The 72,089-nt window shown below is 42.5% G+C and overlaps 2 protein-coding genes across 3 annotated transcripts; one reads left to right on the top strand and one right to left on the bottom strand.

Annotated features, from left to right (window-relative positions):
- Positions 1 to 15,778: 15,778 nt before the first annotated feature.
- Positions 15,779 to 52,775, bottom strand: LOC130683084 (uncharacterized). The gene is made up of 4 exons (XM_057499343.1): positions 51,855 to 52,775; positions 49,156 to 49,284; positions 17,858 to 17,978; positions 15,779 to 16,334 (listed from the first exon to the last, which is right to left on the bottom strand). The coding sequence occupies exons 1-2, from the start codon at positions 52,773 to 52,775 to the stop codon at positions 49,276 to 49,278; spliced, it is 930 nt and encodes a 309-aa protein (XP_057355326.1). The 3' UTR covers positions 15,779 to 16,334; positions 17,858 to 17,978; positions 49,156 to 49,275.
- On the top strand, positions 52,565 to 61,162 carry KLF6 (KLF transcription factor 6). Of its 2 annotated transcripts, XM_036888222.2 has the most exons (4): positions 52,565 to 52,875; positions 55,606 to 56,179; positions 57,563 to 57,686; positions 58,150 to 61,162. In XM_036888222.2, exons 1-4 carry the CDS (start codon positions 52,774 to 52,776, stop codon positions 58,199 to 58,201), a joined length of 852 nt encoding a protein of 283 aa, XP_036744117.1. In that variant the 5' UTR covers positions 52,565 to 52,773; the 3' UTR covers positions 58,202 to 61,162. The 2 variants fall into 2 exon arrangements, with proteins under 2 accessions (XP_036744117.1, XP_036744116.1); XM_036888221.2 differs by lacking the exon at positions 57,563 to 57,686 and having other exon boundaries at positions 52,585 to 52,875.
- Positions 61,163 to 72,089: the final 10,927 nt, after the last annotated feature.

Here is a 72,089-nt window from a genome sequence, read left to right as displayed (position 1 = left end):
GTAGGTAAAGAAAGCCATCTCATAAGCATTATTTTATGAAAAAAAAGAAATGAAGAAGAGTAAATACTGGCCATTTACTTATTCAAAAAACATGCTGATTAGCATAGACCCATAGCACAGACCAAGAAAATGTAGCCCATAGGGGAGGAGAAATTTTGGTAATGATGAAAATATTTAAAACTTTGGAGATTACTAATGTTTACAAGCATAACCTGAATCTCTATTGAAATGTCTGCAAGAGCAGGTTGGCAGGGAGGGAAACATGCTTAATGATCATATACAGTGTTCAAGACATTATCTCAAATATATGTCTATTTCAGTAATTAGGAGTTCCTACTAATATCCAATGAACAATAACATGTTATACTCCAACATTTAGTGAGCCAGAAATCACAGTAATTGGTTGTTTGGTACATCTAAATTATTCTCCCAAATCCCAGCAATTCAATACCCATGGCTAGCTCAGTTGCAGAGTTTATTAGTATAATGAATGCTTTATTAACGAAGCTATATCTCAAGAAATGAGAGGGAAGAAAAATTGTCTAAAACTAAGTAACCCTCAAAGGATTGATTAGCCAGCAAAATGTGTTAGAATTTCTGAGTAAAACCGTTGTCACACTCTTGCAAATTTAATAAGTTTGCCTAATGTACTGATTAACTCCAATTAAAAAAAAACACTATCAAGGAAGCAATAACAAAACATATTTTAAATGACATAAAATATTTTCCTATATCCTTGGGTATTATGCAGCTTAAAATCCAGTGACCATTTTGTATGAAATTATTCAGACAATTCTGTATCCAAAGTCATTCTAAGAAGACAGTATTTGTCAACAAAAATTAAAATGTGAGTTCTGTAGCACCTTCAACAAAATCACTGAAGGAGCTTATAAAAAAAGGCAGATTTCTGGGCCTTTTCCCAAAATGTTGTCAAGCATATCTCTGTGTGCACCTGAACTACCTTCCAGGTGTTTCAGAGTTTGGGAACCACTGCAATGGGACTTCTTCTGTAAGGGCCAGCTCACATTCATATATTTCTAAGTGTATGTGTGTGTGTGTGAGTGTGAGTGTGTGTGTATATATTCTCTAAAAATGTTGTGTATACATATACCAAAAAGTAAATAATTTCAATCTTAATCTTTGTGAACTTTCAAATAATAAAGTATTATTACTATGTATATTACCTAGCTTAATTTAAATAATACCTTATTATTATGATTACTATGTACACATACAAAGAGATCTAAAGATATAATGTGATATATACATATAAATATAAGTCTAATTTCCAGGTTATGAACTTCCAGGAAGCAGATATCATTTCTGCCCTATCACCCTACCCCAACACTGAGCAATATGCCTGGCACATGGCCAGTAATCTTAAGTATCTTGGAATGAATAATAGTGTGTATAGAGTGGATCGCTGTTACAGTACTGTTAATATACTTCAACTATCCTAACAATGGAATGAAAGTTGCCCTGGGATCTCCATAGAACGACGTCTAGAAAATACACTGCCCAGTGGACTCCCGAGTGGCCTCTCTGAGCTGTCAGCTGTGCGCTCTAGCTCCTCATTGGCTGAAGCACATGGACTCTCCCGGATGGACCGTGTGGCTGGAACGGTGCTTAGCTGAGGATTCATTTATGCATCAGCTGGCCTTGACTCCAAGTCTGATGACAGCACAGTTGATCTGGGGACTTCATTTGTTTTTGCACCAAATCGGATTGCCACAGTGTCAGTCTCAGGGATTAGTGCCTGATTGGCCAAGATATGACCAAAAACCCCAAATTCCTTCCACTTTGCTAATTCAGCTGTGAAGGGAGCAGAGCTCCATGCTGTGCCAATATGATCAGGAGCAGAGCAGAACTAGCAATAGAGGACAAAGTATGAAGTCAAGTCATTTCCTGAGACTATGACTGGGGAGTCAGACCTAATCTTGGTATGAGATAACCATGTTTTAAGAAGCAATAGTACACTGAAGCTGTTCTCTAGAAATCAATGGTATTTGCCATAGTAACCACTCAATTCATGGGCCCTTTCTTTCCCTTTTTTGTTTTTTATTGAGGTATGTACAATAAAATGCACAAATCTTAGCATACAGCTCAATGCACTTTGACATGTGTATACACTTATGTTAACATTGCCCAGATCAAGATATCAAACATTTTCTCTAATTTTTTTCTCCTTCACCTATTTCGCCCATCCCTCCACCCCCATGGCAACCACCAGTATGTTTCCTGTGACTATGAGTCTATTTTTGTTATGGTTTTGTTTGTTTGTTTTGTTTTTTAGATTCCACATGTAAGTAAATCATATAGTATCTGCCTTTCTCTGTCCTACTTATTTCAGTGAGTATAATGCCCTTTAGGCCCATTCATGTCATCACAAATGGCAAGATTCTTTCTTTTTATGGCTGAATAATATTCCATTGTGCATATGTACCACATCTTTTTTATCCATTCATCTATTGATGAACACTTAGGTTGCTTCCATAGCTTGGCTATTGCACATAGTGTGACAATGAACATGAGGGTGCATATATCTTTTTAAATTAATGATTTTGTTTTCTTCAGGCAAATGCCCTGACGTGGAATTGCTGGGTCATATGGTATTTTTATTTTTAGTTTTTTGAGGAGCCTCCATACTTCTTTGGTGGGAGGCTGCACCACTTTGCAATCCCACCTGCAGTGTAGGGGCATTCCTTTTTCTCCGCCTCCTCTCCAACGCTTGTTATCTCTTGTCTTGTTGATGTTAGCCCCTGTGACGGGTGGGAGGTAACACATCTTTATGGTTTGGATTTCTCAGTTACTCACCTCTCTCTGTCGGCAATGGACTCAAGAGCACCCTCATCTGCAATTACTCTTTCTTCTCCATCCAGACATTCAGTGGCCTTTTGTTTAGGCATATGTTCTACTCAGTTTCTTAATTTTCATATAAAAACATAAATCTTGTCTGACATTTTGATTCATATAAAAGTAAATAGAGTTCTTATTTGCAAAAGAGAATTTGTGCATACTGATCATTGCCAGGTAACCATTAGTTCTTTGTTGTTTATTAAAAGGCATTGGCAATTCCAGTAGGATCTGGTGTCATTTTAATCCTCTAGATATTGTAAATTATTTCTAGATAAAGAGTATTAGAAAGCTACACACTTGGCAATATCATTTTAAATTGTTTACTGAATTTCACTTGATATCATTTATTTGCTTAGGTTGATGCATAAGAAACAACCTGTTTTTCACTGACAGGAGAGTAGAAAATAAATGTGGCATACTGATACACCAAAATACCATATAATGGTACAAATTAATAGACTATAGAATATTCATCAACATGGGCAAATATCAAAAACATAACATTGAATGAGTAAAGAAATGAACAGAAAAATATGAATACACCAATTCAACTTAGATGAAATTGAAAAACTTGCAAAAGTAAACATTGTTTATAGATGGGTATAAGATAAAACAAAGCAAAGCAAACAATAAGCACAAATTTAACAAGAAAAGGGCATGGGTCAGAAATGATAAGCAGGTGGTTTCAACACTATTGGCAATGGTCTAATATTTGATATATTGGGAGATTATTGGTATCTCTTTTTGCCTTTCTCATATAATTCATATGTGTATGTGTAATATTTGTGTATATGCAGTGAAATCTGATAGTTCATGGTCTGTGGGGTGTCCCGGAGACACTGCTTTGGGGAACCCATTGGAGATTGTCCTCATGGGTCTTGGAACCGGGAGAAGTTAGTGATGTGACTGAACAACTGGTTTGTTTTACACTCCTGAGCTCTTGTCATGAAGCTTATTTCTCCTTGTTCTGATGAAAAGGAAGTTCAGAATCCAATTCCTGGGCCTCCACAACTAAGTGAGCAGGATTCTGTTCCATCCACGGTCATCACAGTCATGCTGCTGACAACGCTCGTGTTGGGCATCTCCCTCATTAGCAATCCCAAGGCACTTGACACCATCCAGTAGTCAGTCTTCTGGAAATGACCTGAGCCATCTCCTCTTCCTCCTTATCTTCAAGGGCTACTGTGTCCAGCTCCTGTCAAAGCCCCGGGCTTCGTGTCACACTCACACAAACTCCTGGAACAGGTACAGATGCCCTGCTGGCTGGGTGGCCACCTGAGTCTAACCTGGATGGGATACGCCTTCCACTTCAGAGTCTCTAATGCTCACCATACTGCTGTGTTGCTGGCATTTCAATATCTGCCGTATTTTTCTAGAAGACGAGTCTGGCTCTGCCGTCTCCTTGTTTATACTCCTGGGAGGACCCGTCACATGCAGGATGCAGCCTGGCCTTTCTCCGGGCAGGAGCCACATGCTGCCTCCCCTGTCCCCTTGTGGTCATCGTCCTTCCGTGGAGCACGTGGGCCTCTGGCAATGCTGATGCTTCTCCACTGCCCCCAAACAGCTCCACGCTCTGCCTCCCTCCTCTGCGCCTCAGCATTCCCCGGACACTGTCCTCAGGCCTCCCACCCCACAGAGGCAGGTCTATGTTGAATGAAGGACTACATTTAGAGCACACATCTGCGGCATTTTAACTCTCACCATCCATTAGGGTAAATACTGACAACATTACAGTGATGCAATTTAGGCATTTTGAATATCCTAGAAGCCCATGTACACCATTACAGCCAGCCTAAGGGACATTGTCTGGCTTCTCACTTCCCTGTATGACCTAAAAATCAGGGTGTGGGATTTGTGACATGTTATATTTAGAAGGAATGCTTTTAAAAGCAAGGTGAAAGGCAAGAATAGCTCTGATCCAAGAGGGAAAAGGAATCATTCTAGAAGAAAAATGCCATCCCAGCATTGGGCCTGGAATTCATTTGCCCAGTCTACACCCAGAGCACAGATGACTCTGGGGGGCTTCTAGGGATCAGCGGGCTGTGCTGGGCTGTGCTACCTGAGAGGGGCTGCAGGCAATTCCCAAAAGACTGCTGAGAAAGGTGTTGCTCCAGGGCACAAGGAAGCCAATAAGGGTGACTGAAGCCACAGTCACAGTCAGAAAGATAGCATCGGTTCATACAGTCTTTTGCTATTAAAAAATGAAGCAGATGTTACATCAAATGTGTTCCAGTAATATGATTTAAATTTAGTTTTTCAACCGTCCTGGATAATTTTGACATGGTGACTCATTTTGCTATTGTTATTACTTGAATGAATAGCTGACACAAATACAGGAATTGCTTTATACCAGACACTGTTCTAATTGCTTTAAATACATTAACCCACTTTGTCATCACAAGAACCCTGGGAGGTAGGTACCATATCTTGGATAAGTAAACTGAGGAACGGAGAGATTAAGTAAAAATTAGGGAAGCAGGAATCAGAGACAAACTTCTTGGCTCTCAACAAACAGTTGAAATAGTTGAGACTGGAAGTTTACTACTTAATTTAACTCCAAGTAGCTAAAGCATGATTGGTGACTTGTCAACCACATGGTCAATCTGGCCAGAACGTTCCATTCCATGCCAGGTTTGCACGTATGTGTCTGTACGCATATGTGTCCCTCCCCTGTACATAGGGGGCGGGGAAGAATGCTAAATTATTTAGGTTGACCAATAAAAAATACAAACAATAATGACAAATGACTCATGGCAGCCTTTTACATTGTTAGACTTGAACTAAAATCTCCCCAGGCTCTGGAAAAATGGCTGTAACTAGTTACAGACCACCAGATTATGTTCCAGATTTAAACACATATCTGTAAGTATATATGAGAGATAATGTTCATATAGGAGTTTAATTTCCATGTGAATATAAATATAGAACTGACACATCATGAAGACTGAGGAGTTTTTTGAAAGCAGCATTGCATAATTTATCAGCTACTATTCCCAACAATAATTTATAAACCATTATTCCCAACCATAAGAGCACAGGAAAACTTAACGAGTTGAGTGACTCCAATTTTCAACTTCACACAGTTGGATCAAATCCAGAATATATAGAAATGCTATTTTCCATGAAGCTGAAAGTGAAGACATTCCTACATATGCACAATTAAAACAGTGAAAAATGGGGGATAATTTCAGCTTTAATCTATCCCTAAATATGAATGCTTTTTAATATAGATACAGATAGGTAAATATAAACATAGATACTTAAAAATAGATAAGAGTTTTCTAGGAAGTATTTGGGCATAGCAGAAATACAAAAACAAAATGAATGCCATACTATAGTGTACATAAACTGATAAGAAAAAGGCAGCTCCATATTCAACCTACATAAACGGATGAACATGTAGCTGACATGGAAGTCTGTAGTGTGGATGTAGATATCCATAGATCACATAACATTTAAGGACCTCATGAGGTCCGCCATATACACAAAACCCACTGGGATGCTTATGAGAGATCAAAAAGTCCCACATGCTGTCTTTCCTCAGTGGCTGCCCAGGCGCTATTCTCTTTTATTCAACATCATCCATTCTTTTAAGTAAACCAAGGTACAAAGCAGTAACTTCATAAAGCTGAACCAGACTGCAATGGTTTCCAGCAAGAAAGTCCTGCAAAGAAAAGAGCCAAGCTTCTGTGCATCTTCTGCTAACAGAGTAGCCTATCTCTGCCCTTGACTGTTATCTTCAGCCAATAACTTGTAAACTGGCTTTTGCTGATTGCACAGTTGTCTGTAAAATCAGTTCCCACTGCAAGTGGTCCATATAACTTTGGTCTGCCTTTGATAAGCAGCTAACCAATTAAATGACCAGTTGCATTTTAATTAAAATTATAATTCCATAATTAAACAATCTTGAAAAAAAATGACTTGAGAAATCAAAATAGCACTTTGGTTAAAAAAAAGACATTTTAAGTACTGGAGGGAGGAGGGAGTTATTTGTTTAAATTTGTTTCTATTCAGTATGCAAACAGACACAATTGAGTCAATCTCATTTTCAAATCCCTCATAGAGAAAACACTTGACAAATGCTTTGATATTACTCAGTAGGTCAGTGTATTTAGAGAGCTATTAACATTTATTAACAGTTAATAAGTTAATGCCTTTATTAAGAGGTTTAATATATAATTGGAAATACCTTAATTGCCTGCTAATTTGGGCAACTTTTTAAATTTACTTTACAGAGATATAACTCAAAACAACAAAGATTTGATTACACATGTGTACATTTTCATCCAATACAATTTCATTAAGTAAATAAAACAATTATAAGAGGAAAAAGGTAAGAGGTGCAATGCCTCTATCATGGGCAATTTTCAGCTATCAGAGATGCTTCAGGCAAGTTCAGCTTGTTAAACTTTCATTCATTAGAATAAAAAATTCTAACTTTTATTTTTGCTTAATACTAAATGGCTTGATTAATTCAACCAACTCCATACAGAATTAAAGTAATTTTTATTGTTCTATCCACACATTGCCAAAAAGTTTCAAATTAAGTACACCAGTTGTTTTGCTATTCTATACCTGTCAGGTGCTCTTAAACTTTGGTTTTCTTCATTCTAGTCAAAGACCATTAACTCTGATTCTTTTGATAGATTAAATTAAATCTAATAGCAGAAAGGTTTTTTTGAGGGGCCATACAGAAAAGCACTATGTGTTACACACACTTTTGATGGAACAGGTGAATAAACCCAATCACCTCCTTCCAAGAGATTGCAATCTGATCTGCAGAAATCAATGGCTCTAACCTAAAATAGATTTAGTGATAATCTGTATGGGGATTTTACTCTTTTGCTAATGTATGCCTTTAATTCTAAATAAACATTTCTTGGACATGGTCAAGGGATGATAAGATCTGGCTTTGAAGATTACCTTTACTGGTAATGAAAACTTGTTCAACATCTATTAAGTGAATACTTAAGAGACTCAAGCTGCTAGATGCTGTTCTTGGCATGCAGACAGGGGTGGAGAAACAATTGGGAGTTGGGTCTGAGCCAGGACAGGCATATTTTATAGACCCCACCCCCCTCCACCATGGCCCAGCAGTGCTGTCTTTTTGGGGATGGTGCCCAGGCATTGCCTCGCTCTTTCTGCTCTTTCTGCTTTCTCCTCCTTTAATCTTCTGCCTCTGTAAAGCTTTGCTTCTTCCAATGGCTCCCAGGAAATGGCATCTCTCTTGCTCGGGACTAGCAAGGTGCTATCTTCAGAAAAATCTTTTTCCCATTAATTTCGAATGATGCTTTATACTTTGATTAGCAGCTCTGAAAAAAAAAAAGTAAACTAAACTCCGGGCTCTACAGTATTTGCTGGTTTCTAGAGAAGAATGATAACGGCAGGGAGAATTTTATGTATCAGCGATGGTCAGCAATCTATGACATGCCCTTCAACTGTATCCTCATCCACTGGGAGAATGATAAAATAATTTCTATTTCTTTCACTTCATGAGATATTAATATGTAATCAAGTAAAAGCATTGACCTAGAAGACATGATACTTGTTTTTGTCTTCATCCTGACAATTTTGACTAACCATAGGGCACTTTAAAATTTGAGTTTCTATCTCTTCACTCATAAAATAGGAGTTATAGTACATTAACATCCTCACAAAGTGATTGTATGGAAATGATAAGTTTATATAAAAGTTGTGAAATACCATCACCAGACTGTTATAAAGTTCCTTTCTGCCTTCAGTGTCTGAGAGAATTGACTGTGTGATGGTTTTGTATAATTAAAAGTGCATTCCCGTATTCCCATTGCCTTAGACATTTGCTAGGTGGGTACCCGGCAAGCACTTCCCAGGGAAACGTAGCTCTAATTCTATGGCATGCCATGAAACCCTCAGATGTGCACAGAGACTAGGACTGTTCCGACCACAATTCTGCCGAAGCACACACTTAATTCAGGTAAATTGGACATAAGAGCAAATAGGAGATGTGATTTTTCAAGTCTGGAATTCCTTATACAGTTACATAAAATCATCACGGTTCATGGCCTACTGAGGCCACCAATGAGAGGTACACAGACTGCTTGCTCTGAAATAGAAACATGCAGCTCTCAGTCATAATACTGATAGAATTGCCTGAGTCCCTATTACTTCCTGAATCCAAAGAAATGGCCCTTTTGCAGCCAATGTCATTTCTCACTTTAAGACACATAGGAGGTATTGCATTAATGTGATGCAGAATGCTGTTCATGAAATGTTGTTGCAGCTGGTGTTTCATGAGAAATGGGAAGCTGTCTCCTATCATCCAAGGCTGCTGTCAGAGTCACAGCCTCCAACGTCCACATGCTTCCATGTTACAGCTAAATCATGGTGCTGTAAATAGAATGGAATTAAAATTGATTTAACTTCCAGCAAGAAAACTGCTCTCAAACACAATGGTATGCTGGGCATTACACAGTGTGGGAGTGCTAGGGACCCAGACTCAAACCAGGTCTTTGCTCAAAACCCTCACAGATGACTGTATGTCTTCACTTCCTCTCATTTCCAAGGGACCAATTCCAGGGGAAGTTGAGAGATATTATTTTAAGTGTCCATAGTCAACTAATTCTGAGAAACACTAAAACCATGTTTGGCAGACTTTTTCAGTAGGAATTCTTAGGCCCCTAAAAGACACCAAGACCACAGTGAACTTCCTAGAGAGGGACACAGCGTGGAGCTGCCCGAACTACTTTTCACCCTCTGAGGGGGCTAACTATGTGATGCTCTGAGGAGGACATTCTTTGCAGCCACACAACACCCTAGAAGCAGCTCTCGGAGATGTTCATCACCTTGCACCCAAACTCCTGTGACTTGATTAATTGGACCACCACTAGTTTGTGGATTCATTCACTTTGCTCAACCAGAGTCTGTTGGGTCAGGCACTGCCTCAGGTACTTGGGTGCCAGTGCCACAAAGAAGCTGTTAGCCTGAAGTGAGAGGTAAGCTGGAGTTCTATGGAGGCAGCAAGAGGGTAAGGTCTCCAAGGAGCACCTCTCCTAGGAGAGGGAGGCACTCAAAGCTTTATCCAAAATTCACATGTCCAGTCAAACTCTCAGCCCATGAGGGATGCAGGATGGGAGACTGAGGCACTGCTTGCTAGTGGGTGCAAGGGTAAAGACGAGTTGCATACCACAGAGCAGACCTTCTGGAAACTTCCATGGGGACACTACCCATTCACACAAAGGGCCACATGGGAAGCTGCCTCATTTTTTTGCTTTGTTTTTTTTGAGTAGAGACTATTGTTTCATTCATGTGCTCAGCCAGATACAGTAGAATTAAGTTACTTTCTCACTCTGGGATGTTAGGAGCTATGACTATGTGAAGACATGTCTGCTTCCCACTGAAGTCACAGTGGCATTCTTTCTAAATAAGTTTCTCTCCTTGAGCTTTTAGCAAATATGAGATGCCCGCCTCTTTAAAAACCTATAAATTTATTATTGGATTTTAAAAATAGAAGCTAAAGAAGCTAAAAAACACTTTGATGCCAAGTTTTGTATATATACATTTTTCTTAATGACACCATTCCATTCTTTGACAGCAATGTTCAGAGTTGCATTGTCTTTTTGAAGCACTTAAAAGCCTAATTCTGAAGTCCTTTAGTTTGTCCTTATTTCAGTTTCAATTCCCCTGGTGAGTTAAAAGGGAAAGAGAAACTGGTGTATAACAAGTCATGCCATTAATCCAAAGGCCAAAGGATTCAACAACTTCAAAAAAAAGAATGGATGTGGGTGTGGGGAGACATCCTGATATACAGAAGCCCTCAGGGACGTCTGTTCTTAACATGTCATGGCAGTTTTAACAGCAGCATTTACACTTTGCCTATTAATTGTTCTATATGTTCACAGGGGTTTTTGTGAATGTTTGTGAGTTCATTCATTAGTCAAACTGATCTGTCTTTATTCAAAGGAAACTCTACACCTGTACTTCTGGGTAGGCCCTCCTGAGTGTGTTATCTCCTGAAACGCAGGGCACGGTGGTGCCCAAGTCCCAGGCAGCTGTGTGCCCAACAGCAGGGCTGTTTGCTTGTGTTCTGGGAACACACCAGAGCTCAGCATATTGCACAGCCTCGTTTCCTGCTTCCACCTCCACCCCACCACACATGGGTGCACACACATGCTGACACACACATGGGCACACATACACTCACAAACACATGTACAGCCCCCCACACACATACAAAGAAACACATACACACATGTAGACGCACACCCATACACAGACACACATAGACGTGTCCTGTTTGCACACACATGCACACACTGACACAGGCACACATGTGAGATTTTGGGGATGGGTAGTGAGGAAATAACTACACGTTTTTTTCTCCCTCCGCCAACACTCCAGCCAACACTTATTTGGGTCCTTGCTCTGGAGGGGTCCTCAGATGTCACACACAGTTACTCTGAACAAGGTCCCTGTCGCTGGTGTTTTGAAACAAAAGTAAGACCATCTTGGCCAGGAATGGAGAGCATGGAACAGGCAGTAGATAAGAGGTGACCTCTGAGCCCTCCCACTGTGACTCACAGGGTTTCTGACCCAGGAACACTTGCCCCGGATTTTATGAGAAAATCTGTCTTGAGTAACTAAAAGCAAAGGCATGTTAATGAGGCAACCTGCCCGCAGCAGTGACCCTAAAGGGGGACTACCATCAGTGGGTGAGATCTCCTCCCCGGGGAAGGCTGTGCCCTGGGCTAGCACCTCGCTGGCCTGAGCCTGTTCCTCATCTGGGAAAGGGGGTGACAGGAGGTCCAGCCATAGTACTCCCAGCCCACAGTCCCTGTGTCCACAGGAATATGCCCAGAGTCTCGAGGCCAGGGACTGTGTGTCCCGGTCAGGGAGAGTGAAGTAAGGGTGCACTGCTTTCCTAAGAACAGGACCATTCTTTCCCTGAGACCCGGAATCAGTCCTGCAGCCAGCGCAAGCACAGCCTGTTGTGAGACGCTTTGTAACTACCCTTCAGTGACACGTGACTGCTGACAGAGCCCCTTCCGCTCTTCCTCAGGTCATTAAAATAACAGCCACCTGTCCCAAGCAGTCCCCAATTTATTACTCAGGGTCTCGTTAGGGCAGGAACTGTTGTCATGGGGCCTGTGGGATTTGTCTGATTTTTCACAGGCATGGTGATGCCACAGGCTCCAGGGAAACTCTGTTCGGAGTCATGGCCGCCCAGGGTCGGCATTAGGTGTATTCTTTGGGCAGTGCTAGATCCAATCCCCAGAAATCTTCTGAAGGTGAATCCGTCATGTATAACTTGGGCCCAGTTCCTTGCCCTCCAAAATATCCTAGTTTCACAAGTAGTCTTTAAATCCCACTGATAGGTTGAGATTTCCAAATCTGGGGCCACTGAGAGCATCTGAAGAACCCGTCCGACTCCCAAACTTCCAGGACCTGCCTGCAGTGCTCCCCATGGCTCTGGCCCAGGCTCAGGCCACACCTCAGCATGAGGACCCGGCATGCGGCCCGTGGGCCCCATGGGAAGGATGGAGGCTCTGCACACCTGGTTTACTCAGGAGGGCCAGAGCTTGAGGCTGGCCCTCCGGTCAGTGGTGAACAGCCCCAGCTAAAGCCACTGCCCACCGGCATCCACCATGCCATGGAAGGTGTCAATGGCGAGGATCAGACCAAGCCCACAGCCTCTCATGCCTGAGCAGGGTTCCATGGGTGACTTCCAGTCGTGAGCCAGCCAGACAGGATATCTGCTGACTATAAGTCACATACTTTAAAAAAAAAAAAAACATGCTTTTTAAAGTTAACCCATACTACATAGAATCATTCTATGAGATGATTCTATTCTATGCTTTTCCATTTTTAGGGCCCACCCCCCAAAAACTTGAAAGCTCTTCTCTTTAGAGGAACAGCAAAGATGATGGGAAGCTTTCCTCCCATTTGAGAAGGCTGGTCCGGTTTGCAGGTTTCTCTGATATCCACACTGCATGACTCAAATGCTATATTTAAGGTAAGCTGAATGGCCCTAATGTAAAACGTTCAGGCTAAATTTCAAGCTTTATCATAATCCTGCGCCACATGTTCTGCAAACTTATCTTTCTTCCAGTAACAGAGCAGCTTATTTTCAGAGCAGAGGCATCCTCAGGACCTCATGGCGGTACATTCTGCTCTGGGCCTCTGGACATACCATTCCAGCCACAGCACACTCTGATGGCCCCTTCACATCAGTCCTAAATAAAGGTGTTCTCACTGTCAGATTTCTTCTCTCAAGTCGTCTTTTGCTGCTTAGGGATCTAACACCAGCATAATGATAGCACCCAGCCAGAACCACACAGTAATCCAGCATGTTTAAATTACGTTAAGGCTTTCCCATGGACCTGAGCTGCATGCATACTTCACCTAGTAGTTTTACTTAATGAAAGCTTTTTCCCTTAAAGAAGACTCAGCCTCCCTATATACTAGACTGCTGTCATACACTAAATATTCAATTTGTACCTAAACAAAACAAAAAAGTCATAAACAAAAATGATAAATTTTTTAACCAGAATGTCTACTGAGAGACTGAACTTCTCTGGTGCAAATGGATTTGGTGGGGGTACAGCCTGAGAGTTGCCATATTTCAGACTCTTTCTGGAAATATTTTCACCTTAGCTGAACGATTATAGCTTTATTTGTAATGATGCTTAGAATGCTTGTAAAAAAATGACAAGAAAATATATCTAAATATACTAGGTAACTATTTTGGATCTTGTTCTTATTTAGAATATTTAAATATACAAAATTATGACCTGGATCCCAGGACCACTAGCTAGATTTATAGTCATTGAGGACCACAGTGTGAGAAAATAATATTAAGCATATATTTCAAAAGTTCTTTTCCTAATGACCTAAGTAAAAATGAAATTGCCTTTTCCTCTGATAATGCTTAGCAACGAATAGAATATATATTTGAAACATATTCATACTACGTGCTGCTCGAGAAGAGAGAATTAGCACACAGAATAGATGTAACTCTAAGTTCAGCATTTCACTAGCACATGGCCCCAAGGAAGGCACTAAATCTCACCAAGTTCTGCATCCTCTCCTGTCCTACAGTGACGTGACTATCTCTTAAACAGCTGCACTGCTATTAGAGATACCAGTGAGAAAAAAAGTTTCAAAGCCCTTGATAATTGTATTCTAACACTTCACATTCATCCTCAAACATTTTCATGTCATACCAGAAGAAGAAGATCGATACTGAAAAGATGAACCAAAGTTATTCCCTTTGTGATGTCAAAACTTGTCTAATATAAGTTAGTATCAAGGAACTCAAATGGGTTACAGACAAAAGGTAATTCTTAGCATCTGCTTAGACTCTCCACTGTGACCTAATTTCTCCCTCAATTACATGACAGCATTTTATCACCAGGATACCTTCCTTTTCATCTAGATTTTCTTCCTCTTTGAAGATCACAGGCCATAGTGTTAGCTTGATCTTGTGCACATTATCTAATCAGTGTAGTTGATAGCGTTTCCATCATCACTTTGATAAACAGAAGGGAAGAGCTCAATTTCCCAGAAACTGAGTCTGATTAAAATAAAACTGCTTAGCATTCCTTCACTTTAAACAATGGCTATGGTTGTTAGGAAGAGAAGTTAACATCATGCTCAGCTGCCAGGAGAAGGAATCCTATGCCGTGTGTGCCTCTTACAACATGGTATTATTCTCCATTGAAATGTTGTGCTTTACTGCTTTAGTTTTAACAATGCCACAGTTAAAGGTCTTGCAGTTTTTAATTCACACTGAGTTCTGTGTTTATTTTAATTGGCCAAATGCAGATCAAGAAGTAGAGTAGAGATGAACAAGAAATTCAGATAATGTCACATGGAAATGCACAGAGGGTTTCAGGTGACTTCACATCACAGGCACAGAAAACTTAGCGTTTAGAGAAAGATGACACTTATTTTGTTTGTTTTTAGGGGCAGGGAGAATTTCCAGTTAATATTAATGGTTTACCTCTCTACCATCTCTGACAGCAAGTCCTAGAAACAGAGAGGCCATCCTCCTAGGTTGGAGCTTAATGACGTACATAGATTCTGCAGGAAGGGATGTCATCCTTGGACACTTTCAATGGAATTCATGACATGCATACATTTTTTTATTATAAAGCACAAAAATACCAAAGACAACATAAAATTGAGAATTGATCATCTTCTTAAATATTATAAGGTTTGGCATATCATGCTTTAGAATAAAAAATACTGCCGTGCCTTATCTGCATGTGAGCATTAACTCATTTGCTGCATGACTCACCCACCCTGCATGTGCTTCCTGACTTCCTGTGCTCATGGTCACGTCACTGTGAGCCTTTGAGAACAAAGTTGAATCACAAAAGCACCGTGTCAGAGTCCGTACTTGACAGCATTTGAATGTGTTCTCAGTTCTTTGGATGGTGTCCAAAGATTAATCATGAGAAAAACATCTTCACCTTGTTACTGAATGCATATTATAAAATATTTGGTTAGCAAATTCCATTTCCGAGGCAATCTCCACACTGGTCATGAGAAATGGACTCTTGGCTTGACCCAGGACCTGTGGAGAGCATGAACCCAAATCTTTGTCATCTGGCTTCTTTTTGTCTACATGATATTGATATTTAGCAGGGCGCCTGATAGGTTTTGCTCTATTTACATCATGTTTTAGATAATTTTCCAGCCAGGTGTTTCTGGTTCATCAAACAGACACTGAGAACTTTAATAAAATTCAAATTCCATTCATGACTTAAGAAGACAAAATGATGTAACATAGTAGACACTGGGGAAACCTTCCAGCTTAACTTGCTCAGAACCATCAATGGGTAATTTTTGAAACAGTTATCACATGAATGTATAACACTCCACAGCAGCAATCACCATACAAATTTTAACCACACAATAGCTGCTGAAAAACAAAAGTGTCAGATTACGTACAACTTGATACCCTTTTTATTAAGTTCAAAGAAAATCTAAAATTAAAACATATGCTTTATAACAAGATACATACATGGAATGAAACGGCATCAAGATTAGAGAAAGGAAGTGATGATCACAGGCTGAGCATGACCTTGTCCTAGAGGTAAGTTCAGTGAACCAGACTGGAGGCACACATCCCCATGTCACAGTGGGGAGATAATCTGCTAAAGCCACGTGTCACTGTGAGATCATCAAATAAGCATCCATAGCCAATCAAATAAACTTTAACTTAGAAATCCAGTGTGCACACATGTGCATACACATGCGTGCATGCATGTGCACATACCTATATGGATCAAAGCAGAGCTCCTTGAACTGAAGCTCCAAATAACCATTAAAAGGGGTGGGAGTGTCCCAGGTCAGCGGTAACTGGGCTCCTGAAAAGGGCATGTTTGTGAACGCTGTGGCCTCTGAGGAAGGAACTCCACCAGGCTCCAGATGTCTTCTCAGGTCCAGTTCCAGTCTCTTCTGAGGCTGCCAGCTCTTCCTGCCTTCAAGTTCTGTATCTGCCAATACAGACTCCTGTCAGCTGGTGTGTTAGCTTATATCTACCTAATTTAATCAGTTGCTTTTCTTTGCCACCAAATACTCCATACTAAACCACATGCCAGCGTGACATGATTTCCCCATCAGAGAACTGAAACTACTCTGGATTCCTCCTTTGGCGAGAGGACACTGTGTAGGACCTTCACCACTCCGGAGGGTGGCGCTCATGCTATGGGCTCAGGCTGCTGATTGAGGCTGTAGCCTCAGGAGCTGGTCAGTGGGCATCTGAGTGAGTCTTTCCTGGGAATTTCAGGAAGAGCACAGCAATGTGGAGAATTTTGTGGAAATGTCACAGAGATGGGTGACCTCTGCTCTCCATCTAAAAAGGAGTGCTCTGACATATCACAAAGCCAGCCTCTCTGCTCACATCAGCTGGCAAAGCCTGGGAGGCTTCTGTCCAGCCTGGACTTCTCCCACGGGCTGTGAGTCACCAGTGACCACCACGCTGCTCCTGTAGTTTTCTGTGACACAGCCAACCTCAGATGAGGATAACTGATTACACTTGGGATTATCTCCATGCACTGATAGTCCTTAACCATCCATGGTGATGAAGGTAAACCATTTTCTCAAACAGGTAGTTGTGATTAATAATACTTCTCAGTACTTGACAACAAAGCTGCAAGTTCAATAGATTCAGGTCAATGAAGAAGTAACAGTAATGACCTGGGGCAGCCTTCCTGGGGAACATGAGGACAGCAGATTGACAAGTAGGATGTGAGTTGAACCTGCTATGTCTACTTTACATCTGACTGAGCATCTTTCTCCACCTTCCAGCATGCTTCACACACTAAATGTTTTGGGGACAAACAGCCTAGAGCAGACCCTGTCTATAAACTAAGCTGCAAAATAGGAAGTAAAAATTATTAAGGGATAATAATGAGCTGTAGAATATATTTACCCTGAAAATAAATATGCTTGAAAAGGAGCCCTGGTGATAACAGTAAAGAAGTTTGTCCCCGATTTCAGGAGATGAGTTTGTGTGGCATATTCTGGCAATGTCCCCATATGGGCAATTTTTGGAATATGAGGTGATGTGTTTCTGGTGCCACACAAGTGAGATGCCAAGTAGGGGGATTGTGGTTACTTCCCTAACCAAATGAAATTTCCATTAATCCGCATTCTTTTACTGAGCAGTGGAATCTATGACCTCCTGGTGTGTTTTCAGATGGGTCCCCTAATTTCTTTTTTATGGTCAGAAACCTTGAGATCACGGGCAGATGGGGATGGTAAATAATGAAGTCCCCCATGTGCACAGCTTCAGGTTTCTGTTGGGTTAGTTTGGACTCAGTTCTGCCCTGGGAGAGGAGGGGTCTTTCGAATAAGAAATGATATTGTGGCCTCAGCCAGCTTGGCATCTTATGGAGGAGGCTTGGCTTGGGGGTGGGGCCATGCCTAATACAAACATAAGTGTACCCTTCTGTGTCAGAAGTCCCCCGAACTACATTTTCCCTGCGGCATACTTTAACTCTGTTGTTTTACTTACACGCTTCCTGGAAAACAGAATTCTTTGGGCAGGCACGGCATGGGCATTGCTTCTCAAAAGGAAACATCAGAGTCAAGCACAATGTATTTGTGAAACTCCCAAGTTTCTTTTGTCTCTGGTGCTGGAGGAGAAAGAACAGGCAATCACCAGCTTTCTGTTTCAGTCCTTTAAAGGAAGGAGTCTTAAACTTGCAATCTTAAAATGGACAAATGAATGAGACTTCGGGGTAGAATGCTCTTAAACTGATTCTTAAACTGATGCATAAGCTGTGTCAGACTGGCAAACTCACGTCACTGCTTGTATCCCAATAGAGAAGAAAGTGCAGGGCATCACTGAAGTCACCTCCAGAGCAAATCTACAGGAGAACCCACTTATACTTACAGTCAGCAACACCCTACGCAAAGTGTAATTGTAGTTAGCAAACACTGATCCCCCAATCTGGCACATCTGTCACATCAAGATACAGAGGTATTATTATCCTATGAGCAGAATTCCTACAAGTATCCTACTCTGCTATGTCGAGCACACCAATAAAAATACAAAGGTCTATATCCTAATGTCAGTTTGGTCACTCAAAAAAAAATGTTATTACTGAATTGGAAAGCACATAACACAGTGTTGATCAGGGTTGTTTACAACATGGTGCCAGAGCCTTTGACCCTTCTGCCACTGTGGGGTGGAATCTATATCCTGTCCCTTTGACTCTGGCTGGATGTGTGATGGCTTCAGCCAACAGTTCGTGGTGGCAGTGAAGCTGTGACTCTTCTGCGGTAGGGCCAGGGAGGGCTGTCAGCTCTGCCGTGGTTTGCCTCCCATGTTTGCCCTGGGGAAGCCAGCTCTATGTGCGAAGCCCTGTTCCCCAGACAGCCACCTGGGGAATGCCTACCTGGCCTCCAGTCAGCAGCCCTGATGAGCTCCCAGCCAACGGACAGCAATATTGAGCCATCTTCCACCGCAGCCCAGCGAGCCTTCAGGTGGCAGCAGCCCTGCCCACACATGGCTGCCTTTGCACAAGAGGCCCCCAGGCAGAACTGCACGCTGTTCTCTTTCTCTTTAGGAAAGAGGCTTTCACAAATTTCAGGTCCACAAAAATCACAAGAAAAATAAAGTGGTTGTTCTAAGCTGGTAAACGTTGGAGTAACTTGTTACACAACAGAATTGACACAGCCTATGGTCATAAATACAGAACCACCCATGTGTTCCCTTGGCTGGGGCGATTCCATAGCCACTGGGAGTGGGGGATAACATCCAACTCCCTGGATCTCTTTTGAAGAATCTTGGGAATTTGGGGTGGGGGAAGATAAAGGCAACAGATTAGGTACTATTCCAAGAAAGTGTCCATGCAACCCTGTCTTTAATTCACATCCTGCTGCATCCATGTCAGAGTGATCTGCTGCAGGGTTGGGTTCTTTTTTTTGATCCCAGCAGTTGCAGTTTGGGGCTACGTCCTATGGAAGGTGTAATAACACTGTCATTTAAATCTTCTAAGAGTGCTCTTTGGCATATGCTCATGAAATTTACACAGATGTGCCTTTCTCACCATATGACTTGCACTGCACCCAAGTGCGGAAGCATGTATTAAAAGCCAGATTTGTAGATACTTTTAAAATAGTCTCTTTTCTTCACCTCTGTATATTTGCATAGCCAGAAAGGAAAACAAAAGGGACACTGCTATTTACTCATTATGCATGTGGCTCTCTTACAGCAACAGATAAGACTTAGTTATGAAGAACTCATCATAGTGCATCCTTCTGTGCCTAAAACGCTAGCCCAAAACTCACAGTAAGAACTAGCCTATGGATATAGCATCTTCTAAAGTACTGGGAAGCATTCTGCATTCAGAAGCCTCTAGTGCTCCATACATTAAAAATGAATATAGTAATAGGGGTTTAAGTGCTCATACGAATCTGCTAATGGGACCAAATTAAACAGCTGGAGTTTGTACAATCATAAAGGGCAGGTGAACCCAGTTCATACCTGGGGAGCAGTAGGTGGTTGGTTGCTGATGAGTCCTGGGGCAGGAAGTTGGCAGAGACAAGAGACAGTAGGGGGAGTTAGGCTCCTGTTCTGGGGATCAAATCCCCCTTGAATTCCAGCTTTGAAAGCCACCACCTCTGTGATAATGTGATTCACCTAATTTCTGTAAGCCTTGGTTTCCCTTATATATAAAGCAGGAACAATACCAGAATGATGGGGGCATCTTAATTGCAACAAAAAGGTTTGTATCTAACCTGAAAGGAGGTGTGGACCTTGCAAATGTTTAAAACTTGGAGCAAATACTTAATCACCAAATGCCAGCCAATTTGCAAAATTCATGCTATGCATCCATTCGCAGAGACAGTTGATGTAAATGTAAATGAGGTCACTTTTTGAGATGGTAACTTGATAAACTATATAAAAAGCCTTAAAATGTGTCTGTGCTCTGATCCTCTGTTTTTAATCGAAGCCTTCCTGCTATTAGCTCCAGGGATGTTCATTGCATATTGAGTATCTATTTCTATATCTTATATTATGTGCCCCTTACAATGAGACAAATAGATATTTATTCATTGATATAGAATAAGAAATGGAATTTATTCTTAAAAGAAATATAGCAGTTTTGTCAAACAGTAGGGTGGATACTATTCCATCTTGATAAAGTAAAGACACATATGGCTGTGTAAACACACAGATATACAATAGGTGGGTGAAAACCTAACAGGTTGTACATGCCCTGAAATATTGATCATGCCTATCTACATATCACTTTGTCCACTAGAGAAAAGTACCACCCACCCTGATACCTACAACCTGCAGTCCTTTCTGGCCCCACCCTGACTGGTGTACCAGCCAGGGCAACCTTGACAGCATGTATATCTAGGTCGTGTGATTATGGGTAATCTGTATTACCTTCCTTTGTTCATCTAGATTTCTAATTTTTCTACACTGAACAAGCACTATTATCTAGTTTTTAAAAATTGGGCCCTGAAACCCCTTGTATCATCCCAAACCTCCACCACACTGTCCCCGCCAGGTCCCACCCTTCACATACTCAGAGTCATGGCAGATGTGGGGTCATTGGTTAAGAGGGCTTGGCAAGGTGCCCCTAAGTCCCTACTGCCACTGGCTGCTAATGTGGGGTCTTCCTGATTATCAGCTTCTTTCTGCTAAAAAGATCTTAGCAGCATAGAATCAGTTATTTTTTGCTGGTTAGGATCAGCAAAGGGTGGCTTGAAGCAATGAGGAAAATGAATTGAAAATTTATAGGACACTCCATTTCTTATTGACTTGGCACATTTTGGCTGATTTATATTTAAAATAGATTCTGTCTTCCTCTGAATTCTTTCACATGCAACTATAACACTAGCCTTTTTTTTTTTTTGCCTGTGTCTATGACTGGAGAGAAACTAATAAATTATCTTTCTATCCTCAAATATACAGGAAACATGGCATGTAGGAAAATTGCCTAAACCAAAAATATGACCCTCCTGTTGGAAATGTAGATTATAAGACCACCCAGGGGGAAAACAGAGATAAAACAGGAACCAGTCACAGCAACATACACCTTGAGTTTCCAAATAATGCTAACATTAATCAATACAAAATAAATTAGTGTGTGTAGGCTCCCAAAATACCCAAAATTCACTGTCAAATAAATGAACTCGCAATTCCTAAGGTATCTGTCTACTGCTCTGTTATTTTAATAGCAGCAGCCACTTCTATCTTAGATATCTTTTGATGTGTAACAAATCACCCCAAAACTTAGTGGCTTAGACAATGAATATTTATTTATTTATTTATTTTTTAAAATAATTATTTTTTATTGAAGGGTAGTTTACGCACAGTATTACATTACATTAGTTTCAAGTGTACAACACAGTGGTAGAACATTTATATACCTAATTCTAGGTTCCAGCTATCACCCTACCAGGCTGTTACAATATCTTGACTATATTCCTTATGCTATACATTACATCCCGGTTACTTATTTATTTTACCATTGGAAGTCGGTCCTTTTTTTTTTTTTTTTTTTTTTTTTTGTGAGGGCATCTCTCATATTTATTGATCAAATGGTTGTTAACGACAATAAAATTCTGTATAGGGGAGTCAATGCTCAATGCACAATCATTAATCCACCCCAAGCCTAATTTTCGTCAGTCTCCAATCTTCTGAGGCATAACAAACAAGTTCTTACATGGAGAACAAATTCTTACATAATGAATAAGTTACATAGTGAACAGTACAAGGGCAGCCATCACAGAAACTTTAGGTTTTGCTCATGCATTATGAACTCTAAACAGTCAGTTCAAATATGAATACTCATTTGGTTTTTATACTTGATTTATATGTGGATACCACATTTCTCTCTTTATTATTATTATTTTTAATAAAATGCTGAAGTGGTAGGTAGATACAAGATAAAGGTAGAAAACATAGTTTAGTGTTGTAAGAGAGCAAATGGAGATGATCAGGTGTGTGCCTGTAGACTATGTGTTAATCCAAGTTAGACCAGGGCAATAAAACATCCACGGATGCAGAAGATTTCTCTCAGAACAGGGGGGGGTGAGGTTCTAAGCCTCACTTCTGTTGATCCTCAATTTCTCACCTGATGGCCCCCCTGCGACTGTGCCTGTCTTAGGTTGTTCCTCCCTTGAGGAATCTTACCCGTCTCTGGCTAACCAGTCATCTTCCGGGGCCATACAGGAAATGTGAAGTTGGTAAGTGAGAGGGAAGCCTTATTGTTTGAAAAGGTTAGCTTTTTACTTCTTTGCATATTTATGCCCTGTGGCTTCTAGGCCCAGCATTTGTCTTGAGGTATCTTTACCACTTGGAAGATTTATGATACTCGGTAAATTTGATATGAGGCACGAATTCTATTTAAGGGTTGTAATTAGGAAGGAAGAAGAAAAGCTATAGAAGTAGCAGGTGGAAGAAAACATAGGAAGATTGATTATTTCTTTGACATATCTTCTTGTAGAGTAACTTCAGCATGTATAGGTTTTAAGCTACTAGTTAAATTGCGCACACACATTAACATAATAGGAGTATAGTTACATAACCATAGCATACCTGTAATTACCAGCCATCTCCAGTGAAACCAAGAGAACCAGTTAGGCACCTTAGGGATTTGTGAAAACTTATCTATGATATGGTGGATATTGTCCAACTGAACTTGAACAGTCTGAGAGAAATCAGACAAATTAAAACTACCCATTCCTGGGGAATGTACACATCCCTTATGTTCTTTTAACAGTAAATAGTCTGTAGTTGTAAGACTTTGGAGCGCTACAATTTGCACTTCTCCAAATTCTTGGTTGAGTTCCAACAGTATAGATCCAGTCAAATTTGTTGTTTTACTGTATGCCCAGGCCAGCTTAGGTATCTCCTTCACTCCCATGGCAAGTCCAGGAGCTGGTGGGGTGAGTGCATCTACAGCTGTAGCAGTGCATGGATCTTTGTTGGGGTTTTTTGATGATCATCTTCTGGCATGAGTCTTCCAGAGAGTGCTGATGTTGGAAGTTGTTTTTCATATCGTATCTTAGTTCATTTTCGGGGTAGCCCAATTAGGCTTTGATCCTCTGTATAAACACAAACAGACCCTTTGCCTACACTTTTATATGCCCTTTATACCCTTGTGTAGAACTCGTTGGAGGTTACCACACAGGAACTGCACTTTTTTTTTTTTTTTTTTTTTTGCTTTGTTTTTGGTATCACTAATCTACACTTACATGACGAATATTATGTTGACTAGGCTCTCCCCTATACCAGGTCTCCCCTATAAACCCCTTTACAGTCACTGTCCATCAGCATAGCAAAATGTTGAAGAATCACTACTTGCCTTCTCTGTGTTGTACAGTCCTACCTTTTCTCCTACCCCCCCATGCATGTTAATCTTAATACCCCCCTACTTCTCCCCCCCTTATCCCTCCCTACCCACCCATCCTCCCCAGTCCCTTTCCCTTTGGTACCTGTTAGTCCATTCTTGAGTTCTGTGATTCTGCTGCTGTTTTGTTCCTTCAGTTTTTCCTTTGTTCTTATATTCCACAGATAAGTGAAATCATTTGGTATTTCTCTTTCTCCGCTTGGCTTGTTTCACTGAGCATAATACCCTCCAGCTCCATCCATGTTGCTGCAAATGATTGGATTTGCCCTTTTCTTATGGCTGAGTAGTATTCCATTGTGTATATGTACCACATCTTCTTTATCCATTCATCTATTGATGGACATTTAGGTTGCTTCCAATTCTTGGCTATTGTAAATAGTGCTGCAATAAACATAGGGGTGCATCTGTCTTTCTCAAACTTGATTGCTGCGTTCTTAGGGTACATTCCTAGGAGTGCAATTCCTGGGTCAAATGGTAAGTCTGTTTTGAGCATTTTGATGTACCTCCATACTGCTTTCCACAATGGTTGAACTAACTTACATTCCCACCAGCAGTGTAGGAGGGTTCCCCTTTCTCCACAGCCTCGCCAACATTTGTTGTTGTTTGTCTTTTGGATGGCAGCCATCCTTACTGGTGTGAGGTGATACCTCATTGTAGTTTTAATTTGCATTTCTCTGATAATTAGCGATGTGGAGCATCTTTTCATGTGTCTGTTGGCCATCTGTATTTCTTTTTTGGAGAACTGTCTGTTCAGTTCCTCTGCCCATTTTTTAATTGGGTTACTTGTTTTTTGTTTGTTGAGGCATGTGAGCTCCTTATATATTCTGGACATCAAGCCTTTATCGGATGTGCCATTTTCAAATATATTCTCCCATACTGTAGGGATCCTTCTTGTTCTATTGATGGTGTCTTTTGCTGTACAGAAGCTTTTCAGCTTAATATAGTCCCACTTACTCATTTTTGCTGTTGTTTTCCTTGCCCAGGGAGATATGTTCAAGAAGAGGTCACTCATGTTTATGTCTAAGAGGTTTTCGCCTATGTTTTCTTCCAAGAGTTTAATGGTTTCATGGCTTACATTCAGGTCTTTGATCCATTTTGAGTTTACTTTTGTATATGGGGTTAGACAATGGTCCAGTTTCATTCTCCTACATGTAGCTGTCCAGTTTTGCCAGCACCACCTGTTGAAGAGACTGTCATTTCGCCATTGTATGTCCATGGCTCCTTTATCAAATATTAATTGACCATATATGTCTGGGTTAATGTCTGGATTGTCTAGTCTGTTCCATTGGTCTGTGGCTCTGCTCTTGTGCCAGTACCAAATTGTCTTGATTACTATGGCTTTATAGTAGAGCTTGAAGTTGGGGAGTGAGATCCCCCCTACTTTATTCTTCTTTCTCAGGATTGCTTTGGCTATTCGGGGTCTTTGGTGTTTCCATATGAATTTTTGAATTATTTGTTCCAGTTCATTGAAGAATGTTGCTGGTAGTTTCATAGGGATTGCATCAAATCTGTATATTGCTTTGGGCAGGATGGCCATTTTGACGATATTAATTCTTCCTAGCCACGAGCATGGGATGCGTTTCCATCTGTTAGTGTCCCCTTTAATTTCTCTTAAGAGTGACTTGTAGTTTTCAGAGTATAAGTCTTTCACTTCTTTGGTTAGGTTTATTCCTAGGTATTTTATTTTTTTTGATGCAATTGTGAATGGAGTTGTTTTCCTGATTTCTCTTTCTGTTGGTTCATTGTTAGTATATAGGAAAGCCACAGATTTCTGTGTGTTGATTTTGTATCCTGCAACTTTGCTGTATTCCGATATCAGTTCTAGTAGTTTTGGGGTGGAGTCTTTAGGGTTTTTTATGTACACTATCATGTCATCTGCAAATAGTGACAGTTTAACTTCTTCTTTACCAATCTGGATTCCTTGTATTTCTTTATTTTGTCTGATTGCCGTGGCTAGGACCTCCAGTACAATGTTAAATAACAGTGGAGAGAGTGGGCATCCCTGTCTAGTTCCCGATCGCAGAGGAAATGCTTTCAGCTTCTCGCTGTTCAATATAATGTTGGCTGTGGGTTTATCATAGATGGCCTTTATTATGTTGAGGTACTTGCCCTCTATTCCCATTTTGCTGAGAGCTTTTAACATGAATGGATGTTGAACTTTGTCAAATGCTTTTTCAGCATCTATGGAGATGATCATGTGGTTTTTGTCTTTCTTTTTGTTGATGTGGTGGATGATGTTGATGGACTTTCGAATGTTGTACCATCCTTGCATCCCTGGGATGAATCCCACTTGGTCGTGGTGTATGATCCTTTTGATGTATTTTTGAATTCGGTTTGCTAATACTTTGTTGAGTATTTTTGCATCTACGTTCATCAGGGATATTGGTCTGTAGTTTTCTTTTTTGGTGGGGTCTTTGCCTGGTTTTGGTATTAGGGTGATGTTAGCTTCATAGAATGAGTTTGGGAGTATCCGCTCCTCCTCTATTTTTTGGAAAACTTTAAGGAGAATGGGTATTATGTCTTCCCTGTATGTCTGATAAAATTCCGAGGTAAATCCATCTGGCCCAGGGGTTTTGTTCTTTGGTAGTTTTTTGATTACCGCTTCAATATCATTGCTGGTAATTGGTCTGTTTAGATTTTCTGTTTCTTCCTGGGTCAATCTTGGAAGGTTATATTTTTCTAGGAAGTTGTCCATTTCTCCTAGGTTTCCCAGCTTGTTAGCATATAGGTTTTCATAGTATTCTCCAATAATTCTTTGCATTTCCGTGGGGTCCGTCGTGATTTTTCCTTTCTCGTTTCTGATACTGTTGATTTGTGTTGACTCTCTTTTCTTCTTAATAAGTCTGGCTAGAGGCTTATGTATTTTGTTTATTTTCTCGAAGAACCAGCTCTTGGTTTCATTGATTTTTGCTATTGTTTTATTCTTCTCAATTTTATTTATTTCTTCTCTGATCTTTATTATGTCCCTCCTTCTGCTGACCTTAGGCCTCATCTGTTCTTCTTTTTCCAATTTCGATAATTGTGACATTAGACCATTCATTTGGGATTGCTCTTCCTTTTTAAAATATGCTTGGATTGCTATATACTTTCCTCTTAAGACTGCTTTTGCTGTGTCCCACAGAAGTTGGGGCTTAGTGTTGTTGTTGTCATTTGTTTCCATATATTGCTGGATCTCCATTTTGATTTGGTCATTGATCCATTGATTATTTAGGAGCGTGTTGTTAAGCCTCCATGTGTTTGTGAGCCTCTTTGCTTTCTTTGTACAGTTTATTTCTAGTTTTATGCCTTTGTCGTCTGAAAAGTTGGTTGGTAGGATTTCAATCTTTTGGAATTTTCTGAGGCTCTTTTTGTGGCCTAGTATGTGGTCTATTCTGGAGAATGTTCCATGTGCACTTGAGAAGAATGTATATCCCGCTGCTTTTGGATGTAGAGTTCTATAGATGTCTATTAGGTCCATCTGCTCTACTGTGTTGTTCAGTGCTTCCGTGTCCTTACTTATTTTCTGCCCAGTGGATCTATCCTTTGGGGTGAGTGGTGTGTTGAAGTCTCCTAGAATGAATGCACTGCAGTCTATATCCCCCTTTAGATCTGTTAGTATTTGTTTCACATATGCTGGTGCTCCTGTGTTGGGTGCATATATATTTAGAATGGTTATATCCTCTTGTTTGACTGAGCCCTTTATCATTATGTAGTGTCCTTCTTTATCTCTTGTTACTTTCTTTGTTTTGAAGTCTATTTTGTCTGATATTAGTACTGCAACCCCTGCTTTCTTCTCACTGTTGTTTGCTTGAAATATGTTTTTCCATCCCTTGACTTTTAGTCTGTACATGTCTTTGGGTTTGAGGTGAGTTTCTTGTAAGCAGTATATAGATGGGTCTTGCTTTTTTATCCATTCTGTTACTCTGTGTCTTTTGATTGGTGCATTCAACCCATTAACATTTAGGGTGACTATTGAAAGATATGTACTTATTGCCATTGCAGGCTTTAAATTCGTGGTTACCAAAGGTTCAAGGTTAGCCTCTTTAGTATCTTACTGCCTAACTTAGCTCGCTTATTGAGCTGTTATATACACTGTCTGGAGATTCTTTTCTTCTCTCCCTTCTTGTTCCTCCTCCTCGATTCTTCATATGTTGGATGTTTTGTGCTGTGCTCTTTCTAGGAGTGCTCCCATCTAGAGCAGTCCCTGTAAGATGTTCTGTAGAGGTGGTTTGTGGAAAGCAAATTCCCTCAGCTTTTGTTTGTCTGGGAATTGTTTAATCCCACCGTCATATTTGAATGATAGTCGTGCTGGATACAGTATCCTTGGTTCAAGGCCCTTCTGTTTCATTGTATTAAATATATCATGCCATTCTCTTCTGGCCTGTAGGGTTTCTGTTGAGAAATCTGATGTTAGCCTGATGGGTTTCCCTTTATAGGTGACCTTTTTCTCTCTAGCTGCCTTTAACACTCTTTCCTTGTCCTTGATCTTTGCCATTTTAATTATTATGTGTCTTGGTATTGTCCTTCTTGGATCCTTTCTGTTGGGGGTTCTGTGTATTTCCGTGGTCTGTTCGATTATTTCCTCCCCCAGTGTGGGGAACTTTTCAGCAATTATTTCTTCTAAGATACTTTCCATCTCTTTTCCTCTCTCTTCTTCTTCTGGGACCCCTATAATACGGATATTGTTCCTTTTGGATTGGTCACACAGTTCTCTTAATATTGTTTCATTCCTGGAGATCCTTTTGTCTCTCTCTATGTCAGCTTCTATGCGTTCCTGTTCTCTGATTTCGATTCCATCAATGGCCTCTTGCATTCTATCCATTCTGCTTATAAATCCTTCCAGAGTTTGTTTCATTTCTGCGATCTCCTTTCTGGCATCTGTGATCTCCCTCCGGACTTCATCCCATTTCTCTTGCGTATTTCTCTGCATCTCTGTCAGCATGTTTATGATTCTTATTTTGAATTCTTTTTCAGGGAGACTGGTTAGGTCTGTCTTCTTCTCTGGTGTTGTCTCTGTGATCTTTGTCTGCCTGTAGCTTTGCCTTTTCATGTTGATAGGAATAGTCTGCAGAACTGGGACGAGTGACGGCTGGAAGGACTTCCTTTCTTGTTGGTTTGTGGCCCTCCTCTCCTGGGAGAACAGCGACCTCTAGTGGCTTGTGCTGCGCAGCTGCGCGCAGACAGGGTTTCTGCTTCCTGCCCGGCTGCTATGGAGTTAATCTCCGCTGTTGCTGTGGGTGTGGCCTGGCTCGGGCAGCTACTCCAAAATGGTGGAGTCGCGTTGGAGCAGGAGCTGCTGGGAGGCTATTTATCTCCGTAAGGGGCCTCCCTGCTCCCTGCAGCCCAGGGGTTAGGGTGCCCAGAGATCCTGGATTCCCTACCTCTGGATTAAGTGACCCGCCCTGCCCCTTTAAGACTTCCAAAAAGCACCCGCCAAAACAAATCAACGCCCACCAAAAAAAAAAGAAAAAAAAATTATGTTAATTAAAAAAAAAAAAAAAAAGTGGTCGTTCATTTTTCTTTATTCTCCGGTGCCAGCCTCAGGCCTCTGCTCACTGGTCTTTCTGCCCTGTTTCCCTAGTATTGGGGTCCCTATCCCTTTAAGACTTCCAAAATGCGCTCGCCAAAACAAAACAGCAAAAAAGCAAAAAAAAATGGTCGCGCGCTTTTCTTATGTCCTCTGTCGCCCAGCCTACAGTGCCTGCTCACTGTTCTTGCTGCCCTGTTTTCCTAGTATCCAGGGCTCCGCACATGCCCTGTGTCTGTGCTCTTGTCCGGATGGCTCGGGCTGGGTGTTCAGCATTCCTGGGCTCCGTCTCCCTCCCGCTCTGCCTGCTCTTCTCCCGCGGGGAGCTGGGGGGAGGGGCACTCGGCTCCCGCGGGGCCGGGGCTTGTATCTTACCCCCTTCGCGAGGCGCTGGGTTCTCGCAGGTGTGGATGTGGTCTGGATATTGTCCTGTGTCCTCTGGTCTTTATTCTAGGAAGGGTTGTCTGTTATATTTTCATAGATATATGTTGTTTTGGGAGGAGATTTCCGCTGCTCTACTCACGCCGCCATCTTCTGCCCCTCCTCCGACAATGAATATTTATTATCTCATGGTTCATGGTTTAGGAATTCCAGGACAGCTTGGCTGGGTGGATTGACTCAGGATCTCTCATGAGGTTGTACATAACATATTGGATAAGGCTGCTATTATGTGAAGCCTTGAGGAAGTTGGAGAAAACACTTTGTCAAGACAATCCACTCACATGGTTCTTGGCAGGAGGCCTCAGCTCCTCGTGGCATGTACCTCTCTCTCGGGTGGCTTGAGCATCCTTACAACATAGCAACTGTCTTCCAGGTGAGTGATGCAAGGGAGCTCAAGGGAGAAACCATAACACCCTCTAGGATGTGGTTTCAGAGTCACTACTGCCACATTCTCCAGAGTCTATCCCACACCCAAGTATTATCAAAGAATTTGTGGACATATTTTAAACACCATAGAACTTTACCAAAACCATGAACATTTATCTCATTTCTGATTTAGGATTATATCAATGCATATTTTTCTCTGGTTTAATTCAATGGAGTGTATATTTTTCTCAGACACTGAAACAACTTAAAATATTAACTTAATTCAGTAGAAGTATTTAATACAAAATATAAAAGTATTTAATAACATATTGGATGAGGCTGTTATTAAATATGTTATTAAAGTGTTATATATATATATATTAAAGTTTTAATATATTTTATTTATATATATAATATAATATATTATGTTTTAATATCTCATCTAATATGTTATTAAAAGTATTAACCTCAGATATTTTTAGAAAGACAATGAATTTTAATCTGTTTCCAGAAAACACAAAACCTATTAAGTTGGATCATAGACCCAAACCATGATTAAGAATGACTATATTATTCCCATGGTAGATTATCTAAGACAGCCTGTGACCATCATCTGGACAGTCCCACTGTACCAAGAAATAAACCAGCAGAGGGTTGAAGCCAATCCAGAGAGATGGAATATGAATAATCCATGGGAGGATGGGGTGGCTTGTTCAGAAGCAAAATATAACTCATTTTATTATTATTAGTCTCTGTTTCTCCTTCCATTGTCTTAGAGAGCTGCAAGAATATACAAATAGATTGATGGGTCTGTGAAGGCAGGCTGAGGCCAGTAATAGAACACTCTTGAGAGAGATGTCAGAAAGTGAACTTTGCATGTGCCCTGCAAAGGACTTGTCAGCATGGCTCATTCACTGTAGCCACTTACACACAGAAACACCGTTATTTTCAGGTAGTTGCCTGAACACTCTAAGAGGTTGTGGCAGGAGATAGATGTTTTTTAGAGGCATTGTTCTGATATGAGCTTTACTCTGAGAAGGATGGTGGATGGCTAAGGAAACGGGAGACAAACAGCATGTTGCGCTGAGTGCTTCTGAAAGCATAGTCATCATCCAAGTGACGGATATGCTGACTTTCTGCACTGCTTGGTATATTTGGAAGGAGAGAAAGAATTCATGCTAGTTCTGACATTGACAAGTTTTGGATTTATGGAAACAGGCTTTTTAAACCCATGTCCACAAATACATTTGCTGCCGTAGAGCAAAATGAAGTAATGAACACTAGAGAGGAGAGTGTCAGCCATGGCAGTTTTGGGGAGGGACTGCTTTATCACATTTTAACCTCCTGCAAGTTCTGTTTGGCCTCCCTGAAGCACCATGCTACCTTGGAGACAATCACTACAGGAATGACAAGTGTTACCATGGTGACATGGGGCACATGCGAATAAAATGGGCACCAACCCAGGATCTAGAGGAAGATTGTACTTGAGACCTGCTGATAACCATCTGCACAATGGCCATGCAACTGACAGGAGAATCGGCGTGTTTCCAAGAGCCAGCTGGCATCATGTGTCTTTTGGGATCATTTGGGATTTACAAGTTTTACTTACTTGAAAATGCCCAGTACGTATTTACCCTTAAGCTAGTGTGATGGATTTTTTTACTTCCCTCTTCACTGGGAAAAACTGGTGAGCTTATATTCTATTCTGCTATTTACCATGATCATACACCAGTGAGCCCTGCTTTTGAAAGTATGTGATGCATATGTACTAAGAAGGTCCAAACAAATTGCCTTTCTGACTCAAATTTCAAAACTGATTATTTCTACATTAAGGAGAAAAACTCAAAATCCCAGGAATATTTTTTTAGAAGTTCTGCCTCTTCATAGAATTTGAAGAACACAAGGGTAAATTCTGTGTTTTTTTTTTTACAAAGATGTTTTTGTTCTGCAAGTTGTGTGTTTTTGACCAAGACTCAGACTCCACCAGCCCTTTGATGCGCTGCCATCTCTGCCATGCTGAGTGGGAGATGTGATACAGATGTGGCTTGGAGTAAGAAATACATAGTGTCCTCAGGAGGGGCATTGCATTTGGGGCACAGAGATGGCAGTGCCATCCTGGCAGGCACAGTTAACACAATTATGGGAAATGGCAGCAGAGATGTGAGTCAAGGGCTCCATGTGCAGAGCAGTTTGTGTGGTAGAGGAAGCTGGAGGATAGGTGGCCCCAAGTACTTCCACTGACATAGGTGGAGAGCGCAGGTGAGGACATGGGACAGTGGTTGAAGATGACAGTCCCCAGGATTCCCTGGACCTGCCTGTGTTCCCAGCACTGTGACCCTGAAGGCTTCTTCCCATAGGCAAGTGAGAGTTGATCTAAGGGAAAGAGCACTGGGCTGAGTTAGGAAGCTTGCTCCTAATTATCCAAAATTTGCCCCTCTCTCATCTACATGGTGTCTCCAAGTAGATGATTCTTGTTTGGCATTTTGACAAAATTGATGGCAAAGAGAGCTGGGTGCTGAATGATGTAGCACCTAAAATTCCTTAATGAATCTCCTCCAGAAATGTGAGTGGGTCACATCCTCAGGGTGACACCCCAGTTCACACAATCTCCATGACTGAGCCTGAACTTCCTGTATCCTAGCCCTGCACATTGGCTGGCCATCTGAAGACAGTCTGAGCACATGAGTGCTTTAGAGAGGTTACTTTTCATTTCTCACATGAGTGCTTTAGAGAGGTTACTTTTTATTTCTCATTAATAAGAAGAATAATAGCTGTCTCATGTATCTTTGCACAGTTTTGCATTCTGAGTTTACTCACACTGGGGTATACCTCTGTAACTGCTGGTCATTAGGATTTTATTAAGCATGTTTATTTCTAATAAAGAGGGCATTTGCTTGAGGTTGCTTCTCTTGTCTGCCTTTCCACAGGGGAGTGCTCTACTGAAATTGATAAGACTTTCATGTTGATCATTAAATATTAGGGACCCCTGCAAGCTCTTACAAATAGCCAAATTTGGAACCCTTTCTAGATTCTAACCAGCTCCTGATCTGGCTGCCAACGGTGCCAGTTGATGAGAGTTTCGATGTTGAAGTCAACTGACAACATGCGCCAGGAAATGTCACCTTTTCGGGCTTTATTTTGATGCCCACTCCCAGACCTGAAGAAGGCAGCGTGTGCTTCAATAGTAGTACCATTGAGACAGACCCTTAATAACTAGCATTGATAAGCCCTTTAGAAATGGGATCATTTTCCATGCATTTCTTGACATATTTATGTTTACTCTGAAAAGGCAAAAGCATATTATATTAGTAAGAATTTAATTTTGCTCTTTGAACAAAATAAGTTATGTAATAGCTAAAAGGAATGCAAAAGCAATTTGCAAACATGAAATTGCTTTAAGGAGTAAATGTAGAATGATGCTATAAAGATTATCATCAAAATTCAATTAAATGTTCACTGGTTTTTAGTTATGAAAAGAGGAACACATATAGAAGTGAAATGCTAGCCAACTGTTAATTAATAATTAGTGGAAATCATGTTTCCTGATTTGGCCCTGAAAGTTAATGAAGCATTTCAAATAAACACTGTAAAAGCAAATTTTAAAACTACCTGTAGTGTCTGTCATTCAGCAAATCTTGGAAATTTGAACTCTTACAGATGAAAGTTTCAGCATTTTTCTGCTTTATACAAAAAGTTTTCCTTTTTTTTCCTTGTTTTGTGTTGAAATTGTTACTTTCACCCATATATGGCTCCAAACATATAAACCATTTTAGTGTGACTGTGGAAATTATTCACTCTTGGCCTAGAGCTAATTTTCATTCCTAAAAAGATCTTCAGGGAAAGTTGTAAGTGAAAATAAGATAGTAAGGCACATAAACTAGGTAGCATTCTGTAGCAGAAATCACATACATGTTTTAGAGTTTTCTTGTTTGTTTATTGAACATCTGCTTATCAAAAAGTTGCCATAGCTATTTGGAAACACATTTTTCAGTTTGTGTGTGCCGGAGAAACTTGACCGCTCTTGCTGATTTCAAAGCAGGGCAATATCTTTTTGGTGACATCAGCTTCCACTCCCTGTGCCGGGAACTCACTGTCCTCTGAAATGAAAGTCGGGAGTTGGGTGCCAAAGGTTGTTTCACCTGTGAGTGCATTTCCTGTAAACCCAAGTAACAGTGCCTCAGGAGCTAACCTCCTTGGTTTGTACATGCATCAGCCTCAAGACAAATTCCTCAATTATCTCCAGACTATAGAAAATTCCATGTAGAGTCACCATACTCAGCAGCCTGCCATTGTCCTCACTCATCTGGCAATCAGAATGACACTGACCAATCAATTCAAAGCTCTCAGACCCTTGTGGGCATGAAGTGAGTCTTGGTGTTCTTAATATGTGGTGTCAACTGTGTATTAGCCCACAGCCAAAGCTCCCTATGCCAGGCCCTTAATGATCATATAATCATGTGCTCATGTTCTTAGAGTCATGCACATCAGCAGACTTCTTTAATGAGTGAAAGGAGAGACTGTTTCCTGACATTCTAAGAACTGACCCGTTCAGAAAGCAGACGAGTAGATGAGGAATTTCACTAACACACACACACACACACACACACACACACACACACACGCAAACACACACACAGACTGTATAGTATATGTGTGTATGGATGCTGCAGAGGTTTTTACAATGCCTGTCTTCTCCAATAACTCATATCACTAAGTAAATCTGACTTCCTTTAACTTTACATATACAAACAAAGTTAAAGATGTTCTAAGATATCTGTTTTGTTTAAAAATGCATTTGAAAAACAATTCTGAATGGAACATAATTTTTTTTAGTTCTCCATGAGTGACAGCTCACTGCATAAACTTGGACAAAGAGCATCAACAAGCCCCTGTCTGTGACACAGCCTGCCCTACCAGGGCAAGGCAAATGCCAAAATAGATAGTGAAGGAAAATGAAACCCAGATTGAACAATACCGCTCTTAAAATAGCAACAGGGCTTATAACCGCAGCAGCAGGAACGCCTGCTGATCTTTTGTAGGACCTTCTCTTCTGGCTTGTCCTGAGGGGCGCAGGGGGCACGTCCACCACAGGCAAGCACCTGTCAAGAACACAAGTTCAGAACCCCAAATCAGACACACAGTAATAGCTCCTGGGGCAGAACTGTCTTTCTGAGGCGCTTTCCAAAGAGAACTAAAGAGTCAGCTTGCCCAGTGATCTTCACCGGCTGGAAAGATACGTTAGCGGAACACAGGCTCCGCGCTGGCAGCACACCGGGCTTTTAGCACACATTACTGCCTTTGACCTTTGCAGCAATTCTGTGGAATAGGTCTGCGTGTCCCCATGCTACCAATGAGAAAACTGAGAGCACAGTGAGATGGACCGAAGGCTGCACAGCTAGGGGCCTCTTTCTGCCAAACCATGGGTGTAAGGGTGAGCCAGACGTCAGGGAGACAGATACCTGGAAGCCCTTAACTGAACACAGTTGAGTAGCTAGAATAGTGCGTTCCAAAGTAATTATTGAACAACCCTTATAGACACAGGGAGCTGCAGACACACAGGGAGAAGGCACTGTCAACTCAGGGATGCCCAGGAAGAAGTAGCTGGGAGAAGGCAGGACTTGAGTTCCTGGGAAGGGAGATCTTAGCAAAGCAAAGGGCCATGGGGGCATGCGTGGAGGAGGTGAGCCCAGAGAGCAGGCATGGAGGCAGGGGTTCTCGTGGGGAGGCAGCAGAGCTAAGTGAAACTGTGAGGGTCTGCAGAATTGAAAAGCCCTCAGCTCAGCTCCAAGCCAAGGGGATCAGCCTGGAGGGATTCTACAACTATAAAATGGGAAATCCCTCTGCTGGATACTGATGTCCCAATGCCCAGAGTGAGCCAGCAGGGAGAGGGCCTTGCTGGGACTGTCAGATGACTGAACTGTGGCTTTAATATGGGTGGAAGCAGGAAATTACCAGCCCAGTTGATGCCCAGCCCATAAGCTCTTGATAAGCATAAGTAATTCAGGAACAAACTCCGTATTTCTTAGGTCCTGCATGGGACCCAGAGATCCAATCACTCGTGAATGTTAGGGTAGAGCAAGTCATTCCTCAACAGATGGAAACCTTGCAATTAGTCAGAATCCACATCAGCATCTCCTGATTGTGCCTGACTGGGACCTGGACCCATGTCTGTAGCCCATTAACAGAACAGTGGTTCATCTCCTGAGGATGAGGCATTTCCTGCAGCTACAGCCCCCTGCCCCAGGAACATCAGGCTTTAGCAGAAGAAAGAGCATTAACATATTTTCAGCCTAACAAAGCCACATGATCTTAAACAGTGTTGATGTGACTGAGCCCCAGGTAGAAGCACAGTAGCAGTGAAGGCTGTCAGTTGTCACAGGCACAGGACTGGTGCATGATGCCTCAGGCTGGGGTGCACAAGGTTCCTCTGACTCAGCGGCCCTTATTCACCACTCACCGGTCACTGTGGGCTATCACGACAGGAGTGCAGGGCTGTGCCCATTTATTCACTCCTTACAACTGAGAACAAATATTGACTTAGCAATTACAGAAAGCTACCACCAGACTGGACTCTCCTGAAGAATTCTACTGAATGCAAATAAGATGTTATTTATTACATTGTACTGGTCCCTTTACAGTGAGACTCTGGATGCACCTTTAACACACACTTGAGAGAGCAACAGGGTCAAAATGTAATCTTGATGGGGATTTTATAAGAGAAATGGTTGGCACTGAGATGCTGCCACACAGGAAATGGGATTTAAAAACTGGGCAGAACCGTGACTCAGTGTGTGTTTAAAGTCTCCTTTCCACGGCAGGACGTCCTTCTCATCTCTGATAAGACATTGACTGATCCTCACTCCTGGGAATGTCTCCTCTGATGAGTCATCCAGGTGGCTTCCGGCTGATGAAAGTTGGAAGGGCTTTGAAATGTGTCTTTGTGTATTGAGAATCTGACCTAAATCACGTTAACCACAGAGACAGCCTAGGAGAGCATTTCAGAAGTGGTTCGACTGGAGGCCAACATTCCCTTCCTGCCAACCCCCAAGCTATGTCCTCAGAGTTCTGGATGGTGTCTTCCACCTGATCTGACCAGAACACTGTCTGGAATCCCTCACCTGCTGAGTTGCAGTGATTTGCAAAAATAGTAGCACTGAGGCAATCGCTGTCCTGCCCTGAAGGTGATGTGGCAATGAATCACACTGATGAATCATATAAAATTTGCCCCAAGAGATCTCCGGGGGGCCAGGTCTAAATTCAGGGCGCATCAGGCACTGATCACACAAAGAATGCCACTCTCAACTCCATGATTCAGGAAAGGAGCTGTAGAGCTTGTCACTGGAAGAGATTAGATATCATGCTATTTAACATGTAGATATAGAAATGGAAACCTAAGATCAAATAGTCACTTAGTAGCAATGCTAGGCAAACATTCAGGTCTTCTGATTTTCTCTGTCATACCCCTGGAGTACACCTCTTAATCTTTGTGAAAACACTGCACCTTTGTGTGAGAGGTTGATGACAGGAGTAAATTATGGCTTCCTTGGGCAAAATTACAGTACCATTTTTTGCTGCCAGGCAAGAGTTCTCCTTTCTATTAGAGAAGTTTCGGTTCTAGCATAAATAATAAACAAGGCAACAGCTACAGCCAAAAGTGTTCACCGAAAGCTTCTTTTTTGGTACTAGAATGATGAGTATATTTTTCCTAAGAACTTTCTGGCAACATGTACAAATACAGCCACATACACAGTGACAAACTGTGCTGGTTCGCGTTTAGCTGATGACATTCTTGTTATTGAAACAGGAAGTGACTCAGCCAGGACAGATCATATATTTTATTCCGTGTATTGGCTCATTTGAAAAAAAATAACCTATTGCAAGGCAACAGCATTTGTTTTCTAAATAAAACCTTTTTTTTTTTTGAGAAAAATGTAGCTATACATTTTTTGTAGATTAATACTTTAAAATTGTAATTAATGTTTTCTAGGAAATTTGGGGAGACTTCCTCAATTAATATATCATTAAAATATTGCAAAATAGGTTTCACAAATATTATAATAGAATCAAAGGAGTATTCTTTAATGAAAGGAAATGTGGGTCTAATATTTTTAAGGGTATGAATTTTGCATTCAGTTGTAAAACCTTTTACACACTATAGTACCATGACAGCTGTTGCCTGGAAGCTTACACTGGGTTAGGGGAACTTTTTAAGATATTAAAAGGCACTAAATGTTAAAATTTTACTGATTTCAGGACTTTTGTTCATTACAACCAGGGTCAAGATAAAGTTTATCTTTGTCCATTAAAGCTTCACATCTACACAGTACAAATTAGTAATATAAAAATACATTTCAGTACAAATGCTTGAAACATTTAAACACATTTTCATATATACCCCTAAAGCTACATGCCTGCTAAATACAGAGAATATGTTTATAGTTCATGGGCTATTCAAGAACAATGCTCTACTACTGAAATGTGCCTAAAATAAGTAAGAAAGAAGACCTTAAGTTCTATCATTAGATGTTTACAAATTCCTCCCCTTTCCTGACTGAAACAGAAAGGCTTCACTAGCTATGGAGTTAGATACATGACATTTCTTGTCAATCACTGGTTCTTCTAGCAAGAAAAGTTTACACCAATTTTTTTATAAGGGATATCTCTCACCCTTGGACACTATGGAGAGACCCCATGGAAGAGCCCTGGGATCATGTGGGTCACATCATGGGCCTCTTCATGCACAGGCCTCGTTGGGCACCCCCAGACCCAAGCTCACACAGCCCCTGCCCATCCCTTTCTCTCAAAGACTGACCATCTCCCTTTGTGAGAACTAGGACTGTGCTGGCTCAGTTATCCACAGTACACTCAGATGTTATAAGGACATGGGCTTTATTTTATTTTTTACTTTTTTCTGCTTTTCCCTCCTTAAATCTAAGAATGGATAGTTTCTATCTCTAACGGTTGATTTTATATTTTTAAATAGTGACCCAAGAAACTTAATGTCTCATTATCTCTGAAATGATTTGAGCATTCGTGGCATGCAACTATGTTGATAACAGCACAATACTGTCATTTTACTTTGTCTTGTGGGAAGATATGTTTAAAGAAAGTTCCTTTTCAAATTTTTCTTTACTAGCTCTGTGTTGGCAGTTATCTGCTGTTTCCACACTCTGCATAGATCTAATTTAGGTATTAAAAAAAAAAAAGATAACCCAGACATTATCCTGGATTGGCAGCTTCAAAAACGCATGTGGTTTCAAGCCTTCATTGCAGATATAAAGCAAATTATTTCTGTAAATGTGTGAAAAATTGACTTTCCCAAAAAATGACTTGTAATACAGATGAGCTAAAACCTACTCAGGAAAACCACAGTGCCTGACATTTCTTCTCCATTATTTTTCTCAAGACATGAAGAGTCCTTGATAATTTTAGTTCTCTAAAATGACAGATTCCGTCAACTTGCTTTTTAGAGTAACACGTTTTCTTGTGCTCTGTCATGTAATATTTTACCTTAAAGTAGTAAGAAAACACCTATCTGCTCTCTGCCACCTGTAAGGGCTTCTGGGCTCAGGAGAGAGACATGATTTCTCACCACAGAAGTTCAAGTCATTGTGGTTATATGCTCACTTCATATAGAGACAGTCACACCGTAGCGTTTTCATGCTTCCCTGACAGCATGTTATTTTGAAAGATCTTTTTTTTTTTTTTTTTTGCCAGGCAGTTCCAGGATTTAACTCCTAATGAGATGCTACATTTCAACAAGTAACCTTTTAAAATAATGTTATAAATAGCTCATCACTCAGAGGGTTTTCTTTCAATTGAACTAAGGATAGGTAATTCTAGCCAAGTATTTACCACCCACGCAGTCCCTAAAATTAATAATTAAAACACCCTTGAAACCTGGCATGTTTTTATGAATGTGTTTATCACAATATTATACTTTTCTCTAAAGTAAGTCTAAAGATACTCATTCAGGCTGTAATTTGCCTTAAGTCAGCTACAAACTAACAGCCCATGAATTAATTCAGCCACAATACAGCCCAAAGACACTCGTGTGTATGTGTGTGTATCTGTATGTCTGTGTGTTTTTGTATATGGAAATGTGTATCTGTGTGTCTCTGTGTGAGTGCCCAGTTCCCAGCCAAGGCTATTTCTAGGGGACATAAAAGCCAAGCAAACAAAGAAATCAAGGAAGATGGTGTGTGTTTGGATCAGGATCACAAGGACAAGTTGTATGGAAGTGCAGCCTGCTGTACAAACAGCCACCATGTACCACGAAGGAACCACAGTGGTAGAGACACTGGGGCTTCCCTATGGTCTGAGGCTGTTTGAAGGGCAGCGTGTGATCAGATGCCTCTGTAACCAAGAAGAGGTTGAAACGTGGTAAAAAAAAAAACAAAATAAAACATGTGTTCTTCCTCCAGGAATATACCCTCCTTTCCATGTCCATCTTGTGGCTACCCCTTAGCACCTGAAGGAGCAAAACAAACCTCTGCAGTCTGCTGAGTGGGTACCCCTCTTTTTGTACCTGCAGAATCTTCCTGGGAGTAGGGCTGGATATGGTCACTGTGCCTTAAAATTGCATTTGTAATTAGTAGAGCTTGTATTATGAGCTAAGCATACATATGTCACATAACCTCCAACCATTCCTGTAATGGAAGAATGTTTTAACAGAAATTCAGAACTTGAGCAATGTATGAAGTCAAATTCCTTGTTTGATTGTAGAGATTAAGTTCAAACCCAGTTATGTCTCTAAGAGTGGACCCTCGTCCATGGGGCTGAGGGAAGTTAAATGACACAAATTGTATGTCCTGTGTTTAAACTCAAGGACACACATTATTAGAGGTCCCCCAGGCTGGATTCTGAGTTCTTTAATAATAAACAGGGAGTGGTGGAAATCATTAAGGTCTTTGCTGTCAAAATTACATTTCTGGGGACTGACACCAAAATCTCTCATCCTTGGCAGCACTTTCCAGAGCCCTTCAAACAAGTCAGGGACTCCTGGAAGTGTGAAGTGCACAAGCATCTCCCTATCAGGCTCATCCTTGGAACCCAAGTGTCCCCTCTGGATTTGGGAAAGGCCATGTGGACTACCAGGCTGCCCAGGACTTGTGTGAGACTCAGAGAGGGAGGGGCCTCCTTCTTGGTGTCCAGGAGCAATGAGAGAAGGACAAGGTCACTTACTAAGATGGAAAAGAAGCACCTCCGAGTGCCCAGTCATGAAAATGGTCCAAGAAAGCCCTTTTTACTTGGAAGCCAGCTTGCATTTGCCCCAATTCCAGGGGCTTTGGCACCACCAAGAAATAAATCTTGGAGAACATTCCAGGAAGGAGGCCAAGGCACTTGGAGATTCTGGTTCTTCTAAAAGACCCCTATTTGCCTGTGGTGGTCTAGGCTTTTTATCAGATCAACAAAACCATTAAGTGGGGGTGTTCTACTGGCTGCAGAATCATAAAACACAGCAGGGCTGAGGGATTTTTGAAATGGTCTTGTCTTCCCTGGGCAGCGGCTATCCAGGTTTCCTACATCTGATTCAAATACTCTTATATAATTTCAAACAGAAGACTCCTTCCATGTTCACACTTAAGAGTTTTAAAATAGTTATTTCTTCCAAGAAGCAAAGTGCAGGTTGTCACGACCTCCTAGAAGTTTGTATTTGAGATAGTCTAGGAGCAAATGCTACCTCATAAAAAAATTCAATTTATACATTAAGAAGTACCTAAAGGGATATGAAATCCTTAAATATCTTTAAAATGATGGTGGAAGAGGAATGGTTGTCTCTTGATAATTCCTTTCAGCATGCACTTCCTGCAGGACATCACTGTGCCTCTGTACCCACAGACCTCAGCCTGTTGGGTCCATCCATGGCTAATCCCTCTGTCCTCTCACTTCCCATCCCCACACCCTCATACACCTGTCCTCACCTGAGATACTATTGGTTTACATGCTCATCCCTCCAGCTGGACCATGAGCTATGTAGGGAGCTAGATCTGGCCAGTCTTCCATTCCAAAGACATAGCACCGTGCCCAGTGAGGAGTAGGTGCTCACACACAAAATGGGCTTTTCTCTGAACGCTTGTGATGTTTTTGCATAAGTAGAATGGAAAGGTGTCACCAGACAGATGATGAAGACTTCTGACTCATCTGAAAATGCTAACGTTTTGTGGAAATGAGATAGCTGCAGGGAAGGACAGGACAGGTCCTTCTGAACTGAGCTGCAGTGGACATCACCTTGATTCCAGAGATGGCTCTTTTCAGAGAAATGTGTCACACAATTTGGCCATACATGCTTGCCAAGTTCTCAGTGTAGCCCTCTGGTTAGGGGAAGCTCATTTTGGGCCCCTCCTGAAATGGTGAGCATGGTTAAGGTCTGCACGACTCCTCATTCTTTCTCTCTGTTCTTCCCCTCCCTCCCTTTTTCTCTCTCTTCCTTTCCCTCAATGTTGTCTTTGTTTTGTTTTGTTTTGTACATCTTAGACTTATCAGGCACTATGAAACCCAGTACATTAAAATAGAAGAAAATAGATGTCTTTCACAGGCAGAGTAAGACAAAAACAACCTTGAACACATGTTTAATTAGATCATTTTTTGTGGGTTGTTAAGCTTATTTTTTTATGAAATTGCCTCTGGTTTAAGCTAAAGGAACAGGACCATAATTTTGACCCTATTCTCCCCAGACCCCATTGAAATGGCAACACAACATTGTAAGAACAAATGCTTAGCAGGACGGAATAGGGATTCACTGACATATAGGAGGTCTCAATAAGGTCCTAGAAAACAGAGAGTCAGCAACAGTGGGCAAAGCAAGGTGAGCAAGCTGATGAGTCAGTAGCCAAGAACACATTGAAGGTGGGTTTCAGAAGAGGTGAGAGTCAGTCCACCCAGCTAAATCCCAGACATGCCTGAGCTCAGTGCGAACAAGCAGACATGTGTCAGGGAGACGTGGACAGTAAACCACAGGTCCCCAGGTATCAACGGGCATGCGAGGAGAACCAGAAATCTGGAAGAGCTAAACTAAGCACAGAAACTGAATGTGGACACAGTAAAGTCATACCTTCAAAGTTCTGAAGGAAAGTCACACCAGGAATTCTGTATGCAGTGAACTTTTTAATCAGATGTATGAAAAATCAAAGAAAATTTAGATGAAGTCTCAGAAGGTTGAACTTCACATTTCTCAGGAAGACATTCTGGTGGATGTACTCCAGAAAAACTAAGGAATACACATAGGAAACAGGAGAAAATAGAATCCACAAAGAGTGGCACAGTCCAGGAACAACCACAGAACATCATCAAGATGGGCTGTTTGTAACCTTGAAGATCACTTGTCCTACAGTGCATTATATTTTTCTCCTTTCAATTTCTCCAGCAAACAATAAACTATAAAATATCTTATATTTCTGAGTTTGCCTGTAGCTTACCCCATGGGTATACATTTACTCAAGGTTACAACTCATACAGTAAGTAAGTTCCTAAGTGCAAAGCAGCATAAAATATACCTTATTTAGGACAAAAACAAAAATTTCTACATGGGCAAAAAGAGGGGAGAAAAGTGAAGTAAAATAATAGTTAAAGAACCAACTTTATCTTCTTTTACTAGAATAGAAAATATTTTGAAGTACATCATTAACCTACAGGCACATCCCTTAGTCATGCATACAGTAGCTCAGGAAGTGTTTACTGGGGAGCAGCTAGATTACGCATGAAGCTGAAAGTTGATAATGAAGAGAGAGCAAGTACCCTCTTGTTCAGCCTTTTAGAGGAGACAAAGATAGACACCAACAATGGGAGCCATTAATATTTGTAGTGCTAAGAGGTAGTGTATACATCCTGAAAGTGTAAGCAAGTCTTGTTTGTTTAGTTAAATTGTGTGCTATATTTTCGTAGGTGCTAAATATCTGAAGACCATCTATACTATTTTCCTCCTAGTAAATTTAATTTCTTTGGGAAATTTTTAGTGATCGCCAAGTTTTTAGAAGTCATTATCTGTAGCTGCTTTTTATTTAGAATGTAGTAGATCAAAAGTGTTCCCAGAAAACACAATCATACCTTATTTATTTATAAGGGCAGACTTCAATCCTGCTTGCCATTGCTCATCTTCATTCTGTACTCAAATGTAATTTTTCCATGTCCTCTCTTTTTTATTTTTTCTTTAACAATCTAATGCTCAGTAGCAGGCTTTGGATTTATACCAAATGCATCAATCATTAATCCTTGGCAATCTTCCCTTTCCTTTTCCCCTTCTTATAAACTCTAGCTCTGAATCTTATTTTTTAGAGGCTGTCTTACAGAGTAGTAGGCAGTGTTACTGCTTCTAGAAAATTCTCTTAGATGAGTGCCTACTGACATTGGCAGACTCTGTTACAAATGCCTAGAAGCTGATGGTCTAGTGGGAAAATAAGGGCTCACAAACAGCTGTAACACCAGACAACAACAGGCCTCTGACAGGCGAATGCTCTGGAAGTTTGCCTTCCACCCACCAGTCTGCATGAAGTTAACTGAGTTACAATCCTGACTCAGCCATAAACTTGTCCCTCATGCCCCTGTGATGAAGTTGGAGGTCTGCCTCTCCTCAGGGAGCCCAGAGACCTCAAGGAGGAGAAAAGTCATGGCATAGGGCCCTTAGGGCAGAAGTAACAAAGGCCGCAATTTGGGGCTGGCACTTTGATGGGGTGCTGGACAAAGCTTCTGGGGTGCATTTGGGTGGAGCCTCAAAGGCCATGGGGGACTAGTTACAAAGGGTATTTAAAGGAAGGGCACGCACCTGGCTGGCTTTTCAGGGACGTGACAGCCCTGTCGTTTCCCAGCCAGGCCTGAGGGCACAATAAAGCAATAAAGGATCTGTGGGCCCCACTCCTGGACAGAGGGAGGATTGCAATCTGCCTCATCTCCCGGCTGCCAAACCCTGATGACTTTCCTCTGAAACAAATGCCCAGTCTTGTCTCTGTCTCCCCGCTAGTACAGTCACAGTGAAGTGGGCCCCAGCCTGGTCTGTCCCAACCAGACCCCAGCCCTGTCCCTCTGTCCTGAGGCTGCCACAGCTTGAGCTGTGGGCTCTGACCATTCCCCACTCCACAGCCTGTGTCAGCCTGAGTCTACACTCACCACCAAGTGGCCTCAGGTAAGTGCCTTCACCCTTCCTCACCTTAGTTCGCAGGCTCAGGAAATGGGGTGACTGGTACTATTTGGTGTCACTGCAGACCCTTCTCACCTCTTGTAACATCCCTTCTGCTCTTCCTTCCAAATCATGATCCTCTCTCCCGCCACGATCAATTTCCAAGAAAAGCTCCACTCACATCTGGCAACTGCCTCCTCCCCAGTGCTCAGCTCCATGCACTCCAGGCTTTCACCTGGCTGTGCCACCTCAGGGCTTGTTTGTCACACCATCATCCCCAGCATTGTCACCACCCATCAAGATCACCACCATGAAACTCCCCATTCCTATTGCCAAAACCAATATTTCCCTTCTACATTCCCATGGCAGGGCTTACAGCCACCTTCTCTGGGCTAATGACTTGATTCTGGAATTTAGGAGGGGAGGCGCCTTATCCCTAATCCCTCATCTGAAGATATGGAGATCTAGGAACATGGACATTTTCACAAATCCAGATAATTCATGTATTTATTTCTGTAAGAAGCCAGAAAATATGTTCTCCTCTGCATTTCGCCAAGTGCCAGCTCTACACCCAACACAAACAGCCTTCAACTTTGCACCAACTGAATTGTTAAAGAAGCACCACTTGGGTGCCTGCTCCTTGTTGGTTTGTTTCAATCTTCTATCAAGTTTTCAATGGGAACATTAAGACTTGCACCCATAAGAGCTGATGGATACTAGTTTTGAACAGGAAAAAAATGATCAAAAGAATTAAAAATGAACATATTATCTAAAAAATGTCTAAACTTTTAGGTGACATATTCTCTCCTGTAGAAAAGTATTTACTGTTGACAGTGTCAGAAACTAGGTGGAGTTTATCATATTCCATTTTTCTACTGCTAAGTACTACTTAATACAAATTAATCTGTATTCTTCTTGAACAGTGCAAAAACAGGTTTCCCAGAAGATGTCCATGTCAAATCCCCGGAACCTATGAGTGGGATCTTATTTGGAAAATGGGTCTTTGCAGTAATGTATCTTGCGATGTGCTCATCTGGATTATCCAGGTGGGATCTAAATGTAATGGCATGTGTCCTTGTAAGAGAAGAGAGAGGGAGATTTGAGGCAGGCAGAATTGGAGGAGGCTATGTGAACAGTTAGGAGAGACGAAGAGGTGCAGCCACAGCCAAGGAAGCCAGCAGACAGAAGAGACAAGGAAGGACCTTCCCCAGAGCCTCCAGCGAAGTGGCCCTGCAGCACCTTTGTTCAGACTAACGGCCTTCAGAACAGTGAGGGAACTGAGCTTTAATCAGTTTAAGCCACCCAGTTTGTGGTAATTTGTTACAGCATCCACAGGAAACTAATACACAATAAAAAAATACTAATTTTATATTCTGACTCATTAGATGCTTTAAGTCAATATAGCACATTCCCCCCTTTTTCTGAGCACCCTGCATACCTGCGTACACTTCCCCTCTGCAATTTGAACACCTTTAACTAAAGTTTTAGTATTTGCTTTTATTTTTTCTGAGAAGAGGAAGAGGTAAAATTTACAGAAAGTTAAATGCACATGTCTTAAATGTACTATTGATTCAGTTTGGACAAATTCAATCACATGTGTAACCCACACCTCTATCCAGACATAAAAGAGGCATATCACCCATCACCACCACCACCACCAGCACCACCATCATCACCATCACCATCACCGTTATGCCTTCCCTTGCCCTATTTACCTGAGGCAAACAATTATCAGTGTTACTGCTTCTAGAACTTAATGTAACCTGAATCTCACAGTAGGTATTTGTGTGTCCAAGGCCTCTTTCACTCACCTTAACGTTTCTGAGATACTCATGCTGCTGCATATACTGATGAACAATGTCACGTGATACAAGACCACCACATCTCCTGGTGAGGGACACCTGGGCAATTTCCAGTTTTTTACTTTTACTGGAAATAAACTGCTATGAATGATCTTTTATAAATATCTTAGTGAACATATTCTTTCAGTGCTTTTGGTTAAATGCCTGGAAGATGGATGAGCTGAATCACAGAGTACGTGTATGTTAATTTTATTAAAAGTGACCAGACCTTTTTCAAAAGTGGTTGTAGCATTTTAGATCCCTACAAAGTGTAAGAAAGTTCTGGCCATTTACACACATACTCATGAACATTTGGTGCTTCAGGTCTGTTTCACATTAGCCATTTTATTGGGTTTTATTTCACATTTCTCTGTTGATGATTAATGCTGAACACATTTTTACATGCTTATTATGGTCACTTGTGTACCTTCTGTGAAGTATCTGTTCAAATCATTTGCTCATTTTTAAAAAATATTATTATTGACTTGTATATCACTTATACATCCCGAGTACCTGTTCAGTACTGGATATATGTTTCGGAATATTTCTCTCATTTGTGACTTGTCTATTCATTTTCTTAGTGATATCCTTTGATTAAGTTTTAAATTTTGATGAAGTCTGTTAACAACTCTGTATAGTGACAGATGGTAACTAGACTTATTGCGGTGAGCATTTCATAATGTATATAAATATCAAGTACCCCTGAAATGAATGCCATATTGTATGTCAATTATTCTTCAATTTAAAAAATTCAATAAAGTCTAATTTATGAATCAGAAAATAAATTTTTTTGTGGTATTGTTTTCTGTGTTTTGTCCAAGAAAACTTTGCCTATCGTCTAGCTATGGTGAATTTTTCCTGTTTTATTCTGGAAGTTTTATAGTTTAGCTCTTTATTTACTAGCCTTTTATTTGAGGTAATAATTAGCCTCAAGTTAGTTTTATAAAAGGTGTGAGATGGGGCCAAGGTCCTTCCCCCATGCGTAGACTCAAGTATTGCAATCATTGATAAAAGACTTTGTTCCTGATTTGCTTTCCCTGGAGCTTGGCTTCTGAATAGTATGAAGAAACTCATAGGAAAATATTGCTCTCTCCCACCCTAGTGATAGGAAAAAAATCAAATATTCTACAAAGTCCTCATTCTTTTTAGTCTCTTTAAGAGTGTAAGGAGGCTGGCTGCCATGTCTATGGAATTTGAAAGCTCACAATTCAAATCCTTATCCTGCCACTTGCTAGGTTAGGATCTTGGGCAATTCACACACTTTCTCTGAGCTTTACATTAGATTTTTAAAATGTAGATTATAATACCTACCTCACAGGGTCCTAGGGACACTAAGTGGACAACACAGAATGGCTTAGCTATGCCTAACATAGTGAACGTATATTGATTGTTATATTTTTTAAAAGAGGGCTACTTAAATGGAGGTCTTAGGTACATATAAATTCTCTACTCTGATGCCTGGAAGCATATTAGCCATTGTACTTAGCACATTCCACGTGTTGATAAATTAAGTTGAGTATCTATTAAATACTATCAATTGGAAACTTTTCTTATTAGCTATTCTCAGCACTAATATTTATTTTAAAGAGTGAATCTATACCTAAACATCACAGAGTAACTGATGTTTTGGTAATGATACAGAAACAAAATATAAGTTGCTTCTTGCCCAACAGTTGAAGCACTGTCATTCAAAATACTTGGGCATCACTGGAATGATCCTGGGAACAGATCATAAGACTCTTTTTAGAGCCCCTCTTGAGGTATCTAGAATGGGAAGATCAAAAGTACTCAAAACCAAGCATCATCCTCTAAATCTTTAAGTTGAAAGTTAGTGCAAACTTAGTGAAAGTTATTGCAAACTTAGTTGAAAGTTAAGTGCAAACTTTATCTGCAATGTGTTTCTGAATGTGAAAACTTAGTGGTATAAATAAAATTAAAATAAATGCATGTGCTGGGAGGAGTAAGAGGAGAAGGCACAGGAAGGGAGTAGGTGGAGGGTGTGTGAGAAAAAGGCACAGCACTCTGGGGGCTCAAATACCTCTAACATCCAGGCCCCCCAAGGGCCTGGGGCCAGCACACAAGAAGGTCCACCCTCTGGCAAAGGTGGTGGAGGCAGGTGGCAGGACAGCTGAGGGGATAAGCAGATGTGGGGAGCAGGGTTGTGCTCACCAATTGGACTTTAGAATTCTCTCTTCGTGGCTGGGAGTGTAAGGCTGGTCAGGGAGCAAGAATCTTCAATTGGGGGCTGGGAAAGGTGGCTCCTTTGGGCTCAACTTTGCCTCTGATTGACTATGTGACCTGCAAAGGGGATTTTATTTTACTGTCTGCATTTGCTCATGAATTATAAAAAGGGGGAATTGTAAAATATCAACAGCAAACTTAGGGATGGCAGAATGCTGAAGATGAATAATGCCTCCAATTTATTGACTGACCGTATTTGCCATGAACCAGAGATTTTTAGACATTGTCTTTCAAGTCTACCAAGCTGATTCAAATAAACATATTTATCTCCTATTTAAGAGACATGACCTAGACCACAAATGAAGCACAGACAACTAGCGCCTACAGTCCATCCTTTGTGCTGGGCCACACTCCCCATGACCTTGGCCTTCTGTGATTCTTCTTGTAGATCTTTTTGAAAATCAGGTGGAGCTAGTATTAATCAGATCCCATGCATACATACTCTTTTGCACATAGGAAGCTGCCACTGTTTCTCCACCAAACCAGGTGAGGAGTATAACACTCTGGTTTTAACATTTACCTCCTGTCTCCCCCACCTCAGGGAGTTTGCCCATTTTCTAATTGTGTGAATCACAGATACCCAGTCAGTCACAGGGTATAGTAATATATGTTGAATGGCTAATGGGTACAGCAGGAAGTCATACATCTTATTCTCTTTGAAAATCAGTCTACAGATCCCGTTTTTACATTTTTTTTCCTGAAATTTCCCATTTTGAGTGTATCTGTATTGTGTCCAATTAGGTTCACTATTTAAGAAATAAACTATACAATCTTCTAAGTACTCATCAGTGCATGTAAGAGACAAGGACAAATTTATATTCTACAAGAATGTAAATAAAGAAAATTATTAAAACAATGAATAATTGCCCAAGGTAAACAAGGAAACCCTAACCATGACACTCATATGCATTGCAGAAAGAGCCATTAGGATGTCCTCATCTGGGGACATCTCCTTCCCCTAACTGTCCTCCTTAAGGTCCAGGATGCAGCAGGCCTTCACTTGCATCCTACTGGATTCCTCCTTCTTGGTAATTGCTGCTAATTAGTGAGAAAACCCTGTCTCCATTACAACCTTACTCCTGTAACCATATCCCCAATATAAGCTGCTGGTCACTGAGGTTGGCTCATCCTGTGGATGGTTCAAGGCCAGATCATTTCTGCTCCTGAAAATAGACTCCAGGATCATGTTAGCACCTGCAGAAGGCTAATTGGTCCTTTAATTCTAGGATAAAATAAGGCAAACACAGGTCAATAATTTCTTTTATTAATTCACTTTGGGTCATCATCACAGACTCTGTGTAATAGCTACAAAAAAATAACCTTTTCTAACTTCTGATTCACAAATACACATCCCTACCTAGAATATTACAGGGTCATAATCCTGGTGTACCCTGGTCTGCTAAAATATAGCATGTACATTCTCTGTGGTCTTAGCATTTTTCTTGAAAATGAACATTATGGTATATTTTAAAGAAAATTTATATATATATAAAAAAAATTGAATGTTAGCTTCAACCTAATTTAAATTGTTTAGCTTCTTGGGAAAAGCCTAGTTGTGACCCTTGGCAGAGGTTGAGATTGCAACTCTACAAGATGAACAGATTTCTCCCAATTAGAAGCAGACTCTGCGTTTTCTTAGAATGAGGGCTGTTATATTGTAAGGTAACAAGTAAAAGGACATTTTAAATTCTAGACCCCTGGTTTGCAAATTTTAGGGGGCAACAGATTCACCTGGGGGGGGGGGTTCATTCAAACACAATGGCTGTGACAACTCCATTCCCACATAGCTCCTGATTCTGTAGGTTTGGGAGCCACTGGAGTCTGGAAATTGCATCTGTAGCAAGAACACACAGGTGGTGTGGATGCTTTTCTAGTACCAGGATCTGCCTGAGAACCAGTAATGGCAGGGCATCTCTTTTTTGTGGCAAAATTATTTTCCACAGAATCAGAGTATGAAATATACCCTTTACCCTAAAATACCCCTCTTAACAGCCAGCATATCCAATATCAATCTTCCAAGCCCTTCTGACCCTCCTTCCTGCAGGTGACTGGTACTTGGGCACTCAGGTGTGTCCCTTAGACCCTGTGATGGAAACTGAACTAACGACCTCAGATTAACCTACAACACATCCCAGTGACTCTGAACCCCACCCCCTGCATGCCCCAACTGCTAGGCTTGCAGCCCCTCACCCTATCTGTGGGGCAACCCCTGGGGTCTCAGATACTAAAGGTCTGGGGACAGAGTGGAATGGAGGGCAAAGAAGGGGTCTGGGGAACACAAAAGGGGAGAGAGGGGATGGAGGGTGACGGTGATACGGGGGGCAGGGGGTGTAGAAGGTGATAGAGGGGATGAAGGGAGATGGGGAGAGAGAAGGGATGGAAAGAGGCAGAGGGGGACAAGGGCAAGGAAGGGACCAGGGGGTACAAAAGGGGATAAAGGAACGGGAGAGGGATGGAGGAGGCAGAAGATAGGTGAGGCAAGGGGAATGGGGAGACGACGGTATGAAGACGGTAGAAGGTTAGAAAGCAGGACAAAAAGAGGGTTCAAAAGGGGATGGAGGCGAACTGAGGGGAGCAGAGTGGTTCCAGGGCTGAAGTCAGAGGGACAAAGGAGAGCAGGGGGACACCTTGGCGGGGAGGCGGAGACGGGGCCCGGGCCTGGACAGGGACAAGGACTGCTGGCCTGGGGTGACCGCAGCACAGGTCCGCAGCCGGGCACGCGGGGTCCAGGGTTGCGGCCGAGGTCCGGGACACGGGTCCGGGACCGCAGTGACCGGGGCCCAGATCCGGGGGACAGGGATGGAGCCGGGTCCGGGAAACAGGTCCAGGGACTTGGTGACCAGGTGGGGTTCCAGGGGACAAGAAAGGAACCGGGCACCGGGGATGGGTCCGTGGGACAGGATGGAGCTGGGTCCAGCGCCGCGGTGACCGGGGCCGGGGCCGGGGCAGCACGCCGGCAGACGGACAGCGGACAGAAAGCCCCGCTCCCCACCGGCGACCAGCGAACTGAGCCGCTCGGCCGCACATCTCACAGCGCCGACTCCTCCAGCTCGCGGCGGCCAGCGCCTTATATACCCTGCTAAAAATAGCCTGCGAGATGGCTCTCCAATCAGGACAGCCTGGAGTTCGAATTGCGCCAATGGCAAGGCCCGTGATGGAGAGGCTCGGTCACGCCAGGCGGGGCCGCGGTGAGCCGCCGTCCACCATTGGCAGCAGCTGACATCATCGGCGCGCGGCCCCCGGGCCGGGCGCGGCGTGATTGGGCGGTGCGCGGGGCGGGCGCGGCGCATCACGTGGGGCGTGGGGGGTGGGCTGGCAGCGAGCTTGAATAGGGAAGTTTTGCAGGGGTTACGTTTGCAGTCAGTTCGCTGTTTGCAAATATTGTGTGGGCTCGGGCGCGTCCCCGCTCCGCCAGGACCCGAATCCGCGGCGCCCGCGCTGCCCCGTGTGCATGCACCTTCCCCCGGCGCGCAGGCCCGGCCGCGCTCCCGACCAGCCCGCACACCCCCTACGCCCGCGCGGCGGGGCTGCCCCGTCCTCCCCGACATGGATGTGCTCCCCATGTGCAGCATCTTCCAGGAACTCCAGATTGTGCACGAGACCGGGTACTTCTCGGCGCTGCCCTCCCTGGAGGAGTACTGGCAACAGGTAAAGAGGACTCTCGTGTGCCAGGTGCCTGCGCACCGAGGAGGGAGTGCATGCACGCTGGACAGGATGGTGTGTGGTTGGAGATGCATTTCTTTTTCTTTTCTTTTTTTTTTTAATGGTTTGGGTAAAAATTTTTTAAATTAAAATAGTCTTAAAACGCATGTCCTTTGCCCGCTGTGGCGGAAGCACTTTAAAGGGGCCTCTGCCAGCGTGGAGCGGAGGTGTCATTTGCGTGGGGCGCAGCCGCGCGTCGTTGCCCCTTTCTGGGGCTCCTGAACTGCATCCTCCGGAGGGCAGCCCCAGCTCCGCGGTCCAAACCCGGCCCGAGCCCTTGGCGGAAGTTTGCCGCTTGTACCAGCTCTAGACTCCACAGCTGGATCTTGTCATAGAAACGTGGAAGACCTGACAAGATTTTGGGGGGTTTTGTTTTGTTTTTTGAGAAATTTTGTTTTTGTTATGCTGTTTTTGGTGTTTGTACAAAGAATTTTTTTTTTAATTAAAAAACTCCCCAGCGAAACATCCAGCAGCTCCTTTCCCCTACCAGACCATTTCAGTTTCTCTTCCTTCTTTGGAATTCTTAAGATTTGCCTCAATCTGCCTTGTTTTTCTAACCTGCTTCTTTTGTTAACCAGAAAAAAAAAAAATCCAACAATGTTTGCACAACCAGTGACTTATCAGTCATATGACGATGAGCCTGCCCAAATTGCTTCAAGTCTGAATTTGGGAAGAAGAGCCCCAGTTTCCGGCATTTTTTAGTGGAACTGGAATTTTTGGCATAGGACATTTAAGAAACTTAATTCCCGCCCCCCCTCCCCTTTAGGATTGCCTGAAGGGACAAAGATTCTGACACTTGCCCCATTGTTTTTAAAAAGATAGGAGGAGGATTTGATGTTGTCTCTCAGTCCGGCTATGGTTTTTGCTTTTTGTCACAAAGTGAATTAGCAGATCATATACATTCTGTGGGTCTCAAAGCCTTGAAAGCTTTTAAGAGGAATGAAATGCAAAGTGTGGCAACCTTCACATGCCAGCTTAGTCGTTCCCAGCCGTCTCCTGCCTTCCTATCCCCTCCCCCCCGCTTTCCTCCTAAAGGAGCTGCTCCCTAGGACGTGATTGAAATTGATCTAAGTAGTTTCCTTGGGGCATTTGGGATTTGGGCCACAGCCAGGCTGAGCTCCCGGTTGCCCTCAGAGGCTTTTAAACTCTCAGAGAGCTTCCTTCTGTCCCCAGTGCTATCACTGTAATGGAGATTTTAAATCAGCCAGATTATTAAAGTTTAACAAGATCTCAATAAATGTGCTTTATGTTTTCTTTGGAACATCAGTAATACTTGCTGTCTCAGAACACTCGTATGCAGTGTAACTCAGACGTCTAGTTTTAGGGGTAGACAGAAAATAACGATTGTTTTCCCCGTTTGCTTGCTATGTGACCGACTAGTTGGGGGGAGGGGAAGGGTATGTGCTATATTTTGATTGCAGGCATATTGCTCAGTAAGCAAGCATGGGCCCTTTTGGGTAGGCTCTGCTAGTCCTGAAAATGATGTGCTAAGAAAAGCAGAGTTTGCTGTAAAAACTTAAATCTGTAGGATTGCAGTAGTATAGACAGCCTTATATGGACATGTAGGCAGTTGATTCTAGTAAAGATGAGGGCAGACATAATTTAATCCTAAAATGTTTCCTACCGTTTTTCTTTTCCAGTGGCTAGAAAGTTTGAGATGGTGGGGAGAGGGGATGCTGGTCTCTCGACAGTTGTAGCTTCTTGAAAGGTTGGTTGTGGGCTGGGGAGGGGCACTCTGTCCATGACACACTGCATGTATATGTGAACCGGGTCCTTTCTTGGCTGCTGGTCAGAATTTCAAAAGGAAGTCTCCTTTGGCATTGCGTGAAAGAACTAGAGTGATGACTCATACAGTTGTACTCTTGGCCAGTAGATAAAGTTCTTGTCCATTGTGGGACTCCCAGCAGGGCTGGGAGGAATTTCCCCTCCTGCATCCTTCACAATAGCAGATGGCCATTCTGGAATTATTTCTACACTCCTGTTGTTGAAGCTCTTGTTTTCCTCTGACCACTGTGGAAGTCATTAAAGTTATGTGCTCACATGGCCCTGCAGTTGAGAATGGCATTCTTTGAAGGCCTGCTAGGTCTGGGCTCTGCAGGAAATGGTTTCTCTGCAGCTCCATTGACGTCCCTGAATACAGCCATCAGCTAGCTGTGTCTGCTTGCTGAGTGTGACCCTGTGCTGTCAGCTGTGTCTCTGAAGGGAGACCCATGCAATGTCAGAACCTACTGCACTGTGCACAGGGCAGCCTTTCTGCCTTGTGTGTGAGAAAGGATGGCGGCCATTCCTTAATACACATGGCTCTTGAGACTGTCAGATAATCTGGTTAAACCTGTCCGGGGGGGTGTGGGTCTGATGCTGGTTTTCTTTGTGTGGTTTACAGAAACTCATTAGAAATGTCAATACTGGAAACTAACAAAAACTGGCTTAGTGACCATTAGTCACTGTGGCCATCAGTCCATTTGTAGAGCCAGGAGAGGTCTCGCCTCTGGTTTTTATTGACTCAATACCCATTCCTAGAAACAGCTGTCCTCTTATTCTTCTAAAGACATGGGGACTTTGGTTACAGGGTGCAGATCCTTGCCCTTGACTCCTGCATGTTGTTGGAAATGTGCTTTCGCTTCCATTTTTGCTTGTCATCACAATCATGTGCCTCCTCTGGTTCCTTCCACATAGACCTGCCTGGAGTTGGAGCGTTACCTCCAGAGTGAACCCTGCTACGTGTCAGCCTCAGAAATCAAATTCGACAGCCAGGAAGATCTGTGGACCAAAATCATCCTGGCCCGGGAGAAAAAGGAGGACTCGGACTTGCCGCTTTCCTCCAGCCCCCCAGAGGATGCTCTGAACAGCCCCAGCTGTGGTTACAACCTGGAGACCAACAGCCTGAACTCTGATGTGAGCAGCGAGTCATCTGACAGCTCCGAGGAACTCTCGCCTACCACCAAGTTTACCTCCGACCCTATCGGCGAAGCTTTAGTCACCTCGGGGACCCTGAGCTCCTCTGTCACCTCCACACCCCCTTCGTCTCCAGAACTGAGCAGGGAACCTTCTCACCTGTGGGGCTGTGTGCCCGGTGAGCCGCACCCTCCTGGGAAGATGCGCAGTGGGACTGCGGGGAAGCCAGGTGACAAAGGTAGCGGGGATGCCTCCCCAGATGGCCGCAGAAGGGTCCATCGGTGCCACTTTAATGGCTGCAGAAAAGTTTACACCAAAAGCTCCCACTTGAAAGCACATCAGCGCACTCACACAGGTGAGTCTCTCCTGCCACCCAGGAGGTGGGCTGCTGGTGGGCGCCACTAAATCGCACCAGCCCTGGGAGGGCTGGGGCTTCTCAGGAGGCTGTCAGAGCAGACTGTCCGCACTTCTTCCTTCTTTCCCTGAGAGAGTCGGGTCTCTGGGGAGGGCAGAACAGGAGCTCAAAGACTGGACTTGTGTGCCCCATGAATGGGTGACACTTTCTGATTAAACAAACGAGGTAAATCCCACTCTTGTCTGTACTCAATCCCCCACCCACTCCAACTATCCAGGTCATCAGGGCCCATTGTGCCTGGCCTACAGTGTCCATGCCTACTGTTACGTGGCATTGCCTCTGATTTCCTGAAATGAAACTCAAGGGTCAGGAGAGAGGGTGGCTAGGCATTGTGGTGCACCCATTGTTGGTGATGGTGTGAGGACTGAGCTTGACCGATGGACTCCAGACAAGCAGTATTGATCAGTCTGAGAACTTGGCTATGTATCAGGTGGCCTCTGTTCTCTGATACCAGTTAAAAAAGAACAAAACAAAAACAACTTCTTGGTGAGATACCACAGCCTAAATGAAAGTTCCATTTAAAAGTCCTGTGGTACTCTAGGTTAACTGGTGAAAAATCGCAGAAATTCTAGATCTGGAGGAGATTTTAGAGCCCAAGCCACACAAACTCTCATCTTCCCAAGTATGAGAGATGACCTCTGAGCCCCCAATCCAGGGACCCAGAATGGCTTAGGGTCCTGGAGCCGCCCCCTTCAGTCCTGACAGCACACTCCAGGGCTGGCTGTGGCAAAATCCTTAGTTTCCTCTGGTACCATTTCTAGTGGATTCATATTTCTAATCTGAGCAGGGGAGGAGGCTGACTCAGTCACTTGGTCATCATTTGGGAAGTGCTCTGAAGACCTTGGAATGGGGTTTCCCAGAAACCCATGACCTCAGTTGCGGAGAAATGTAGTTTCCCGGAGGAAACTGCAAAGCCTTGTTCCACAGGGAAGTGAGTGAGCAAATAAGTGCTGAGAGAATCGGTTTCCATGGAGAGAGCAATAAAAGCCTGCCCTCACCATGGCTGTGGGTCCAGTGGGTGGACTCATCACCTCGGAAGTATTTCTCCAGTCTGAGCAGTTCTTCTGTCATCTTAGCTCAGACTGCGGTCCTGCGGCTTGGCTGAGCCTGGTCCTTTCCCCAGCACCTGAGGCCACAGGTGAGGTCAGGAAAGAGATCGTGCTTGTCACCTTGGGGGTGCCAGCAACATCCCTAATTGAGGTCTATTATGAATTCCTGGGCCACCAGGGCTTGCTAATGAGGTGACTTTTGTCTGCTGCTGCCTGTTTGCAGCACGCTTTCCCGGCCGGTGAAATCATGTGTGCTTGTGTGCTCTCTTCCCAGGAGAGAAGCCTTACAGATGCTCATGGGAAGGGTGTGAATGGCGTTTTGCAAGAAGTGATGAGTTAACCAGACACTTCAGAAAGCACACTGGTGCCAAGCCTTTTAAATGTTCACACTGTGACAGGTACGTGTGTGATGCGTGGGGCACGGGAATGTCATCCTGAGGGAACAGGCCTATGGTGAGCCCGAAGGGAGACAGGAATTTTCTGTCCTGCGTTGGCATTTCTCTTTCCAGCCCAGACTTCACACAGATCTCTAATATGCCAATTGTCCAAGTTAGGAAGCACTGTGTCCTGGTGCATGGGAGTGGAATGATGTCTCACACTGTCTGGAGATTGGCTTTCACTAGTTCTCAAATTCGAAGACTGGGCAAAGTAAGGTCAGGTGAAATTCTCCAAAGAGCTGATTGAAGCCCTCCCTCATTTATATTCCTATCAGTGGGAATGCCCTGCCGCTAAGCATGGATCTTGGTAACCCAAGGGGTCCTACCTTCCCTTCTAGAGACTTAGGTGGGGCTGTGCAGGCAGGAGGCCTGTCACCCCAACAGGCTGGAGACCTAACTGCTTTGATGCTGATTTGCTCTGCAGGTGTTTCTCCAGGTCCGACCACCTGGCCCTACACATGAAGAGGCACCTCTGAGGGAGCAGAGAGGATCCTTCGGGCTGAAAAGGCTTCCGGGCTGAGACGGCCGTGGAAGGAGGGTGCGTGTTCCAGCCAAAGCATGCCATTTGCACCCTGCCGAGTGGCCTCTGGGACCCCTACTTGGAAGGTCTTTCGAGGGCGAAGAGAGTCATGTCAGAAGCAGCAAAGCATCCGTGGTGTGTGGTGTTTGGGTGGCTCTGAACTCGCCACTGGTACCTGTCTTCTGCGTGGTCCCTAAGCCTTTGCCGTGAGCATGTGTGCAGAGAACGCTGCTGGCTGAGTGTGTGGAAGATCTGTCATGGACTGTGTGAAGCAGCAGTCTTGTCCCTGTGGTAGGAAGACTGCAAGGAATGAAAACATGTAGTTTGAATGTTTTGTGTGTGAGGAATATGCCATGAGATGAGATGACCACCAGTCATTTCCCGGGGGGGTGGGGTCTGCGCCTTAGGAAAAAAAAAGGGACACGTGGAGGGCGGGAGTGGGCGGTCAGGACCACGGAGTGGTGAGGGGTGTGTGTGGGGTGGGGGGCCCTTCCCCTGTGAGAGGACTGTAGTGTCCGGTGCAGCTCTGAAACGTGCAATGTGTCAAGTAGCTTGTTCGACTTGCTACAACAGAGCTCATGTTACCCATTGTATAAGCTGTGTATTTACAAATATAACACGTGGATAACTTTTCCTTATAAGACAAAAGTAATGCATGGTCTGGGGAACTATCTGCTTTTCCATTTTTAAATCAGGACTACAATTTTAATTCTGGTTACTGAGCAGCTAAGATATGATTGGTCAGATTCAGTGATTCCCTAGCCATCTGGGCCTGGCAATACACAATCCTTACCCCCCCTTCAATTTGGTAACACTCTGCTTCCAGAAAGGCATTGTGCAGCATAGGAGTATTTTTTAAATGATTCTGAATTTGAATTACCTTTTTGGAGAATCTCGTGATGCCCTTTGAAGACATTGGACACACGTTGGATGTGAAGAATGCTGGGGTTGGGAATTGCTAGTCTAATGTTACATTAGACTAAAACCTAAAATTGTTCTCAGTTGGGTGGATAAAACCACTAAAGCTTAGAAACTGTTTTCTCATGCAGCTAAGTTTCTCTTATTTATGCCTTGAGGACTAATTTCTGGTTTTCTAGCTGTTAATGCACTGTAGATCTTAATGGTGCCTTATGCAAGTGGCCCCTTATGTGGGGGTCTCATACAGGGGTATGGGTGATGCACGCTTTATTAAGGCTCTTTTCTCACCTGGTATTGTACTGTATCGATGTATAATACATAAAAAAATATCCTTAAGGTCCTCTTTCACAAAGACAAAGAGGTGAAAACTCCCCAAACAAGTCAGTATTTACTTGGTATTTTAGACAACTTGACTGTCAGTGTTAAAGTGGAGAACACATCGATAATTGGAAAATTGGACCATTTCTGCCACCGTGAGACTGTCAAATAGACTTTGCACAACAATTGTATAGATCACACACCGGCTGTATTTAATATGTAATGTTTTCACACATATTAAAAGTACAGAAGTATAAAAAACAATGTTAATGTATTTGCTTAAAAGGCACAAGCTTCCATATCTATCTAGCTATCTGTTGGTAATACAGAAAGTATATTACTTTTTTAAAAAAGTGGGCAGAATTCTTGTGTATGTATATTTGTGTGTATAGTATGTGTATGTGTGTGTGTGTGTGTGTGTGTGTGTGTATATATACATATATATAGATAATATATAAATATTTTTTTAAGGAGAACTTAGAATGTTTAGCTAGAAAATTCCACAGCCTGTGAAGAAATTTCAAAATGGCCATAAAGGAAGTAAAAATGAAAACCATAACTTTTATAAAAGTTTTATCTTTAATTTAATGATTTGCTACGGACTCTTGGCATCAAATCTATTCCAGACTGCTGACTTTCCTCATCATTATTGGCAGGTCTGGGATAGGGCACCTTTTGGCCATTCAAAAGTGGCACGAACAGAATACTAGCCCACTAATTGGCCTCGGACACACTATGGTTTTGATTCTGAATTTCAGCCTTATTAGAAGATCTAACCTAACAGTAAGCTAATCACAGGGATTCTTTTTTAGAATGCTTTTTATGCAGATGAAGCTATTTTTTCCAGCACATAGATTCTTCCAGTTTTTCCAACAAGTAATTTCCCCGAATTGGCATACGGCAGCATGGACAGTTGATATTTCATCCAGCTGCTGGCTGGTGGGTGTGGATCTTTTCTTTATATATACATATATATAAAGATATATACATACATATACATTGTGTGTGTGTGTGTGTGTGTGTGTGTATGCACATATTAGTCTGGCTGGGCTGGTATTTTGTTTGCTCTTCCTGGAAATGAGCAATGATGAAAGCTCACATGACCGGTTTTTTATCTGGGCTGATGAATACACTTACCTAAAGAACTCATTTCATTTTGCTGAGGGGGGAAATGCACTTTTCTTTTGGCAATTCCAAATCCAGGCACTTGATTTGCTGGGTTTTGGGAAACTCCTTGTCTGGCCCTGCTGTATGCTTAGCCATAACCAATTCCATTAAGCAAGAAGGTAAACAAAAGACAAAAAAGAAGAAGAAAAAAGACTTGCACTGGCTTGTCTCACTTAGGAAACACCATGGAGTTATTTGATGGGGTGGGGCTGGGTGCCATATGTCAATGCCTGTAATTTTCATAATAAGCAAGTACATAAGGAATTACATTCTGTTCAGGTGATAACTGAGCCTCAATCAAGCAGAAACTTTTTGCTTGACATTAAAAAAAAAAATTTCTATTAGTGAAATTTCTTTTTTTTTTTGAAGCACCCTGTTATCTAAAGAATCTTTGTAAGATTTTTGTAAAATTTTGTTTTACAAGATTTTATTTGAAATTGTTTTTTGCAAGATTGTTATATTTCTGTATGAATGTATTTTTTATTCGAATAACATAAAAGAATTCTTATCAGCATCTTGAGTCTGGTGTTTTTGTGTGGCGGGGGATGTGTTGAAACAGGTGCCTGTTGTTAATCAGCCTGGCTCCTCCTTTGGAAATCTTCCGTGTGCAAAACTGAGAGCCGCTTTCCTGCCTCCCTTCCCTTCCAGTTTCACAGCCTGGTCTGGGACCTAATGCAGAAAGAGAAGCCTGATGTTGCTCCCCTGAAATGTGTTTAATTCTCTTCTCTGGAAACTGATAGAAGCAACCACTAGGCTTTGGGTCACAGTAGGGAAACACTTGCTGTGTTTTATCTTCCTGTCACTTCAGTCAGGGGAATACACTGCAGAAGCCTCTGCACAGGAAGCTGCAATGACCCTGACATGCCCACGGGCTCCAGCAGTCCTGTTCAGTGAAGCACCTAGAGCCGAGCCAGCCTCCTCTGACCTGGCCCACACACCTGGCTGAGATGTAGCTGAGGAAGGTGACGGACAGGGACAGCAGGCAAACCTCTGAGCATCCCAACTTAACTGGTTAGCTCCATAAAACAGGGCAGAAAGTAAAGGATTGTTTACATGATCACCAGATGACTATATCTGTGGGGCGGGGGGGGGGGGGGAGACAATGGGATCCATTAAATGTAGAGCTTGTTAGAAAATACATTAGCTTTTGGTTTTTTTGTAAATGTTTCATGTTAGTGGCTTTAGATCTTAGTCTCACTTTTACTGTGTGATCAGTAGCAATTGGTCCATCTACACTTTCCTTTTCAGATATGAAGCTGACCAGTAAAATCACTGTGATGGGGTAAACCAAAGTGTGTCTTCTAGAAGGGGATATGGGTGATGGAAATTTCCGTAGGAATGAGCTTAACCTTGTTCTTAGTTTAAGGAAGTTCTCAGTTTTCAGCTGCTTGAGGGCTCACTACTTTTCTTCACAGCACATCTTCATTTTGCTACACGTGCGGAGTTTACACTAGTTGCTTTTAATTTTATCATTGGGGAGGGGAAGTTCAAATGCACCCTTAGATTAGGCATGTTAAGTAATTTTCTTTCTTGAGCTATAGTAAAAATACCAGCAATATCAGCTCCAAAGGAGCTGTAGTGTGGGAGGGAGCAGGAAGTAGATGCAGTTTTCGCCAGGACTCATGGGTGTGTTGTGTTCTGAAGCACATGCCAAGATGACTAATAGTTGGATTATCCTGACTGTACATCTAAATAAAGGCTGGATAATGCATTCTCGGCTACTAGTAAGACTTGACCACTTTGTCATGCGAACACTATGCCGAACAGCTCAGTTATGTTCAAATAAGGTTGTTAGGAGGCCTGTTGTGCAGGGATCAGCTGTAAAACAACAGTATTTATAGAAGTATAAGAAATTTCAGTCTAACAAATTTTGAAACTAGCTAAAAGAAACTAGCTGTGTGCTTCTGGGCAATTTGCTGAGTTATACTGGACCTCAGTTTTCTTATTGCTAAAATATTTTGGGCTGGGTCACATGTGGTCAGAATTTTACACAGCACTACAATTCTGTGGTCAGTGAGTATAGGGTAGACTTCCAATTACATGTTCACCATCTTCGGAATGCCCAGCTCAGATCAAGAAAGCTTTCTCTTGTGCTACAGTAGAAAGTATTGTTGAGAAAATTGCTCTTAGGCTGGAAAATAGAACATTCTCAAGTTGCCCTTTGTCTCTTTAATTATAGTTAAGTTATTCAGGCATTTGGTGCTTTATAGCATACAAGATTTTATATTAAAAAAAACAACAAACCCTCTGAAAAGTGCCAGTGTAGCCATTGCAGAGGCAGGGTCTCTTCAAATCCTCCCAGTTCCCCACTTACCAGCCAGCCTGTGTGCTCAAAGGGTAGGGAGGCAACTGGAGCCAAGCTGTTTATATTTTAATTGCTATGGAGAAAGAACACATCTTTCATATGTAACTCCTTTCTTAGGTTTTAACCTCATGCCGTGTGCTATTTGTTACTAACCCTCCTCAAAATGAATTATTCTCCTCCCCAAACTGGGTAATGCTTAATTAAAAAGATAGTATCTACTAATTTGTGCCTTAACCAGGAATTGAGTGGGCAATGTGTGTGTGTGTGTGTGTGTGTGTGTGTGTGTGTGTGTGTTTATATATATTTCCATAGTATGCCACATGGTAAATTATCCCCATTTCACAGATGAGGAACACTGAGGCTTCACCAAGTACAGTCCTGAGATGGCTTATCTAGGAGGCAGCAGGCTCAGCATCCATCCTGGGTCTCAAATGCCAAAGATCCAGGTTTTAATCACCATCCAACCCTCATTTCTGCCTCACCCAAGTTCTCGTCTCACCCAAGAGCCTTCTGCTTGTTCTACTGGATTCACCTTAAAATGAAGTTACATTTATGAAATAGAGACAGAAGTTTCTTACAATTCAGAAGAACTAAGCTATAAACTGTGCTATAATCCTGAGCAAACAAAAGTAACCATTTTGAATTGCTTTCAAGATATGAGACAGATGGCATGTATTTATTTTTAATGTTTCAGAAGATGCAGAAAGCAATTGGGGATGTGACATCCTGCATTAATTGGCAAGCATCACCTAATGTACATAGTTAAGACACAAAGACAGGAAAATTAGGTCCATGCATCACACAAATGAGGCAATACAACAAAGTGTATTTAACTAGATTTATTTTATAACATGGTCTCTCTGTTTCACTCTAAGCAATTTTAATGAGAATTCTCTAAACGTCTGTGAATGAAGAGACAAAGAGGAGAAGGAATCTGGGTACCACATGTCCTGATAGGAGCCACGCTGAGCTGATCAGTCACCACAGAATCTTCAATGAAAGACAGATTTAACTAGAATGCCCATTGTCACTGAGTGCCTCCAACCTCAAGTTGCTAAGCTCTGCACTGACTTCCCTTTAAATAATCTGTTCCAAAAAACATATATATATAATCTGGAGCTTTTCCTTAAATTAAGAGCCAGTTCAAAGTTTCCATGAACAAACAATTATTAACTTCTCTTTATTTATTTTTATTTATTTTTTATTAACTTTTCAAAAGGCTTAGCTACTTATATAATGGGTAAATTCACCAAGTGACATATCAGCATTTTCTGAAGCTTTGTACATTCTAGATTCCCAAGAACATTTATCAGTGACTTGATGCATCAAGGAAGCATTGTTTTCTGTTCTCCTGTATTTCTTAAGTTTCACATTACCGCATTTCATTTGGGTTGTGCAAGGTTTCCTTCCAGATGCACGAGATAGGTAATGACATGCACTGGCTTTATCAATTTGTTCTCTACGAAAGCCGGCAGCACTGCCTGCTGACCTGTCTCTATTTGTGCTGGGGAAGTGCTTGGCACTGTGGGAAGGGGAGAACAGCAGTGCATGGCAGTATGCCCGACCTTCCCTTTCAGACGGGAATCTGAGCAACTCACCCATCTTCACTTGCACACTTCATCATCCTCCCCCAAATAAGCCATTTGTTCACAAGCTCAAAAGCTACAGCGAGATGACTCACCAGGAGACATGTGAGTATGTATGTGTTTTTACTGTAAAAATTTAACTCTTCCTGGTAAATTTGCCTTTGGGCAAATTCACATGTATAAATCATTTAGTTAAGTAAGTTAAAGGGAGCATAAATATTCACCACAGATTTAAAATACTGACCCTAAAGATCCAATTTTAAAATAAATATCTATCATCGTGTTCTGCCAAAAGATGGAGACAACAGGGGCTACTGGTGGTGTCAGGGGCAAGAGGCTGCCGAGAGCCCAGCATTATGGAGGCTGCCCCAGCAATGTCCTCGAGATCCAGGTGAGCTGAGCACAGGCACCAGGAGCACCAGGAGGGGCCTCTGCCGAGTCAGCAGCAGCGCATGAACACAGTCCCATGCAATGTACCACCCATCTCCTAGGCTTCTCCCTGGGCTCCAGTTCTCAGTCAGGTGGGCCATGCTCTGGTTACCACTGAACAGATGTTTCCTTGTGGTCCCCTGCAATTACCGAATTGAGTTCGCAATGCAATCTACTCAAACCTCAGGTGTGCCAAGAGGCAGGAACAGGTTCCAGTCCCTTTTGGACTAGAAATGCTTATAGGATTTAAGAGAGGAAGGCATTCCAGCAGCTCCTGGTCTGCCATTAATCAATCGTGACCCACCCACTGGGCTTCCTGTGCTTAGGAGATCAGGAGCATTGCCTTTTAAGGACGTTTGTACTACAGGGACTGGATGGAGTGGCACCTGGAAGTCACACAACTGTAACAGGAATGTGGAAAGTGGCTGCCTAAACCCCTTCCTGATAGCTGTGAATTTCCTCGGAAACTTTACCCAGCCTAGGAGTTACTGTCCTTATTTTTTAGGAAAATTCTAGGAGTTATATTTACAATGACAGGGCAATTAACCCACTTATGTTCTGGGGAATCAATGGTGAGCCTTCCTACATGGAACTTTCAAAGAAAAGAATTCACTGATTTTTGTGTTTGTGATGGTTACTTAAACCCTTTAAACTCTGTTTTTCTCATGTCCAAATGGGAGTAATGGAAATCTTTTCAGGGCTGTTGGAAGAGTAGAGGTAGAGCGTGTAGGAGACCCAACAGGGTTGGGAACATGACCAATGATCATCATTATCATTCTGTGGTGTATTATTTATTCCTCGATCAGGAAGATAATCCTTGTTCTTCCCACTGAATTTATATAAAAATAGAATTTTAAAAATTAACATTAGGAAAATTTTACTCATTCTTAGTTTCCACAATATAATTTTCTAGTAAATTCAGTGAAGGACAAGTTTAGGCTTTATGCTATATTTTTATCATCAGTAAAGTTTCCTCTAGCAATTCTCGCTCTGCTGTTGAAATCTTACAGGAAGGAAGTTCTGCATGTCTTTGAGTAAAACACTTTCCTTTTAAAGTCCATGAACATGCTGACCAATGGCAGAATTGGGCTGACCAGCAGATTCTATGAGTTGAATTCAGGGTTTTTGATAGATGGCAAATAACCCAGCAGTCCCAACTGTTATTGCAGTTTTCATGAGCTACCACATGCCCTGAAGTTGCTCCCGTTCTCAGTCAGGTGGGCCATGCTCTGGTTACCACTGAACAGATATTTCCTTATGGTCCCCTGCAATTACTGAATTATTTAACTTATACATTCTTTCTGACAAAATAGATTCCGTGCAGGGAACACCTCATACATCACAAGGTATCAGCCTGTAGGCTATAAGCTGCTTTAATTTGGCACATGTTCTAATGATTACAATTCCTACACTTAACATTCAGATACACTTCTTTGTTTTATTTTAGTTAACTGATGTCTGTCTGTAAAATAGGCTCACTGGCCATTATCTTTTGATGAATAAGCACTCAGACTGATTCTGTTGTGGGTAACTACTCTGAGAAGCAGAGCTGAGCAGCAAGTCTGTGGGGATGATTCTGCCCCTCAAGCTGTCCATGGTCAGCTTTGCAGAGTATGAGTCTGAGTCCCAGGTCACTTAACTGCCACAGCCAGTGTGAAGCAGAGCCAGAAACACAAGCCAGCTCACCTCTTCAATCAGAATAGGTTACGTTTAGCTATCTTATTAATGTCTGGAATTAGATGCTATAGAAGTAGCAGGTAAACAAAGTGTGTGACAGAAGTAAATCTGTTTACATCACCTTCTGGTCAGGCCCCATGCACCTTCTCAACCTAAGCAGAGCTGAGCCCCACATGAGCCAAGCCCGTATTTCATTCACACACTCAGCAGTTAGTGTAACCAGGTGACAGGCATCCTACCGGGAGCCCAGCAGCTACCTGAGGAGCATAAGGCCAATCCTGGACCCTTTTCTTCAAGTAGGAGCTTCCACATGGACCCCTCCACCAGCTGCCCAGTCCATACCAGCCTAGGGGGCCTCCTTCTCTGTCCTTTGCTTTTTATTTTCCTTATTTGATACTTCTCTGCTTTTATTTGTCACTTGTAATGCATGGCTAGAGACCTAGGCCTTTCAAAGCAAAGCTGCTGTGTTTGTCCCCCTCGTCCCCCCAATAGGTCACATCGCTGTGTATCCACCTTGTGTGGCACTCAGGGGCAACAACAGTGATGGTGGAATGTGTATGCGTCCTATGTCTGACTGGGGCTTGATTAGGTCTCACAAGTCACAGGGACCCCATTCTGCCACAGCATACACCCTTGCTGTCAGGAATCACACCCATGTGGCTAAGGGAAGATGCATATCCTTACCTCTGGGCGAGTGTTGGAGTTCCCACCAAATGCCCAGGGTGGACCTGAACAACATGCAAATGAACTTTGTTTCCATTTTTGCTATAAGGTGGTTGGATTGTGGTGAAAGGATACCTAGCGCATCCTTCCAAGGTGGGAGGAGGTGCCCTGGGAAGCCAGCTCCGTGAACCCTCCTGGTGCTCTGCTCTGTTCTTCTGAGTCTGGGCTGCCTGCCTCCCTCCCTGGAGGATAGTGTTGTACACTGACCACTCGACTAGTAGAGGAGGTGGGGGCGTACTGGAAATGCCTCTACTGAACAGGTGACTCTGCCACTACTTCACGTATTTGCCAACAGCACAGATACCCTAACTCGAAGGGTAATCTCTAAATATGCCCAAGCTCATTTGACCCTAAGTACTGGACCTCTCTAGTAAATCCTTTACGTGAAGGAGCTTGAGGGAGGCCAGTTACCCACTTTGTGTCGTTCTTTACCATCCTTTTTCAGCTCAGGTGGAAAAGCTGCTGAAGAGGAAGATCAGAGAAGACAATCAGGGAAATCCACAGACTGATCAACTGGGTTCCCAGTAATACAGCATTAGAAGGAATCATCTCCATGGGAGCACCTACGCGTGTTCTCTCTCTTTCTTTCAACTATGTTAATTAAAAGAACTCATAACTCCTACAAATGCATTGGATGCTCTAGAAAGAGCTCTGAACAGAGCTACTGGGGAGAAATGAAAGTGAAACTTTATTAGAGCAGGTTCTGTGGATGTCATTGCAATTTCAATAATCAAGTGCTTTGGCGTATTACTTCTAAACTAAATGCAGCCTCTCAAATTCTGGACATGATTCTTTTGCACAGGAGAGACACGTGGGGTGCTCCCAGTTGATTAGTTAAATGTTTACAGACCCAGACCTGCTTCCCCACACCTGCTGCCTTTTCCCGCTTCACCCTCACAAGCCTTCTGATGTTGATTTCACTACATTCAATCAGAGTGGTTGTCTTTCTCTTCAACGTCAAATAGATGATTATTACTGCTTATCATGCATCATTTAGGCAGGACATTGCAAAGTGCATACAGTCTTCTTTCAATTAAAGGAAGCAAGATTCAGTGAGTGTTCAAGATGAAAACATTGAGTTCAAATCCCTCCCCAGTACATCTGCATGACTGTGGGCAGGCTGCTGAAGCTTAGCCTGTCTCAACTCTGCCAGGGGATAATGCAGACACCACAGCAGGTATTCCATGGAAGATTCATGTGGATGTTCCCATGTGATCCCTGGTACCAGAAGACCCTTAGAAAATGAGACTTATAGGCAGGCTGTTGTCCCATGTCCCTTGGGTAGAAAATTTTCTCATATGCCATTTACCCATCTTTTCCATGCAGTCGATTTTTGTGATCAATCACAAAAGAATATCCTTTCAGAAGACCTGAGGAATAAATAGTTACAGAACCAGAAGGCCTGGCCCTGCCACTGGTGTCCACCACTGGCTCTGTGACTTTGGCTGAGGCACTCTGCTTCTTTGAGGTAGAAACGCCATCTCCCCGAGTTCCTAAGACTGCTGTGCAGCTCTCAGGAGCTAAAGCACAAACATCTTCCTCTGGTACGAATGTGCTTGAGAACCGTATGCTGTTGCCTGTATTTACCTTGCTCTGCTTTGGCCTTCTTCTCTGTAATGCTGAGGTCATAGCAGCCGTGTACTGAGTTGTGCTTGGATCTGGGATCCAAGGCATCATTCTCAGTGTGCTGTGAGCCCTTAACTGTTTGCCCCATATGCCTGTATTTTGACACCCCTGCTCTGGCAAGTTACCCTGAAAGACGTCAGACAAAAATTAGGAACATAACACTTGGCCATGCAAACAGCCCTCTGATCCTACTTCACAGGGAGGCACTGGTGTAGTTCCTCCCATTGAATATGAGTGTCACACAGATAATCATCTTTGCCTACTGATCAGTCAGTTTTTATTATCAGCCCACTGCTGAGAGCTCTTTTCTTGTAAAGAGGACAGGGCTTGCAGGCAGAGGAAAACTCACCTGAGACAATGACTTGCTAAGCATTAGCAGGACTGACTGGTGGCCATCTTGTTATGAAAAGGTCAGATCCATCCTATCTGCAAAAGTCGGGAGTACAGAGCACATCATTGTTCTGAAGGTTTCTGTTTGCTGTGGTCCAATGATGGAGAGAAGGTTGGGTTAGAAATACCTCAAGGCATGAGGCAGCAGACCAGCAGCCTGCCCCTGCACCCCCTTCACCTAGCAAAAGCCACAGAGAAAGTCGAGTAGTAACTTCTGATGTGCACGTCACAAACGGTGTTTGCACTTAAAAAACAAACAGGCAGGGCATTATGTTGGTGAAATGTCCCTTTTTCATTCTAAATATCCTTTTGGCATCTGCTCCCAGTGCAGCAACTCATCTCTCCATCCAATTTCTACACCTGCAGGGAAATGAATGACAGACCAAGTCCAGTGCCCTTGGGGATAGGTTTGTGTTCAAGCTTTTGATTAGAAGATAGATATATCTCAGGATTCAACAGACCTGCAGTGTGTTCCAGGGGTTTCTAACCATGAGAATTTATGAAGTTGCTTACACTTTGGGAGCATCCACCTTCTGATGCTTATCTACCTCTCAGGTTCCCAGAAGGCCTTTCCCAGCAAAGGCTGAAGGGAAGGAATTCACCTCTTGACAAGTGAGGCATGTTCTGTTTCAGTTTTCAAGATCAGTCCTGAATGGTTCTATCTGACAGAAATGGACCTAAGAGTCTTCCAATATTGTTTCAGAAGCTGAGTCTGTCTTGGCTGACTCAGAGCTGAGACTCCCACAGAGTTCAGACTCATAAAGATCCAACTCCACAGGTTGCTCCCAGACCTTGGACCAAATCCAGCATTACAACTTTCTTTTCTCTGCCTGTTACTTCCTGTGCATTGGGCCCTGCATCCGAAATGTGAATATTATTTAATCCTACGTAATTAGACCATGATGTGAGTGTCCCAGCTGAGACGAGAACCCAGGCCTCTCTGGCTGCGCCAGTGGTGTTTGCTTCCTACTGAATCACAGTCTTTGCAACTTCCATGACCTTGGAAACTGTAGGCAGTTCATATATGTGGATGGAGAACAGATTGTAGGATCAGTCTTCCCCTCTGCAGCCTGGATTTGTGAACTCTGTTGTTATTCTTTTTATTTTATACTGCTATGGACTGACTGTTGTGTCCCCCCAATTCATATTGCATATTGAACACTGTCTCATTTATTCTCCCCCAAGTCCTGTGAGAATGGAAATTATTGTCCGCATCTTAGAATGGTGGTCCCTAAGGTTCAAGCATGCCAATGTCACTGAACATGAAGTCAGACCATCCTCCAGATCTGTATTTGGCTAAAATGCCCATGACCCTTCAGGACTATAGGATAACTGAGGTATTAGCCAGGCTTATGGGGAGATTTCTCTTAAGAAGCAGTTCTTACCAACAAAAGTGGAGGAAGGCTGCAGTGACTCCATCCTCCTGGGCTTATACCCATAGATGCCCATGAGTCAGAATATGGACAGCGGGGGCAGGGCAGTGAAACAGCAGCTATACTTTCCTTCCTATTCACTGTTCTGGGAAAATCTGTCCAGTATTGGAATGGCAGCCTGACACACTCCACAGGACTTCACCTCCTGGGAATGTGCACAGAGGAGCCACACCCTTAACCTTACTGAACAAGGAAGGACCCAGGTGAGACTCCCTGAAAAAATGCAAGGTGTGTCCTTGAAAGACTGGATTGCCTGGGTGATGATTATCTAGTGGGAGGCGGAGTAGGGCGATAGGATAAGGTGGGTCTGAGAACTGAGTTCAAGTCTGATTGGCCACCTCTGAGCTGTGTGGTTATAGGTGAGTCACTCAGCCTCTCTGAGCCTTCTGTACAACAGCTATGAAAAAAGGACAATACTTTCATTGAAAAGCTTTGTGAGAATTACATGAAATAAACATTTGGCAAATATTAATTCCCTTTCCTTTCAAATGCAGGGAATTTAATTTTTCTATGGGCAAAGAAAGGAATGATCAGGAAAAGGCTGTGAGAAGGTTGTAAGTAAACAGGGGCATGTTTGCTGGAAATAATAAAGCAAAACCACAATGTCACTCAGGCTCTGGGCTGCCCTAGATTCAATATAGTGCTTTAGAGTTGTGTGGGCCAGCCCACTACAGACACAGAAGTGGCACAGCTAGTGTATTAACCTCACTGATGACTACTGGCTAGAATAATGTATTTTCAGAATAATTAGTTGTTTGGGTGATTTTGTATTCATTTACAAAGCATTTGCTAATGTCATTTTATCCCCATAGTTAATCCAGTGAAGAAACTATTATTACTCTTATTTTCCAGTCTGTTTGTGGCGGGCCTCGGGATTCTCAGGCTTCCATCCATCCAAACACACTCTGTTCAGGCATGGCTGATGCTTAGGATCAGCCTGAAGGAGTGCACTTGCTTTCAATACCTCCCACTAAAACAATAAAATCCACAACACACTGAAGGGCAGTATTGCATAAGCACTTTGAGGCCCAATAAGTAATGAGTGCTCATTGAAATATATTAACATGGTTAAATACATTTAATATATTTATACTTATAAGTATAAATATTATTTAAATATTAATTTTAATACTAAAAATATTAAATGTTAAATATTAATATTAAAACAAAATATAAATATATTTAATAGTAAATATATCAAAATACTATTTTACTTGGTGTGTTTGTAACATAAGGGCTTGGGTTTGGAACCTCTTTCTCATTTGAAGTCCC

Source organism: Manis pentadactyla, chromosome 3 (genome assembly GCF_030020395.1).
Source record: "Manis pentadactyla isolate mManPen7 chromosome 3, mManPen7.hap1, whole genome shotgun sequence".
Lineage (NCBI taxonomy): Eukaryota > Metazoa > Chordata > Mammalia > Pholidota > Manidae > Manis > Manis pentadactyla.
This window is presented reverse-complemented; position numbering and strand designations above follow the sequence as displayed.

Excerpts from the sequence above, each read along its gene's own strand:
- KLF6 (XM_036888222.2), top strand. The coding sequence starts at position 52,774 with ATGGATGTGCTCCCCATGTGCAGCATCTTCCAGGAACTCCAGATTGTG. Across the intron at positions 52,876-55,605 it reads TGGAGGAGTACTGGCAACAG|ACCTGCCTGGAGTTGGAGCG; the intron begins GTAAAGAGGACT and ends CCTTCCACATAG. Across the intron at positions 57,687-58,149 it reads AAATGTTCACACTGTGACAG|GTGTTTCTCCAGGTCCGACC; the intron begins GTACGTGTGTGA and ends TTTGCTCTGCAG.
- LOC130683084 (XM_057499343.1), bottom strand. The coding sequence starts at position 52,775 with ATGTCGGGGAGGACGGGGCAGCCCCGCCGCGCGGGCGTAGGGGGTGTG.